Source organism: Cervus elaphus, chromosome 1, assembly GCF_910594005.1.
Source record: "Cervus elaphus chromosome 1, mCerEla1.1, whole genome shotgun sequence".
NCBI classification, from domain to species: Eukaryota; Metazoa; Chordata; class Mammalia; order Artiodactyla; family Cervidae; genus Cervus; species Cervus elaphus.
The window spans coordinates 38,752,941-38,824,821 of NC_057815.1; the positions used below are offsets into that span (position 1 = coordinate 38,752,941).

A 71,881-nucleotide genomic window follows, 5' to 3' on the forward strand; every position below is an offset into this window, starting at 1 on the left:
GGCTCCTGCATTGGCAGGCGGATTCTTGACTGCTGAGCCACTTGGGAAGCCTCTTGACAGAACTGGGGGACAGAACTTTCTCTCCCACCCTACAGCCCAGGCAGGCCCTTTCCATCTTACTGCACTTGGTCCCCAGAGCTGAAAAGGACAGAAGCCGAGAACATTAATTGGGTCCAATTTCTGAAACCCCCTTTGTTTACTGCAATTTAACCTCCTGAGGAACTGAGTTTTGCTTCAGGGCCTTCTCTGCCTGTCTGATGGCCCCTGTGTTACTGTCTGCTCGTCAGGTGTTCCCCCTTGTCACTGAGCAGTACAAATGACAGAAATTTTCCAGGAGCCCCGGCAATGTGAAAACGCTGAAGAGGGAAAAGAGCTCAGGCCTCAGAATGTAGTGAAAGACCAGTGTGTTTCTCACCCCGGCACAGCACTGCTGCGGCTCTGTCCAAAAACGTTGTACACAAACTTCACCTTTGATTCACAGGCCATCCACCTACTGACGAATTTATACCAAACAAGGCACAGTCTGAATGCTTTAGATCAGTTTTGGAAGCAGAAATCTTTTTCTTTCCCTCCAACTTTCAATGTGACACAGTTAGGTTGGTTTCTGATCTTTAAATTCTTCCCCTGCTGTAGGCCTTGATTCTCCTAAAGACCAGTTTCTCCTCCCAGCCTATGATCATTTGACCTTTCTTGGAGGAAAATGTCATTTACTTCTTCAGAGAGAAAAGGAAGATCTAAAAGCCAATTTCTAACTTGTACTTTCACCGTATTCCATATCAAGATAGAAACTTCCTTATCAAAGGACCACGTCAGTCAGACAACCTCCTGCCTTGACTTGAGGTAGGTGCCCTGAAGGAGAAATTCTGGGAAAGCAGAACCTGAAACAAGATCAGTAGTAGGTAGACCTGGAGAGGGAGCCCAGCTTGGATACTCACTAGCTGTAACAACACAGGCTAATCACTTCGTGACTCAGTTTCCTGCTCTGTAAAGCGGAGATAAAACCCCCTTTCTCAGGGGTTTGCTGTAATAATTAAGAGAAATAGCACATGCTAAGTGCTAGGCTGTTGTTGTTTAGTCACTAAGTCATGCTGACTCTGTGACCCCATGGACTGTAGCCTGCCAGGCACCTCTGTCCGTGGAATTTCCCAGGGAAGAATAGTAGCGTGGGTTGCCGTTTCCTTCTCCAGGGAACTTCCCGACCCAGGGATCAAACCTGAGTCTCCTGCATTGGCATGTGGGCTCTTTACCACTGAGCCACCAGGGAAGCCAAGTGCTTGACACTAAATAATTATTCATCCCCTCATTTTCCAACATTCTGTAGACTAAAAAAATTGGAGAGGTTAGTAGCTTTCAGACTGTGGTATCTTGAAGTATCATCCAGGACTGTTTCCATTATAAATACAAAGTGACATAACAGGGAATTCCCTGGTGGTCCAGCGGTTAGGACTCCACAGTTTCAACTGCCAAGGGCCTGGTTCAATCCCTGGTTGAGGAACTAAGATCCCATAGCCTTGTGGCACAGGAGGAGATAGGAGGGAAAGGGTGTCTTTAGAGAAGAGATCACGTTCACACACACTCCCCTTCAGCACTTGGCTTCATGCAGTGGATGCTGTAGTCTCAAGAGGATCTGGTCACATGAAAACAAGATAGTGATAACAGGAGAACAGAGTCAAAGCATAGTAAACTAGACTTGGTTTTGACTGAAGGCAGTACGGACAGAAGGTATCAAAGATGACTTCCAGGGGACTTCCCTTGGTGGTCCAGTGGTTAAGATTCTGTAGAGGGCATGGGTTTGATCCCTGGTTGGGGAACTAAGATCTCACATACCACAACTACTGAGCCTATATACTGAACTAGAGAATCCTAGTGAGCTAGGAAGATCAAGCACAGCCTAAATTAAAACAAAAACCAAACAAAAAAAACCCAACCATGACTCTCAGGTTTCTGATAGGAGCAATGGGATAGACAGTGGTGGTAACCAGCCTTGAAGACAGCCCTAGTGATCCTTGTCTCCTGGCATCCACACCCTTGTGTAGTACCCTTTCACACTGAATGGCTAGTCAGGGTAACCAACAGAATACTGAGAACCTGATGCTGTTTGCTTTGTGAGTCTGAGTCATGATGGATATAACAGCTTTCTCCTTGTTCTCCTTTGGATCAACTTGCTCTGGAGGAAGCCAGCCTCTCTATGGAGCCCAACAGAAAAGCCTACAATGGGGAGGAACTGAGGTCTCCTACAGACAGATACCATTAACTTGCCTGTCATATGAGTGAGCCATCTTGGAAAGGTCTGTACAGTCAGAGCTATGGTATTTCCAGTAGTCATGTATGGATGTGAGAGGGGGACCATAAAGAAGGCTGAGAGCCAAAGAATTGATGCTTTTAAACTGTGGTGCTGGAGAAGAAACTGGAGAAGACTCTTGAGAGTCCTTTGGACAGCAAGGAGATCAAATCAGCCAATCTTAAAGGAAATCAACCCTGAATATTCATTGGAAGGCTGATGCTGAAGCTGGAGCTCCAGTACTTTGGCCACCTGATGTGAAGAGGAGACTCATTGGAAAAGACAGTGATGCTGGGAAAGACTGAGAGCAGAAGACAGAGGTGACAGGATGAGATGGTTGGTTCACCGACTCAATGAACATGAGCTTGAGCAAATTCCGGGAACATGAGTTGAGCAAATTAGTGAAGGACAGGGAAGACTGGCATGTTGCAGTCTCTGGAGTTGCAAAGAGTCAGACATGACTGAGTGACTAAACAGTAACAACATCTTGGAAGGTGATCTTCCATCTCCATTCAAGCCCTCATATGACTGTAACCCTGGCCAACATCTTGATTGAAAATTCATGAGAAAAGTTGAGCCAGAGTCAGTGGTACAGTGGTAAAGAATTCACCTGCCAATGCAGGAGATGCAAGAGACCCCGGTTCAATCCCTGGGTCCAGAAGATCCCCTGGAGGAGGGCATGGCAACCCACTCCATATTCTTGCCTGGAAAATTCCATGGGCAGAGGAGTCTGGTGGGCTACATCCATGGGGTTGCAAAGAGTCAGACACAACTTAGTTAAGCTAAGCCCAAACCCTTGACCCACAGCAACTGTGAGATCATCAATGTTTATTGTTGTTTTAAGCCATTAGATTTTGCAGTGATTTTTTTTTTTTTTCACCTCAATAAATAACTAAACATTAATGCCTCACTGGGGTTTTTTGAAGGAAGAGTGATGTTTGGTTTGGGCATGTTTTAAGATGCCATCCAAGTGGAGATATTGAGTAAACAATTATATTAACACATTGGTGCCTGAAGCTCAGAAGAGAGCCAGGCTGGAGATTTAAATTTGGGAGTCCTTAGCATCATGGATGGAGGAGCCTGGTAGGGTGCAGTTCATGGGGTCATGAAGAGTCGGACACTGAGTGACTTCACTTTCACTTTTCACTTTCATGCCTTAAAGGAGGAAATGTCAATCCACTCCAATGTTCTTGCCTGGAGAATCCCAGGGACGGGGGAGCCTGGTGGGCTGCCGTCTATGGGGTCGCACAGAGTCGGACAGTACTGAAGCGACTTAGCAGCAGCAGCAGCAGCAGCATGTGGATGATTCTTGAAACCAAGAAGAAGTGTGAAGAAACATAAGAGAAGAGAACAAAGCCTCTGGGAAGCAGTGACAGCTGAAATAAACGTTGCTGTAGGAGGAGTAGGAGTGAGTCTGAAAAAGAAGCTGGGGACGTGAACTGAACTGGGCAGGGGGAGAGAGCAGGAATTCCAGGGCCTTCAGGAATTTAGGGTGTAAATAAACTACTTGTGGAAAGTGGAATCTGCTTGAATTGAGGCCATGTCTATTTCTGAGTATCTCCTGAATGGATAATAAATTTCTCAGTCCATACAGGCATCCCCTCCAAAGGCCATTCCTGGTTTAGTATTAAAGGAAAAATGAAATTGAAACAAAAATATAAATAAAATATTTGTGGTTAATAAAAGACACACATGCAACAAAGGAGTCTGTTTTGCAGATGGAAAAATTAGAATTAGCAATAACAAAGGAATTGGTAATATATTCTGTACTTCCTCAAGCCCCTTTTCACAAGCCACGTGGTTTGGGAAATATGTAGTCCACCCAGCTAACTTGTTCATTTCTATGTGTTCTGGTTGCTACATTGAGTCTGTATTAAAATGAGGTTTTCATGTTTATATATGGAATGATATATTAAAAATGGTATAGAAAATACCTGGAAATATTTTATAAATGTGTTAGATTATAAGACTCAAGTTAGTACAGAAGTAGCAATCAGAAAAAAATGTATAGATATTTACAAGTACTCTATACTATTAGATTGGCCCAAACAGCAAAGGTCTATATACACAATCCCTGTGTTCAATAGAGAAGAGGAATATGTTTTCTTCTCTGACCATAGACACGTGAGAAAGGATTAACTCAGCTACCTGACTTTTGAAATGTAATGGATGTATTTATGGAAGAATATTAAAGGTGACTGGTCTTGGTTCAAAAATGCTAAATTTCCTGAACCTGGACTATGTTTTCTAAAATTCAAGATGCATTTAGCAAAGCAAGGAAAAATAAATTCAGGCTGCTAGCTTGGCAGCTGGTCTGGATACAGTATTTTGCTCTGTTTACTCTGTCAGGAAGCCAGTTCCATTTGATTAAATTCTGAAATTAGAATGCATGCACTCTGGAAGATACCAAGCAGCTTCATGCTTTTACCCGTATGGAAAATGTGATTAAGGAAATGAACTCAACGGCTGTAGCATCCGAAGAGATCAATGCAACAGCTGTATTCAACTAGGCTCAATGGGCTAGACCTTTACTTTATTAAAATGGATGGCTTTAGCATAGAAACTGTGTCCACACTACAGAGCTGCTGCATTGCTCTGAACTCAGGCCGAGAGAGGCGCCAAGTGGAACTGCCATCCAATATTATGGCAGCAGTGTAAAATGCAGAACCACTGCCACACCACACAGCTTAAAATTAGCCAAAAGAAGAGATAATTAAAGAATTTATATGCACAGTCTTCCCACATCAACGTATTGGATTATTTTCAAAATCGCTGGTATGTCCTAACTTGGCAAGTTTTACAGAATTGCCCCACAACAGTCTTAAAATTCTCTGTGCTATGGCAACATCTTTTGCTTTGCCTGAAATGAAGTAGGCTATGAATAATAATTTATATGTGAAATACTGTCAGAGGCCGGATATAACCAGATATCTCAGGCAAAAAAATATCTCATTGTGTTCATTTACCTAGTTAACATGAGGTAAATGGTAGGATTTTATTGGAATATACTTAAAGTGCACCTGTGATTGCCAAGTCTTCACTTTGGCCATATAGGCTTGTTAATAATTTAAAAAATAGAAATAGAATTGAGTATTGCCATCACACCCGTGAAGCAAAGAAGATATGAAGTGAATGTGATCTAAGAGATGCTGACTGAGAGAACTGTCTAGAGAAGACTTCCTAGATGCAGCAGTACATTGATATGGACCCCAATGTTCCAGGAGCTAATCTTCAGGTTCATAGTCAAGGAACTCTGTGTAAGGGACTTCAAGTGTCATCAGATTCTCTGGACTAACTTTCATGCTAACCAAACTCATAAAAAGTAAATGCATAAAGCAGAATACCAACAATCATGGGACTTGTAAAACTCAAGTAAGTCGATAAGTACATTCTCTTCCTAAGGACATACTCCACAGCTGTTTGCTTGGTCAGCTTGGAGCCAGAGCAAGAAGAGCTGATGGATCTCACTTGTCAGTTTTATCTGACTTTGTATTCATCTCTACAGATTAGATGTTCATGTTCTTATATTGGTGCATACTCCTCAACAGGAGAAAGCCTGTTAAATTCTTTCCTCTTGTACTGCTTTTTCATAAGTACCACATAGGCTGTCCTTTCTATTAATGTAGTTTTTGAAACAGTTTAAGACAAGTGATTCAATAGAGCTGATACCCCTATGTTTTATATCCTTACATTTCTCATATTTTAGTTACATACCTGGTCCCTGAAGTCATCTGAGCTTGCAATCTTTGATATAAGATGAAATTCCATTTAGTCACTCAAATATGAAGATTCAATAGAGCTGATAGAGTTGTTCATTAGCCTAGACTGTACCTTGTACCTGGCTATCATCCATGATTATTTTGAAAGGATCTATCAGGAGAACAACCAGACATTGATGGATTTATGTTATGTCTTTTAAAATATGAACATAATCTAATTGAAGTTAACATGATTAAAGAATAAAGAGAACAATAATGTCTTTATTAAAACACTTTACAGATGGGATTTCCCTAGTCATCCAGTGGTTGAGAATCTACCTGCCAATGCAGGGGACATGAGTTTGATTCCTGCTCCAGAAAGATCCCACATGCCTTGGGGCAACAAAGCATGTGTGCCAGAACTATTGAACCTGTGCTCTAGAGCCTGCAAGCTGCAACTAGTGAGCCCACGAGCTCTAGAGCCCATGCTGTACAATGAAGGAAGACACCACGATGAGAAGCCCATGTACCACAACTAGAGTGTAGGCCCCTGCTTGCCACAACTAAGGAAAGCCCATGTGCAGAAACCAAGACCCAGGGCAGCTAAAAGTAAATAAAAAATTTAAAAACATACTTTACATTTGATTTAAATTTAAGCAAATATTTTCTGTTAAAAGTTAAAAATTATTTTGTAAATTCAAAAAAATGTAACCGGCAGATATTACTAATTTTACAAAATGTCACCACCCAAAAATAACATTTTGGAAAAATTATTCCTAGTATTTTATATATATATATATATATATATATATATATATATTTATATAGGTTAGAGCATATCATATATACAATTTTATATCCATTTTTTAATCATATATAACTGACATTATAACACACTTTAACACAAAGAAATTATTATGTTACTAAAACTTTATATTTGAATGACTAAATGGAATTCCATCTTATATCAGAGATTGCAAGCTCAGATGGCTTCAGGGACCAGGTGGGTAACTAAAATATGAGAAATGTAAGGGTGTAAAATATAGGGGTAACTGAAAACATATGCCCCACTAAAGGCATTCAAATTTAGTATTATTTTTAAATATGTGCTGGTAAAATCGAGAGGTGAAAATAAGCAAGCCACAGAAGAATATGTACAGTATAATACTGTTGAAAAAACTTTGCACAACCTGAGGTTGTGAGTTAAGTTTTATGTGGGGCAAAATGAGGACTGCAGCCCAGGAGAGAGCATTTCAGATAGCTCTGAGAAACTGCTCCGAGGCAGCAACAGGAGGAGCTAGGACATACAGGAGTTCTGCAAGAAAGGGCACAAAGGAGGGATCAAAAGATTACTCTTAAAGAAACCAGATACGTCAAGTTAAGGGATTTAGCACTTTTCTATGTATGGAAGATTCAAGAGCCTGGGATCACTGAAATCATTCCTTTGATAGACACCTTGGCTATCTAGGGCCAGTATCCTGTGCTTTCCCATCCTGAGGGCCCTCTGGGTGACCACTGGGAGGCTGCAATGGCTGAAGGCTCGGCAGTGGGCAGCCCGGTGGTTCACATTCTGAGTTCCCCAAGAGCTCGTTATTGGGATGTCTGTCATGCTTGACGACTGCAGCATCCTTTGTTTACTGATATGGCAGGATTCATTTTTCATTCACGTGGGTAGTGGTTGCATTTTACTTACACTGTCTTGTACATATCATTGTGTATTTTAAAGGGGAAAACCACCACCTCCCCCAGTCTGCTAGTTAAAGAAAACTTCTGCCTGGATTTGGCCACCAATCGCTAGCTGGCTACCCCAGCACAAGTTGTATAGTGTAGTCACCGAGAGTACAGACTCTGAGGCCAGGCTGCCCGGCTCAACTTCAATCTCCACTCCGCCACTAATTAGTTTTGCGCCCTTGGGTATAGGAAATGCAGTATTTCCTACCATATCAGTAAACAAGGATGTAACAGTCAACAGCGATTGCAGCTCTCTGGTGTGAGTTGGTGAACTCCAAGGGAATACAGGAAGGAGAATGCCTGCTAAAGGCCACTGGACTGGCACCACTCCCCACAGTGAGCACAGAGGAGTGGGAGGGGGAAGGGAAACGCGAGAAGGCAGGATACTAGCCCCAGATAGCTGAGATGCATATGAAAAGAATGACTTCAATGAGCCCAGACTCTTGCGTCTTCCCACGCATAGAAAAGTGCTAAAGTCCTTAACTTGAGATATCTGGTTTTCCTTAATTAACAATAATTTATTGATGTTCAGACTATTTGACCCTTGCTGCAAACTTCTGTATTACCTGATTCCTCTGCAATCCCTTAGGAGCAATTTTCTCGGGTATCTTGAGAAGCTGTCTCCCAGACTTGAAGTCCTAACAATTCCCACCAAATAAACATAACTCTCAACTTTAGCACAGGGTTCATTTATATATTTAACTTACATGCAGAGAAGATCATGTGAAATGCCAGACTGGATGAAGCACAAGCTGGAATCAAGATTGCCAGGTGAAATATCAATAACTTCAAATATGCGGACAACACCACCCTTATGGCAGAAAGCGAAGAGGAACGAAAGAGTCTCTTAATAAAGGTGAAAGAGGAGAGTGAAAAAGTTGGCTTACAACTCAACATTCAAAAAATGAAGATCATAGCATCTGGTCCCATCACTTCATGGTAAATAAATGGGGAAATAATGGTAACAGTGACAGGCTTTATTTTCTTGGGATCTAAAATCACTGCAGATGGTGACTGTAGCCAGGAAACTAAAAGACACTTGCTGCTTGGAAGAAAAGTTATGACCAACTTAGATGGCGTACTAAAAAGAAGAGACATTACTTTGCTGACAAATGTCCGTATAGCCAAAGGGACGGTTTTTCCACTTGTCATGTACAGATGTGAGAGATGGACAATGACAAAGGCTGAGCACCACAGAATGGATGGCTGTGAACTGCAGTGTTGGAAAAGACTCTTGACAGTCTCTTGAATAGCAAGGAGATCAAACCAGTCAATCCTAAAGATCAACCCTGAATATTCATTGGAAGGACTGATGCTGAAGCTGAAGCTCCAATACTTTGGCCACCTCATGTAAAGAGCCAACTCACTGGAAAAGACTGATGCTGGGATCTTTGATCTTTGATCCCTGATGCTGGGAAAGATTGAAGGCAGGAGGAGAAGGGGACGACAGAGGACGAGATGGTTGGATGGCATCACCAAGTCAATGGACATGAGTTTGAGCAAGCTCTAGGAAACAGTGAAGGACAAGGAAGCCTTGGGTGCTGCAGTCCATAGGGTGGCAAAGAGTCAGACACAACTGAGCGATTGAACAATTCAACTTTTAGGTTGCATGTTTTTTTTTTCAGTTGACATGTGGTTGCTAAAATTCTCTGCAAACTAAGGCTCAAAGGCCTCTGGCATCTTCCCACGCATGGGAAGATGCAAAAGGCCAGCCCTTTGCCAATTTTTACAGACACCTTCAGCTAAGAATGGTTCATACTTGCTTTTTTTTTGGCCATGCAGCATGTGGGATCTTAGTTCCCTGACCTGGAATCAAATCCAAAACCCCTGCAGTGGAAGCGTGGAGTCCTAACCACTGGACTGCCGGGAAGTCTGGGTTTGTATATTTTTAAGTGGTTAGAAGAACTGCCCTAGACCACTGTTATGGAATTGTGAATGACTTTGGAAATTAGCTTTTGCTGCAGGCTTAATAATGTTTCTCTGTGAATTAAGCCTAAAGTTATAAAGCAAAATAGAGCTTATACACCACACCTAACCTGTGGTAGAGTTATTTCCACAACTAACCTTGTTTGAATCACAAACAATTTCAAGCTGCTTTATATACTTTACTGCAACTTAGCAGCAGCAGCAGCTATTAATAAGTGAGTTCTCCATATTCAAACAAGTTAATAGAAGACACATTTTCTCAGTTCAAACTACAATTCCATCAGCCTTTTGGATCTAGATCTAAGTGCAAAGATAATTTTCATATAATTGAGGAGCTTCTGCCTAAACTTCAATTAATCTACAATGCAATGGCATGCTAAAAGGCAAATATCAAAAGAAGAATTTAATAGAATTACATAAATGCTTTCCAGTGAATATGTTCAGTTAAAACAATATGCTGATGGGCTAATATCAGTATTTGGTGGTACAGATGAAAAGAAAATTTCAAAGATAAAATATATACAATTTATTAAAAAACAGCATTTTCAGATGAGCTTTTGCTTTTGATTCTGATGATAGGGAAGACCAACTTTGAATTCCAGCTAAGCAAAAAGAATTCCATCTTAGCAAAAAGAATTCCATCTTCTCAATATTATTAGTGCTACTGAACCAAACTTGGGTCTGCTTGCCTGTGAGCAGTAAAGCCAATCTACTGACACTTGGTTGTGGTGATGAAAAGTGCAATGTTTATTGTAAATGCACTAATACAAGGAGGACAATGGCTGGTGCTCTAAAACCCCAAACTCCTCAAAAGCTTTTAACAAAGCATTTTTAAAGGCCAGGTGAGGGAATTACCAGGCAGTTCAGTGATTAGGACTTGATACTTTCAATGCCCATGTCCAGGTTAAACCCCTGGTGGGGAAACTAAGATCCAGAAAGCTGCACAATGTCATGTAGCTAAAATAAAATAAAAGCCAGGTGAGGGAGGAGGGGTCACAGGTTATGTGATCAGCTCATGCACAATTCTCTGACTGGCTGATCATGAGGTAACAAGGGTGGTGTCACAGGGGTTAACATTATCAGTCCTTAGGCTCCAGTAGGCTTGGGGCTCTGTGCTCATGGTTGTCAAGTAGTTACCATCTTCCATTTGATTGGGGGGGGGGGGCGGTGGCGGGGGTTCACATCTGTAAAACAACTCAGGAAATGTGCATAAATACTGTTATCCAAGTACTTCAGAAAGGAACTAAAGTAGAAGGTATGGAGGAAGGACTGACCATAGGGTCCTGCTTAGTTACAGTAGTGACCTGGCATATAGTAAGTACTGTTTTGTTTTGTTTTTTTTCTTTACTTGTCGTCTAGACATTTCAGTTCAGTTCAGTCACTCAGTTGTGTCCAACTGTTTGTGACCCCACAGACTGCAGCGCCCCAGGTTTCCCTGTCCATCACCAACTCCCAGAGCTTACTAAAACTCAAGTCCATCGAGTCGGTGATGCCCTCCAACTATCTCATCCTCTGTCATTCCTTTCTCCTCCTATCTTCAATCTTCCCCAGCATCAGTGTCTTTTCCAATGAGTTTTCACATCAGGTGGCCAAAGTATTGGAGTTTCAGCTTCAGCATCAGTCCTTCTAATGAATATTCAGGACTGATTTCTTTAGGATTTCTTTAGGATCCAATGAGTTTAGGATTGACTGATTGGCCCTCCTTTTAGCCTAAGGGACTCTCAAGAGTCTCCAACATTGAAGTTCAAAAGTTCACCTTTCTTTATAGTCCAACTCTCATATACGTACATGACTACTGGAAAAACTGTAGCTTTGACTAGATGGAACTTTTTTCATATTTTAAAATTATAAGAAGGGAATTCTTAATTAAATTAAATATTTATGTGCATAAATGTGCATGCATGTGCTCAGTCGCTTCATTCATGTCCAACTCTTTGCAACCCCATGGACTGCAGCCCGCCAGGCTCCTCTGTCCATGGAATTCTCCAGGCAAGAATACTGGAGTGGGTTGCCATGCCCTCCTTCAGGGGATCTTCCAGACCCAGGAATCGAACTTGAGTCTCCTGTATCCCCTGCACTGCAGGCAAATTCTTTACCCAGCTATCCACCTGGGAAGCCCCATCTGCATAAATATTTGTGCATAAATATTTGTCCCTATCTTGGATTAGGTGTAGGATTTTGTAGGTTATTGGTAAAGAATCCACCTGCAGTGTAGGAGACTCAGGTTTGATCCCTTGGTCGGGAAGATCCCCAGGAGAAGGAAATGGCAACCCACTCCAGTATTCTTGCCTGAAGAATTCCATAGACAGACGAATCTTGCCAGCTACAGTCCATGGGGTTGCAAAGAGTTGGACAAGACAGAAACTAACACTTTCACTGGATTAGGTTATGTTCCTAGAGACAAACTGATTTTAAATTGAAGCAAACCTTCAAACAAAACTCATTTTTTTTACTTATAAACTGAGATGTTTATTTAAGTTATTTAATAGAGTGAAAAATTTGAAAAATTTTAAATACTCAGCTCTTGGAGGATGATAAAATAAATGCTATATAATCAGAATAATAGTCACATTTGGCCTCCAATGAAAATATAGAAAGTGAAGAGCATAGTTCTCACTCTTATAAGAACAGACCAAGTAAGCTACAAAGACATGGCTTTTTTTTTTTAATTGAAGAAAACTTAGTCTTATCATTTTACTCTAATTTGCTCAAGCAACTGGATACCTAGACCAGAGACTACTGTCAACTACAAATTCACACTTGCCATGGGCACTTGCCACTGACCTCTAGAAAGATGAAATCATGTGCTGTTGCAGCTGCTGAAAGGCGTTCAGGGTGGACAGCAGAAATGACACCCTCCATACCCAGGAGGACGTGGACTGGCAGGACAGGTCTTCAGATAGTTAGATATTTTCAGGAGCCAATTTTATAAGCCCAATTCTTGTATTTTCTCATATCTAGAAAAGTACTAAAACCCTTCATGGTGGTGACTGTTTCTCATGACTAGCAAAAGCTTCACGAGAGCAGACGAAACCTTCAGGAAAAATATGTGCGTCATTGCATGTACTCCCCCTACACCAAAATCTCATATATACTGACCTTCCCCTGCTTCTTTGGAGCAGTTTCTCAGAGCTACCTGAGGTGCTGTTTCCCAGGCTGCAGTCCTCATTTCACCCCCAAATAAAACTTAACTCTCAGCTCTCATGATGTGTGTGTGTGTGTTTTTTTTTAAGTTTACACTACAGTTCCTGCACTTCCCTTCCTGGAGTGTTCCATTTTTGGATTTTGAGTCCATGGAGAAATAGCCGATCTGTGAAGTTCATTCATTCATTTAACAGGCATTTGTTAAATTTCTACTTTGGGGGCACTTAATAGGTTCAAATATATATATAAAGATTAACTTAGACAAGTGGTCTGCCCTGAGACAATGTAGTAAGGGAGATAAGACCTAGATTACACCTCTATCCCCAGAGCTAGGTGTGAAGCCTTATTGCAAACATGTGAACAGAGGATGAAGGAGGTGGTTCCAAAGAAAGGAAGAACCAAGGTGTTGCTATAGACAAAGTATAGTTAGTTAGGTAGACTATCAGAAGTTACCACACTTTTCCTGTTCTGTGAGTCAATACAGTCCATGTTTTGCTTAACCTGGTTAAAAAGGGTGTGTTCCTTTGCAACAGTAAAGAACTTGAACCAATCTGGATGGATAAACACTTAACAGGTAGAAAATGTGAAGGACAAGTAATTTAGTTAAAGGGATTAGGATAGGCATAGATATAGAGGCAAAATAAGAGCAGCAATCACCTGGAGGAATTAAGAGTAAGAAAGAAGACTGGCAATATAATTTGGTCAGATTATGGAAAGTCTTAAAAGTCAGTTTAAAGAATGTACAGTTTTTAAAGCTTCATTGCTTCAGCCACTCTCAGGTCTTTAGCTTACTGTATTCATTGGAAAGACAGTAAAGACAATTATTTTTCTCCTCTGATTCAGAAGTGTATTGTGAAGTAGGGCTACCTTCAGATATTCTAGTGAAATAAAAGCCAGGTGAACCATAAGTTTTTTTAACATTACATTATTAGCACACTTAATAATTGCACCTACCCATATACATTAGGGGATGTTCCTAAATGCCCTTTCTTAGTAACAAAGCCAGTCTTCCTCCTCAGTGGCTGGGAATCTGTAGCTGCCTGCTTGCCTCCATTCTCCCACCCACTCGCCAAAGACATAGACAGGTACCAGAAATCATGTGGAATAAAGATGCCGGCCTGAGGGACCTCTCTCATGGTCCAAGGGTTAAGACTCTGAGCCTCCAATTCAGGGCGCATGGGTTTGATCCTTAATCAGATAACTACGATCCTGCAAATGAATTACCAGAAATTTTAACAAGTTATTATACATTATGTCTCCCTAAGAAGGTGATAAAACATGCACTTGTCAATTTTACTGTGTCTTTTTTCAAAATAGCATCTTGTATTTCTCATACAGATTCTGTGGGATATACTATGGTTAACACTGGAGTAATTGACAGTCAGTACTGTAAAGTTATAGTTTAACTATGGGATCAGAGAGATATGCTTTGAGTTTATTGGTCTGCAGCTATACACACTTAGGATGCAGAGAAACAGAGCAAACAAAACAGGATAGATGTTCAGGTAAATACAGTATAGGTGATGAGATATATATAAATGTTAACATATGTACATTGTGAAAATAAAAGGAGCAGGACTTTGCAACTGAATGGACATAGGCAATAAAGATAGGAAAATAGGTAGTATGGAGTCATAGGCATTCAAACTTACACACTGGTTGGCTAGGGAAATAAGAGTACTTTTCATGGAAATTGGGATTCCCAGGTGGCGTCAGCGGTAAAGAACACACTTGCCAACACAGGAAACAAGAAACATGGGTTCAATCCCTGAGAAAATCCCCTGGAGGAGGAAATGGCAACCCAATCCAGTGCTCTTGCTTGGAGAATCCCATGGACAAGAGGAGCCTGGTGGGTTACAGTCCACAGGGTCACAAAGAGTTGAACACAACTGAAGGGACTTAGCGTACACACTCTTGGAAATTGCAAAGAAAAAAGTTGCACCTGAGTGTGATCTGGATAGATTCACCAAAGGAATAAAAGACATAATTTTGTTTGAAATACAGCTAAGCCTCAAAATTAAAAGTCTACCTACTCTTCCCTCCCATAGGACTCTTTTCTTTCTGCTGAGTTACTCCTGTCAGAATTAGGCTTAGCACCAAATCCAGCTATTGAGAGAGCCTCCTTTTTCCTGTACCCCAAACGGGCATTCTTTTAAAGACTTTTAGAGCTGACGAACAGAGGAAGTAAATATACTAATAGAACTTACCTTCAACACATACTAGTCAGTTGCCTAGTATGATACAATAAACAAAGGTCTATAAAAACAAAAAGGAAGTTACCATGGCTTTTTTAAAACTTACAATGGAGTACTGAGGGACTATTTTTTGTCTTAGAAAATTCATCTATTTTAGAATGGTAACATGCTATACAGGCAGTGATACTTAAAAGTCATTTTGTATAACAACATTTGGATTTTTAATAACATGGACCACTTTTGGGAAACTTAGTTGTTCCTGCTTTAGATCATTTCAAGAGGTTTCTATCAGTCCTTGCTTCCATAACACAGTCTTTTTGATTCTATGAAGATGTTGTTACTTGGACAGTTGCAAATGTTAAGAACCAGGAGAAATTAGAGATTCATCAGCTCAGATTTAAAATTATGAAGCATTGGGACTTCCTCGGTGGTCCAGGGGTTAAGACTCTGCACTCCCACTGCAGGGTGTGTAGGGTTGCTCTCTGGTCGTGGAACTCAGATTCCGTAAGTCTGGTGGTGTGGCCAAAAAATAAATAAAATGATGCAGAATTTATGTGAACAAGGTTCTACTCTTATCAAACAATTTTTTGTATCATTTTCTTTATTTCTGGCACATGTACACTATTTATTATTTAATCAAATCCCTACTTCTGATGACCCTATGTGAGAACAAACAGAAACCAATTCACTCCACTGGGTTCTCTTCCTCTTGCATGCTTCTGTGCACATTTATGCCAAATTTTTGTCCCTTCCTTCACAAATCTCAGCCTTCTTTCCCTGAAGCTAAGGAATATGTCTCAAAGATGTATTTAATGTTGTAGCATCTCCTAGTGTGATATGATCCAACCTGGCTGCCTAGGACAGCCCTTTTTTATGCCTGTTGCTAAAGTAAAACATAATTGATACCCACCGCCCTTTCCCTCCTAAGTGCCCTGGTTTGCACGGTAAATATGGTCATCCTATGTATCATACTTCATTTTTCTCTTCTCACCCCCCAGTTCTCTCTTTTCAATTTTAATCAAGTTTTTAATTTAAAGTGTAGAATTAGAGGTCAAATGGGAAAGAACTGAAGATGTCGTCTAGTCTGATTTCAAAACTGACACAATTTAGCCTCTATGAGAACTTTGGGCAGTTAATTCATTATCTTGTAAAGTGGTATTTTTCACCATTAGGCATCCCTAAGTTTTATGAAAATCTTTCTTACCTTCAGTCTTAATTTTACTATCCTTCTCCAAACTCTTCACTTATAGGTTTGGGATTCTTTCTCAACCACATCCAGCCTGAAGTGAAGTCACTCAGTCGTGTCCAACTCTTTGCGACCCCGTGGACTGTAGCCCACCAGGCTCCTCCGTCCATGGGATTCTCCAGGCAAGAATACTGGAGTGGGTTGCCATTTCCTTCTTCAGGGGATCTTCCCAACCCAGGGATCGAACCCAGGTCTCCCTCATTGCAGGCAGATGCTTTAACCTCTGAGCCACCATAAGGAATCCATATATTATGAACTAACTTCTTTTCAGCTACTAGAATAGCATTAGTTAGATACTATCTTTGGGAGAATTGAGAAAATAGTCACTCAAGTCCTTTTTGGTGTTACATGATTCTAATGAGGAACCTGTGTTGAACGGCTTCAAGGTTCTACCTAGCTGCATGACCTTGGAAAGTTTATTTCAATTCTTCGTGCCTTGGTTACTCAACAATGAAATGAAGTATAATACTTTTGTTATGGGCTGTTATGAAAATTAAATGACATATATAAAGCTCCATAAGAGCAGAGACCTTATCTATCTTGTTCACCACTTTATTCGATACCTAAAACAGGTAGTAGCAGGCACAGAATAAGTTCTCAATAAATATCTGAATAAACAATAAAAGCCCCTAGCACATTGCCTTGCACACAGTACTTAATAAAATGTAGCTATTATTACCCTGTCAAACATTTTTCTTAAGAGGTGGTTTCTAGACCTCTCACTATATTAATCACTCATATGGGCACTCTTTGGTTTATCGAAATTCTTCTTAGAATGTAGTTTTCACAATTCAATTGTTTTGTGTGTGTGTAATTTTGTTTTATCTAACACAATTATAGACCAGAGTCCACTGGGAAAAAGCTAAACTCTTACCTGCTTAACATTAAGATTTGACACTTACAAAATCCACTTATTTTCTCCCAATATCACCCTTTAAACCTTGGGGAATATATGATTAAGACAAAATTATTAGCAGATTAAAGAGTAGTCTTCCCTGGTGGCTCAGATGGTAAAGAGTCTGCCTACAATGCGGGAGACCCAGGTCAATTCCTGGGTCAGGAAAATCCCCTGAAGGGAATGGCTACCCACTCCAGTACTCCTGCCTGCAGAATTCCATGGACAGAGGAGCCCAGCAGGTTACACAGTCCAAGGGGTCGAAAAAAGTCAAGGTGGCTGAGCAACACTTTCAAAGAGTAGTCAGCCAGGTTAAGAGAAGAACCAGGATAGTGCAATATTATGGAAAGCCATGGCAACCAGGGTTATTTTCATCACTTGACCTAATGGACAATCCAGCCTGGTGATTTGTTAGCCACTAAATCCAAAGTATGCTTGATCTCCTTGTTAGCAGGACTAGGAAAAGTTCATCTAAAGTGCTTAGCACTGGGAAGATCTTCAAATATAATTTAATGTTTGAATGGGAAAAGACAAACAGGAAAGTTTAAGGAAGATGCTAGAGTGAATACATGATCAGCTTCCTAACAGTAGTAGACTGTAAGATGAAGGTTTCCAATTTTTGCCTATTTGGGGACAAGATTCAGATTAAGGAAGCTGGGATTGACTGCGAGTAATAAAATGACAGTGTAAAAATTAATTTGGAACCTTTGGCACATAAAGAAATGTAAATCCGTTTAACAATTTAAAGGAGCAGCAAGGTTTAGGTTTTGCTTTTGTTGCTTTAGTGTAGTAGAGACTGAAGTCTATAGACATTCCTTAAGAAAGGATGGAGGATGGGGATGGAAGAAGTGTAAGGGACAAAATGATAGGATTAAGTGTAGGACCATAGGTGGGAGGACGTGCCAGAGTAATAAACCAACAGAAGTAAAGGTAATATTAGCCCGAGGTGGAAAGGTAGGCAGTTAAGGAAGCTCGGAATTACAAGTCTCAAAGTAGGAGAATATGCCAGGGAGGTCCGTAAGACTTGTGGAAAGAGAGAAAAATGTGATTCTTTGTTGGGAGGATAAAGGGAGTATTGACCTCTGGGAAGGATGATCCAATCAGCTCAGCTTTGTGACCACCTCAATGGAATCTCTGCTCCTCCTCCCTTCCAACCTAATCATCATGGCTATTTAAAACCGTGTGACTCAAGTAACTGCAAACATTTTCTAATGCGCTACGTTAGAGAAAAGATGCTCCTCTAAAAAGAAGACTTCGGTTGCACCAAGAAAGTATTTTAGAGAGAGGCCTTGTTTACACGCTAATTGAAGGGCCGAGGAAGATATTGGTTTTAAGCCGAAAGACGGGCTACGATAACTCCTCCAAGTGCCACCAGACGCTGTTGCAGGACACTTCTTAGAAGGTCGAGTTTCACCGCAGGGCCCGGGTAAGGTGAGAATCTGGCCTGTCGGCTTCGGCTCCGCGCCTCCAGTTCCCTTCCCTCATTAAAGCGGGTCGGGCTTCGGCCGCCACCAGGCGCCCGACGGCTCTCGGTCCGGAAGTTCAGCCGCACAGAGGATCGAGGAACAGATTCTGGAAGAATCGCCTCGGGCCTGGTAACGAGGAAGCTGTCTCCGGAGACCATCGCCAACGCTAAAGCCGATGAGCTGAGGTCACCGTGGGAAGCGCTGAGGTAAGCCACCCGGCTCCTTCGATCGCCGGCGGACAGGGACACAGAGTTCTGCGCCATCTTCAAACACTGCCCGTAGTTTCTAATGTTACGTCTTTCGGTCAAGGTAGGCCCTTCGCGACTCCGCAGATCAATTCAGCGGATCTCGACAGCGGAGACCGACTTCACAGGAAGCCATCACTACAGCACTGGCAACCAGGAGCCTTCTCCGAGCCCTCTCCTCGGAGCATGCGCAGTCCGTCAGGGCACGTCAACACTGCGGAGAGCCGGCGTGATTGACGTTTACGTCGGTGACGCCTGGGTGCGCGAGGACGTGGGGTTTCTGAGAGTGCGCAGTGCGTGCGTCGGCGGCGACCCTTCGGCCTTTTTCGGGAGGGGGCGACGCTGAGATGGGGGCGGCGGCAGCCGAAGCTGATCGCACTCTCTTTGTGGGCAACCTTGAAACGAAAGTGACAGAGGAGCTCCTCTTCGAGCTTTTCCACCAGGTAAGCGGCTGGGATAAGCCTATTCCTTTCGTTTTCCGGCCCGCCTAGGGTCCGGCCCAACGGCGATCGGCTCTTCCTTGGCGGAAGCGGGACGGTGCGTCCCGGCACCCTGACAGGTGGGCGGGCTGGAGGCGGGGGTCACGCTTAGAAAGGGAGGCGCTCGCTACGTGGGGCTTTCTGAGAAGAACCCTAATTAGTTCAGGCCAAAGTGAAGACTAAAGGTGGTGGTGGGTTCTCAATCGGGCATTCCTGTGGTAAAGATTCAGGCTCTTTAAGGAACCTCAAACGTATGGGTCCTTCGTTGAGCTGCACTTTTCCTCCTTTTCTCATCTTCTGCTTGTAAATTTTATTTCAATTTGTTATTATCCATTTTCCACTTAAGTTTCTTACAAAGTTTCAGCAAAGACAGACTCAGAAGGAAAGACTCCATAGAAAAAGCTCAGACTCAGACTCCGTAGGAAAGCGGCATTGTAGTGTTTCTGTATTAAGATCTGTATTAAAACGTGTTAAACTTGTTCCCTCCAGTTGTACCCTCCAACAGCTGGTAATAGTTTGATTGATCAATGCAAAAGTGAACTTTTAGTCCAAGAAAACTTTCTGTTGCTCTTGATAAACGTTAATTTCTACGAAGTGGGGAAACGATGGGTGTTGTCCGCGACATTAAAGTCATAAAGTGCAGTGAAGTGTAAATTCAGTGATTGGGTTTCCAGTTCCTTATGGGCTCCCTCCCCCGAAGTAAGTTAACCTAATTTTCAGTCGTATCTATAGGATCTTTAACCGTGAGGGAGATCCGTGTGTATCCGTTTTGTAAGAGTCCATGGTTACATTATAAACTGTGAAATTTGAGTATTTTCCTGAAACTGCCTTACTGAAATTCTGAACAATTTTTTGTGTCTGTAGGCTGGTCCAGTAATTAAAGTGAAAATTCCAAAAGACAAGGATGGTAAACCGAAGCAGTTTGCGTTTGTGAATTTCAAACATGAAGTATCTGTTCCTTACGCCATGAATCTGCTTAATGGAATCAAACTTTTTGGAAGGCCTATCAAGATTCAGTTTAGATCAGGTAACTATTTACTGATGATTTGGGCAGAGAGATTGTTCACTGCTTTGTTTTTTGTTTTTAATTTTGTTATTCCGTTTTAGAGAACCTCTCTTTTTGAGAACCTGTTTTTGGGTGAAAATGGTTTAAGCTTTATAAACAGTAAACTATATATATATCGCTAAAAATGGGTATTGACAATAAAAATACTGACAGTATGGATTTTGAAAGTGGTAATTTTCAGAACATAAACCTTCATTGTTAGAATGACCGATTTTGGGTTCATGCTCTAAAAGCACAAAGATTATTGCCTGAAAGTCTTCCTGACTGCTTTGTAATTTACTTTTACAAATTTTGATACATGATCATGTAAGGATGAAACTTTCCTTGTATTCAGTTTTACAATTTAGTGTGGGGATCAGAGTACTATGGCCAGATTGGGTATTTATTACATTGTTATACATTGGGTAGTACCTTATTTGTAACGCTTTGTTTAAAATATATCTGGTATTAGACACTTAGTTTTCTCTCTGAACTATAAAGCAATTTACTGAAATTTGAGGTTTTCACTTTAAGTGTTATGTCTACCTTTTTTGGAATGATTGGGCTGAGGAATACAAAACTTCAAATTAAACTTTCTAACAATAAGAATTTCTCGAATTGTTTCATTTAGGAAGTAGCCATGCCTCACAGGAGGTCAGTTTGTCATATCCCCAGCATCATGTTGGAAATTCAAGCCCTACTTCCACGTCTCCTAGCAGGTAATGTTTTACACCTATTTTAAAAATCATTTTTCAGGAATTTTTTTAGGTTGTGATCTCAAAAAACACATGAGTGATTGGCTTCCTTCATTATGCTCCTACCTCTTTCTGCTGCTGTATTTGCTATTTTGGGTTATAGTTACACATAGTATCTATTCTAAGGGGACTATAGGCCCATTGTATATAGTTCCCTTAAAATAAATACATGTATAACTATGTTCATTGTAAAGACATATACCCAAGCCCACATACATGTATATACTGGCACAGAATTTCTCAGAACATTACTTAACCCTTGCTATTTGTACTACCCTCTGTTTTCTGCTTTATTTTTTAAAATTCACATTAGTTTTATGACCACTAATTGGTTGTTACTTGCATATTAAAAATACCTATTAGTAAACAGACTAAGAGTTCATAAAGCTGGATTCTAAATATGTCTCTTAATAATTGTGTAACCTTGAGCTAGTCTCTGGTCCTGTCTTTCCATTTGTAAGGAAAAAAAGTTGATTCAGATGATCTCTAAAATCCCTCTTAGTTACTAAGGATTAGAAAAGGTACCATATTTATTTCTACTTAAATAGTTTTCTTTGGGGAGGCTGATGTTTTACTAGGAATAGTTTTTTCCTGGTATGTCCTTAGAGCAATTTATCAATCGTATTGGGGTTCATTCAAGAAAGAGTTAAAAAATCCTGTCACCTGTCAGATTTGTCACCAAGTCCTTTGTATTTATGATCTCATTTATCCCTCACAGCAGTCTTATGAGGTAAGAATTATCTCTACCTTATGTATGAAGAAAATGAGGGTTGTAGTTAACTTGGTCAAGTGTGAACTGCTCATAAGCATTGAGCCTGTTTTCAAACCCAGGCAGTGTGATTGAGCACACCCACATGATATGAGTAGAAAGTGTTTAGAAAGTTTTAATAAGGAGAGATAAGTGAATGAGAACCTGAGAGAGGCCAGTGTACCTGGATCATAATGAATGAAAAATGGAGAGTTGTTGGTGTTCCTGTCAGAGTAAATAGAGGCCAGATGGCATACGGTCTTTCTTATATGTCATAATTAGGATTTTGGAATTTCACCTTAAGAACAGTAGGAAGACATTGAAATATTTTTGGTAGGATAGTAAAAGGAACAGGTTTGTATTTTAGTGAGTTACTTAGTTGCACTGGGAGAGAATGGATTGAAGGAGACAAGGGTGAATATAGACCAATTATGAATCTGTTGGTAGCAAAGTATTGGTATTAGAAGCAAGGAAGCTGTTGGGGTTGAGTTGATAGTTTGGATTAAGATGGTGCCAGGAGCTGAAAAGAAGTGGGTGAATGAATATGAAGAGTCTGGAAGGTGAAATTCTAAGAAAGCAGAAATCTGGAAGAGTATGCTCTTCTTGCCAGCTGAAATTGTGTTTAAATGCTTTTCAGTACAGTTGGAATTTGAAGCATCTCTAACCACTATGATAGAAACTTGTAAGTTATCTTAGGTGGAGGGGGGAAAAAAGTTTTTAACCTGTCTTAGAAATTCCCTTTCACTTTTCACTTTCATGCATTGGAGAAGGAAATGGCAACCCACTCCAGTGTTCTTGCCTGGAGAATCCCAGGGACGGGGGAGCCTGGTGGGCTGCCGTCTATGGGGTCGCACAGAGTCGGACACGACTGAAGCGACTTAGCAGCAGCAGCAGCAGCAGAAATTCTTGGAGGGGGGGAAATACACAAGTAAATAGTTATAATCAAGTGTTAGTATGTATCTGATTTTTATACTCTCTACAAGTAAAATTATACTTTTTACCCCATTGGCATACAGACACAATATGATTTAAGAAAACAAAATAGGAGAGTTCCCTGGTGGTCCAGCGGTTAAGACTCTGCCCTTACACTGCAGCGGGCATGGGTTTGATTCCTGAACAGGGACCTGAGATCCCATGTGCTCAGTGGAATGAATGAATGAACGAATGTGTAAATAGCTTTCTTTGTAGAGTATAAGTAAAATAGTTCTGCTTTAGAAAAGTAAGAAAAAAGACCCCTAAATAAAAAGATCTAAACTATAAGATAAATCAATTGGTGGTTTGATTCCAATGGTGTATTTTAAGATAAAATTAAAACCTTTTCTGAACTTTTCTGTAGAGCAAGTTACTTCTTTAGGAAGTGGGAAATAAGGTTTAAGTCCTTAAAATTAATATTCTCTTTATGTTATAGAATTCCTTATTCCCCAAAGCCTATTATTATTTCCTGTCTCAGTAATTCTTTTCTTTGAAAGGCACTCAGTCATGTCTGACTCTTTGTAACCCAATGGACTGTAGCCTACCAGGCTCCTCTGTCCATGAAATTCTCCAGGCAAGAATACTGGAGTGAATAGCTGTTCCCTTCTCCAGGGGATCTTCCCAACCCAGGGATCGAACCCAGGCCCTCGGCAATGAGAGCGTGGAATCCTAACCATTGGACCACCAGGGTATAGCCCTAGATTTTATCTTTTCTTTCTTCTGTTTCCCTCACCTGTTATGTCTAATTGATCAAATCCTTTTCATTTTAGTGCTCAGTCTAGGCCTTCGCACTGTTGGCCCAGGGATTGACAATTTTTTTTTCCTTTGTAAATTGACAGGTTTTTTTTTTCCCCTATAAAGAACTAGTTTCTTCTGCCATTGTAGCACCACACAAAAACAAGAGGTTGGCTGTGTTCCAATAAAGCTTTGCACAAACTGGGTTTGGCCCACAGACTATAGTTTGCTCACCACTGCTAGTCCTTCCCTTAGCTGGAATGTGTTGCCTTCAGGTAATCTTGTTCAGCTCTCACTTCAAATATTTCCTTTTTAGAAGGGCCATTCCTGACCAGTTGGCTAAAATAGAATCCCCTCTCTCTCCCCTCAGCTTGCCTCTATAGTTGTATATTACTGTGTATTTATAACCATGTGAAATTCTCTTATTGTCTGAATCCCTACCCCTGGCTCCTTGAGAGCAGATACCTTGTTGGTTTTATTGATTCCTATCTTTGAAGACTGTGTCTTGCTCATGATTGACATGTTTATTTGTTGAATGAATGATTATATGTTGATTTTCTTATTTTTCACTTTTCATGAAAGGACGGTGGATAACATGACTCCATCATCACAGACAATTCAAAGATCTTTCTCATCTTCAGAAAATTTTCAGAGACAAGCAGTGGTAAGCTGATTATTCAACTTGAGTTGCTAAAAAAGAAAAATCATACTTAAGTTAAAATTCTTTTTTAACTTCTTAAATTTTAGTTAGACTAGCATGATCTTTGTAGATTTCAGTTTTCACTAGGCTGAAATATATATTTATAAGATCAAAGATAAATAGAAGAGCTGCTTCTCATATTTGTATTTTTCTTTTCTTTGCCCAAATCACAACTTGGCTCATGGTACCTAGACTTGTGTATTTCATAGTCTGCAGAATAAAATACAAGAGTGAAATAAAATTAAATTGAGAAATTAGTATAAAGGGATATGACCTTTTATAAACGTATTTCTTTCATTTTGCTATGAACCATTAAAAAAAAACCATCATTGCCTTATATCTTCCCATAGGCAGAATTTGAGAACCAGTGATCTAGCCACTTAGTACTTACCTCTGTTTTTCTCCTCACTAGTCCATTTCACTCACCATTTCTACTATTTTTAGTTGTGTTTAATTTAAAATTCAGATAGGCAAGAATGATTTTGCTTTTCCATTATTGTGTTTAAACATTGGCTAGATGTCTGTTGCCTTTGATACCTAGAAATATTTGTGCTTAACATTTTCTTCTTTTCCTCTTCGCTCAGATGAACAGTGTTTTGAGACAGATGTCATATGGAGGGAAATTTGGTTCTCCACATCTGGATCAGTCAGGATTTTCCCCATCAGTTCAGTCACATAATCATACTTTTAACCAGTCTTCAAGCTCCCAGTGGCGCCAAGATACACCATCATCACAGAGAAAAGTCAGACTGAATTCTTATCCCTACGTGATGGATAGACATTACAGCCGTGAACAGCGTTACAGTGATCTCTCTGACCATCATTACAGAGGAAACAGAGACGATTTTTTCTATGAAGACAGGAATCACGATGGCTGGAGCCATGACTATGATAACAGAAGAGACAGTGGTAGAAATGGAAAATGGCGCTCATCTCGACACTAACAAGTGTTATAAGGATTTTCATAGGGTCATTTTAGGTCCTTTTTTTGTTTCTGAGAATGTTTTCTTAAAAAACTATAGAGCAGCTTTACAAGTTGCCACAATTTCTTTGTAAAAATTTTAAAACCCAGTAGCAATTCAATACAGACATGAGAAGAATTGTGGTTCTAGTTTTATTACATTCATAACCTTTCACCTCAGGGTTTTAAAAAGAGGAAAGGGTTTTATGCAAAAGAAGTGCCACAATTCCTAATCATTTTAGACAATTGAGTAAAGGATGTATTATATGGATTAGTTGTATTATGAAGAAAATATTTTAATTATCTTATTTTTTTGTATTGCAAGAAGCTTCTTGTTGGTGAATCAGATTTTTGGTGTATAGTGAAAAATTTTCAAGTTGATCATCAGAATTGACTCAGTATTTTGTTAATAAATGAGAAAATGTTTAACTTCAGTGATTCATTTTACTAACAGAAAGCTTTTTGATAAAGTTTGGGGATAAACCATATTTAACTTTTCAGAGAACTTAGGTGTAAGTTCTGTGACATGATCTTGAGCATAGAAGTGTACATCTACACATGCTATTTTGTTGTAAAATTTTAGAATTTGCTCATTAAATCGATGTATGACTGAGGCCACTCAGGAAGTTAAATATCACTAAATGTATTTTTTTACAGTAAAAATACAGTGTTAATATTAAATCCCCTATTTCTGGAAGAACAAAAATATAAGTGCATAGTTGGATAAATGGTAAAATGTTTTACTGAAAATGTACTTTTTAAAGTACTGCCTCTATGACTCAAACTTTGAAAATTTTAACATTGTACCCAGGACAAGTGTACAGGGACACATCTTACTATGGAGATTGTACAGGTTACTTTTTGTTTTTGTTTGAACATTTGAAAGAATTTAGTCTGAAACATTTTCTGATTTAAAAATTTTTAAATCTTGTTTAACAACACTTTTATGTATCAAGATGCTGTTTCCCTTTCATTGTAGAACTTGTTTATAAAAATTAATTCCTTGTAAAATTTGGATCCTTTTTAATATTAACTACAGCATTTGTACTATGTTGCTTTTTAATATATTGAAAACAAAATGAAAGAGTATGTCTTTTTTTTTTGACATCACTAACTTTAGGGACATTGCACACAAAAAAGTGGCAACATACTTTTATTCAGTGATTGCCTGGTGTTAAAAGTGTCAGTTTTTAGAGCATCTTGAAATAAACCTTTTGAACATATCAAACTTAATATGTTACAGTCAGATTTTCAGTAACACATGGTTTATGTTACTAAGCACTGTAAACTAATTTGGTTACTCTCCCTAGTGTCTAGGAATTTGTACATTTGTGTTTCTCTGTTTTTAAATATGCACACTTTTGTGTGCCTCGGTATGTGAAGCTGTACAGTTACTAGCACACAGAGCATTACGATCAGAGGTTTCTGTCCTTCTAAGCAGTTCTTGAGAAGAAAAGGCAACCCACTCCAGTATTCTTGCCTGGGAAATCCCAGGGACAGGGGAGTCTGGCAGGCTACGGTCCATGGGGCAGCAGAGGAGTCAGGCACAACTTAGCAACTAAGCAACAACAAAGCAGTTCCAGTAAAGCGTCTGCCTACGATGCGGGAGACCCGGGTTTGATCCCTGGGTGAGGAAGAGCCTCTGGAGAAGGAAATGGCACCCCACTCCAGTACTCTTGCCTGGAAAATCCCATGGATGGAGGAGCCTGATAGGCTACAGTCCATGGGGTCGCGAAGAGTTGGACACAACTGAGCAACTTCACTTCATGGCTGATTCATGTTGAGGTTTGACAGAAAACAACAAAATTCTGTAAAGCAATTATCCTTCAATTAAAAAATAAATTTAAAATAGAAGTCTTTAATGAAAGTGAAAGTTGCTCAGTCGTGTCTGACTGTGACCCCCCCCCCCCCTCCATGGACTGTACAGTCCATTGAATTCTTCAGGTCATTGTCTCTAATGAGCCTGTTAGTTTCACTTGTCTTACCTATATGGAAATTTATTCATTAGCATTTGTAGATAGTAACAAAAATTAATACTATATTGTGACTTACCTGTGGGTCAGATCCCTTCATATAGATTTACCGGTCACTGGTTCAGAATAAAATTTTTCTTTTAATGGTTTTTGGGACACCCCTTATGAGGTCCCAGTGAATCTTTTTTCACTTTTTTTTCACCCAGTTGAAAGTAACCTAACTAAATACATGTGCTGTATAAGGCAGTGGTTCCTAACCTTTTTGACCCCAGGGACTGGTATCATGAAAGGCAATTTCTCCATGGACTGGAGTGGGTAGGGGGGATGGTTTTAGGATGATTCAAGCTCATCACATTTACTGTGTACATTATTAATGCATCAGCTCCACCTCAGATCATCAGGCATTATATCCAGGAGGTTGGGAACCCTGGTATAAAGGGATAGAAGAAGATAGCCATGAAGAATTGAATACCGGTGGTGAGACTGCACTGAGATATTGAGACTTGCAGGAGCAGAAAGGAAGAAATTGTTTTTATGGAGAGCAATTTCTCCCAGTGTGTGTTACATGAAACTACTCTCATAAGTTGTTCTGCAAAACAACAGGGTTCTGTAGTCCAGTGTTTTGTAAACAGTATATACTAACACTGTGACTTTCTCATAGTGACAGAACAATGCCATAAAACTTGCTGCAATAATGTTTATACCTTTTTCAAACTTGACGCTTATTTTACCCTTTTATGCATAATAAATGTATAATACATTTATCTGAATACCTTAAGATTCCCCCTAAAGAATCTTTTGACTCCACCCTCCTCCATCCAATCAGTAGTCAGGAAATTTTATACCACTCTATGTTGTGTAGGGCCTTTGTCTCTGTATCCATTGCCACCATTCTAGAATAGGCAATCATCTCAACAGGGATGTTCTAACAGCACCCTAAAGTTTACATACCAATTTATGTGTTCCCATCAGTTCAGTTGCTCAGTTGTGTCTGACTCTGTGATCCCATGAACCACAGCACGCCAGGCCTCCCAGTCCATCACCAACTCCCGTAGTCCACCCAAACCCATGTCCATCAAGTCAATGATGCCATCCAACCGTCTCATCCTCTGTAGTCCCCTTCTCCTCCTCCTCTCAATCTTTCCCAGCATCAGGGTCTTTTCAAATGCGTCAGCTGTTCTCATCAGGTGGCCAAAGTATTGCAGTTTCAGCTTCAACATCAGTCCTTCCAATGAACACCCAGGATGATCTCCTTTAGGATGCACTGGTTGGATCTCCTTGCTGGCCAAGGGACTCTCAAGAGTCTTCTCCAACACCACAGTTCAAAAGCAATTCTTTGGCGCTCATCATAGCCTTTATATTGTATTAAAACTGTCTTTTAAGTTGTATCTCACTAGACATCTCCATGAAGGCCAGGACCTCATATTTTCACCACTGAATTCCCAGTATCCAGTGCCTGGCATATATACAATGCATGGTAAATTTTTGATGAGTGAATAAAGAACACTGCTCAAATAATTGAATAGAAAAGGGAGACTTCCACATCAAAAATTTCTCTGGTATAGATTTCCTAACCCTGAACCATCATTGTATCCTATTATAAAAATTGTATCACAATATGCTGTGCCTTTAATACACTCTAGAATGTTGTTTTTCAAAATTTTAAGTTATTGGATCTATATTCTTGAGATTTCTTAAAATAATTGTTTAGTTTGGTTTGAGAATTATGATCCTGCTGGTGTTATAGAATGAATTAGTAAGCTTATTTTTTCTTTGCCCTGGAAAAAAATGGAATAATAGGATTACCTGTTTCTTTAGAACTAGTCAAACTCCTTTATTAAAATTATCTGAGTCTTAGACTTAATCAGTTTACTTCTCAATGTCTTTTGTGGTTATTGATCTGTTTCGATTTTCTACTTTCTCAAAAGTCAGTTTGGATAATTTTTATTTTTATTAAAAATAACATTTTCTCTGTCTTTCCAAATCAAGGGATATAGAGTATTAGAATTTTTGTAACCTTTGTCTCAAGTTATAGTCCAGGCTTAGGTAAAGGAATATTTTACTGATAAAGGAATATTTTACTTCCTTCCCACACTCTGTTCAGGCTTGCTAGAGACTTTTGCTGCTATTCATTTCACATTTGCACATGTGTATACACATATGGGGCTTCTCTGACGGCTCAGATGGTAAAGAATCTGCCTGCAATGTGGTAAATCTGGGTTTGATCCCTTGGTTAGGAAGATCTCCTGGAGAAGGAAATGGCAACCTATTCCAGTATTCTTGCCAGGAGAATCCCATGAACAGAGCAGCCTGGTGGCAGTCCATAGGGTTGCAAAGAGTTGAAGTGTTGAACACGACTGAGCAGCTAACACACACACACACACACACACACACACACACCCGCACTTAATTGTTTTTATTTGTTGTTTTGGGTTCTTTGTTGTCATTGCTTTCATTATTTTAAATAGATTTTCTTTTAAGAAGATTTAAATAAGAAAAGAATCTTAACATTTTTATGAAAGTTACTATTTCTGGAGCTCTTCATGTTTTGTGTAATTCCAAATATCCATCTGGTATTTGCCTGCTTGAAGAACTTGTTTTGATGGCTCTTACAGTACAGTCTTGCTGGTGATGAACTCATTTAGCTTTTCCATGACTGAAGAAGTCTCTTTCACCTTTGCTTTTGAAATATAATTTGGCTGGGTATAGCATTCTAAGTTGACAGTTTTCTTTTCCCTTTCAATGCAGGCATACCTTGGAGATACTGTGGGTTCGCTTCCAGATCACCACTAAAAACTAAATATTATAGTAAGTGAGTCACAAACTTTTGGTTTCCCAGTACATGCAAAAGTTATATTTACATTATGCTGTATTCTATTAAGTGTTTAATAGCATTATGTCTAAAACCACCCCCAATGTATATACCTTAATTAAAAAAATTTTTATTACTAAAAAATGCTAATAATCTGAGCCCTTATCAAGTTATAATCTTTTTGCAGGTAGAGGGTCTTCCTTTAGTGTTGATGACTGCTGACTGATCAAGGTGGTGTTTGCTACAAGTTGGAATGGCTGTGGCAATTTCTAAAAATAAGCCACAATGAAGTTTGCTACAGTGATTGACTCTTCTTTTCATGAACAATTTCTCTGCAATGTGCAGTGCTGTTTGATAGCACTTTTACCCAGTGTAGAATTTTTTCCAAAATTGGAGTCAATCCTTTGAAACCCTGCTCCTGCTTTATCAAATAAGTTTATGGAATATTTTACATCCTTTGTCGTCATTTTAACAATCTTCACATTATCTTCACCAGTAGTAGATTTCATCTCAAGAACCACTTTCTTTGCTTATCCATAAGAAGCAACTCCTCATCTGTGAACATTTTATTAGATCACAGCAGTTTAATCACATCTTCAGGTTCCACTTCTATTTCTAGTTCTCTTGCTGTTTCTACCACATCTGCAGTTACTTCCTCCACTGAAGTTTTGAACCCCTCATTCATTTTAGTTGAAATCAACTTTTTCCAAACTCCTGTTAGTGTTGATATTTTGACCTCTTCCTCTGAATCATGAATGTTCTTAACGGCATCTAGAATGGTGAAGCTTTTCTAAGTTTTCAGTTTACTTTGCCCAGACCCATCAGAGGAATCACAGTATCTATGATAGCTGTAACCTTATGAAATGTATTTTATTTATTTTTGTCTGGGCTGGGTCTTCATTGCTGTGTGGGCTTTTTCTCTAAGTTGAGCGAGGGCTACGCTCTAGTTGCCATGCACATGCTTCTCATTGTGGTGGCTTCTCCTGTTGCAGGGCACAGGCTTCAGGTGTGCGGGTTTCAGTAGTTGTGGCTCCTGGGCTCCAGAGCATGGGTTCATTAGCTGTGGTGCACAGGCATAGTTTCTCTGTGGCATGTGGGATCTTCCCAGACCAGGGAATCAAACCCGTGTCTCCTGCATTGGCAGGTGACTCTTTACCACTGAGTCACCAGGGAAGCCCCTGAAATGTATTTTTTAAGTAATAAGACTTGAAAGTCGGAATTACTCCTTGATCCATGAGTTGCAGAATGGATGTTGTGTTAGCAGGCATGAAAGCAACATTAATCTTGTCTCTCCACCAGAGCTCTTGGGTGACCAGTTGTGTTGGCAGTGAGCAGTAACATTTTGAAAGAAATCTTTTTTACCTGAACAATAGGTAGCAGTAGGCTTAAACTATTTAGTAAGCCATGTTATAAATAGGCAAGCCATTGTCCAGGCCTTGTTGTCCCACTTATAGAGCATAGATAGAGTAGATTTAAATAATTAATTCTTAAGACCCTTAGGATTTCCACAATGGTAGAGACGCATTGGCTTCAATTTCAGGTCACCAACTACATTATCCCCTAACAAGAGAGTCAGCCTGTGTCTTGAAATTTCAAAGCCATGCATTGCCTTCTCTCTAGTTATGAGAGTCCTAAATGGCATCTTCTTCCAATATAAGGCTATTTCATCTACATTGAAAATCTTTTGTTTCACATGGACACTTTCATTAATTAACCTAGCTAGATCCTCTGGATAACTTGCTGTAGCTTCCATATCAACACTTGTTGTTTCACTTTGTAATATTGTGTTATGGAGACAGCTTCTTTCTTTAAGCCTCAGAAAGCAACCTCTACTGACTTCGTACTTTCCTTCTGTAGATTCCCCGCCTCTCTTAGCCTTCATAGAATTGAAGACAGTTAGGGCCTTGCTCTTTTGTCCCAAGGGAATGTTGTGGTTGATTTGATCTATCCAGACTTTCGTAAATTAAAGTTTTATCCTAAAACTTTCTCCACATCAGCAATAAGGCTGTTTCACTTTCTTATCATTCATGTATTCACTGGAGGAGCACTTTTAATATCCTTCAAGAACTTTTCCTTTGTATTCAGAGCTTGTTTAACTGTTTGGTGCAAGAGGCCTTACTTTAAGCCTGTGTCAGCCCTAGACATTCCTTCCTCACTACCCTTAATCATTTCTAACTTTTGATTTAAAATGAGAAATGTTTGATTCTTCTTTCTCTTGTACACTTGGGGTCATTGTAGAGTTATTAATTGGCCTAATTTAAATATTATTATGTCTTGGGAATAAGGAGGCCTGAAGAGGGAAGAGAGGGTCTGGGGAGTGGCAGGTAAGTGGAGCATTTGTAGCACACACATTTATCGATTAAGTTTGCCATTTTATATGGGTACAATTTGTGGCACCCCAAACAATTACAATACTAGCATTAAAGATCACTAATTAGAGATCACCACAACAAATATAATAACAACTTAAAAGTTTGAAATATTGTAAGAATTACCAAAATTTGACACAAAAGTTTGAAATATTGTAAGAATTACCAAAATTTGACACAGAGACATGAAGTGAGCAACTATTGGAAAAATGGTACCAGTAGACTTGATTGACACAGAGTTGCCAAAAGCCTTTTGTAAAAAAAACAAAATGCAGTATCTGTGAAGGGCAATAAAGTGAAGTGCAGGAAAATGAAGCATTCTTATCTTTTTAAAATGTTCTCTTGCATTTTTCCTATAAAAAAATTGCTGTCATATATGTATCATTTTTCTCTAGCTGATTTTGAGCCATTTGATTATAATGTGCTGTGATGGAGTTTTTTCATGTTTGTTTTCCTGGGGTTCATTGAGTTGCATGAATCTGTGGATTTGTAGTTTTCAGTAAATTTGGAAAAATTTTGACTATTATTAAAAACCTTTTTGTCCCTGTTTTTTTGGAAGTTGATTACACTTATATAAGGCTGCTTGATATAGTCCCTTAGCTCACTGATGTGCTGTTTATTAAAAAAATTTTTTTTCTCTGTGTGTTTCATTTTGTATAGTTTCTATTGCTGTCTTCAAGTCCACTAATCTTTTTTTTTTCTGCAGTGTCTAATGAACAATTCCAATATAATCTTCATCTTAGACACTGGAGTTTTTCTCTTTAGAAATTGATTTGGATCTTTATTTTTCTCGTTTTTATTTTTTCTTTTAGTTTTGTTGAGGTACAAATGACAAAACTGTAAGATATTTAAGGTGTACAACTTGATGATTATATATATATAAAATATATATGATAAATATCCCATGTATATGATCACATGTTATCATGTATAATGGCAACCCTCTCCAGTACTCTTGCCTGGAAAATCCCATGGATGGAGGAGCCTGATAGACTACAGTCCATGGGGTTGCAAAGAGTCGGACACAACTGAGTGACTTCATTTCATTTTATCATGTATACAGGATTCCATCCCTACCCCTGCAGCCCATGGAGTTAATTAACACAGGATTTGGACCTCTTAAAAAATATATCTTTACTGTTTTTACTTAAAGTTTTGAGTATATGGAATAAAGTTATAGCAATTTTTAATGTCCTTGTCTGCTAATTCTAATTTCTTTTGATTCACGCTCTCTTTATTGGATGTATTTTCCTGCTTCTTTGCTTGCCTTGTAATTTTGATAGAATGATAGGCATTGTGAAGTTTACCATGTTGCTTGCTTGACATTTCATATTTCGGTAAATATTCTTGAGCTTTATTCTACAACACAGTTGTTAACAATTGTATCACTCTAGGTCTTGCTTTAAGATTTGTTAGGCAGGATTTGAGAAATATTTAGTCTAGGGTTACTTCACCCCATTACGGTGGCAAGACACTTTTGAATACTCTACTAGTTACTTCATAAATTATGAAGCTTTTCCATCTGGTCAGAGATACCAGATACTGTTCTCAGTCCTATGTGGATGTTGGGTAGAATTATTTCTAATTCTTTGGGATAGTTCTTCCCCAGCCTTGGGTACTTTCATCAGTCCTGTATTGCTGATCAGTACCCTATGAATACTGGAGGAAATTTTCTGCAGATCTCTAGTTTTCCCTCAGTACAACTTAATTTTCTTCAGTACTGTGTAATCGACATTCTAGTGGCCTTAGTTTCCCTGAACCCTCAGCTTTATCCACTCATCTCAGGGAACTGGCCCAACTCTGCCTGCCCCCCCACCCCCATCTCCACACTGCAGCCTGAAAATCTTCTCAAGGCCGCAAGCTGCAGACATCACAGAGCTTACATAACTTGTTTCCTGTTTATCAGGGATTTCTGTCTTTTGTCCCTGATATCCATCTTCTTGTTTTGTATTTCATTTGTGCACTGATTGTTTCAGGCAAAAAGGTAAATCTAATTCTTGTTGTCCCTCTTGACTAGAAGTGTAAATTGATCGATGGGGTTTGATATGTAGTACACTGAACATTCCTTATCTTAAATGGTCTGCATTTTTAGGTTTGATTACCCCCCACCACCAACTTTAGTTATTTAGATTCTATTTCAGCTCAGTTCAGGTGCTCAGTTATGTCTGACTCTTGGCAACCCCATGGACTGCAGCATGCCAGGCTTCCCTGTCCATCACCAACTCCCGGAGTTTGCTCAAACTTATGTCCATCAAGTCGGTGACACCATCCAACCATCTCATCCTCTGTTGTTCCCTTCTCCTCCTGTCTTCTGTATTTCCCAGCATCAGGGTCTTTTCCAATGAGTCAGTTCTTTGCTTCAGGTTGCCAAGGTATTGGAGCTTCGGCTTCAGTATCAGTCCTTCCAATGAATATTCAGGGCTGATTTTCTTTAGGATTGACTAGTTTGATCTCTTAGCAGTCCAAGGGACCTCAAGAGTCTTCTCCAACACCACAGTTCAAAGGCATCAGTTCTTCAGCACTTAGCTTTCTTTATAGTCCAACTCTCACATCCATACATGACTACTGGAAAAACCATAGCTTTGACTAGATGGACCTTTGTTGGTAAAGTTATGTCTCTGCTTTTTAATATGCTGTCTCAGCTGATCATAGCTTTTCTTCCAAGGAGCAAGCGTCTTTTGATTTCATGGCTGCAGTCACCATCTGCAGTGATTTTGGAGCCCCCCAAAATAGTCTCTCACTGTTTCCATTGTTTCCTCACCTATTTGCCATGAAGTGATGGGACTGGATGCCATGATCTTAGTTTTCTGAATGTTGAGTTTTAAGCCAACTTTACTCTCCTTTTTCACTTTCATCAGGAGATTCTTTAGTTCTTCGCTTTCTGCCATAAGGGTGGTGTCATCTGCATATCTGAGGTTATCGATATTTCTCCCGGAAACTTTGATTGTAGCTTGTGCTTCATCCAGCCCAGCATTTCGCATGATACACTCTCCATGTAAGTTAAATAAGCAGGGTGACGATATACAGCCTTGACGTACTACTTTCCCGATTTGGAACCAGTCTGTTGTTCCATGTCCATTTCTACCTGTTGCTTCTTGACCTGCATACAGATTTCTCAGGAAACAGGTAAGGTGGTCTGGTATTCCCATCTCTTGAAGAATTTTCCAGAGTTTGTCATGATCCACACAGTCAAAGGCTTTGGTGTAGTCAATAAAGCAGAAGTAGATGTTTTTCTGGAACTCTCTTGCTTTCTCGATGATCCAGTGGCTGTTGGCAATTTGATCTCTGGTTCCTCTGGCTTTTCTATATCAAGCTTGAACATCTGGAAGTTTGTGGTTCATGTACTGTTGAAGCCTGGCTTGGAGAATTTTGAGTATTACTTTGCTAGCCTGTGAGATGAGTGCAGTTGTGCAGCAATTTGAACATTCTTTGGCATTGCCTATCTTTGGGATTGGAATGAAAACTGACCTTTTCCAGTCCACTGGTCACTGCTGAGTTTCCAGATTTGCTGGCATATTGAGTGCAGCACTTTCACAGCATCATCTTTTAGGATTTGAAATAGCTCAACTGGAATTCCATCACCTCTACTAGCTTTGTTCATAGTGATGCTTCCTAAGGCCCACTTGACTTTGCGCTCCAGGATGTCTGGCTTTAGGTGGGTGATCACACCATCTGGGTGTGACTATCTGGGTCATGAAGATCTTTTCTGTATAGCTCTTCTGTGTATTCTTGCCACCTCTTCTTAATATTTTCCGCTTCTGTTAGGTCCATACCATTTCTCTCCTTTATTGAGCCCATCTTTACATGAAATGTTCCCTCGGTATCTCTAATTTTCTTGAAGAGATCTCTAGTCTTTCCCATTCTATTGCTTTCCTTGATTTCTTTGCACTGATCACTGAGGAAGGCTTTCTTATCTCTCCTGGCTATTCTTTGGAACTCTGCATTCAAATGGGTGTATCTTTCCTTTCATCCTTTGCCTTTTGCTTCTCTTCTGTTATTAACTATTTGTAAGGCCACCTCAGACAACCATTTTGCCTTTTTGCATTTCTTTTTCTTGGGGATGGTCTTGATCACTGCCTCCTGTACAATGTCATGAACCTTTGTCCATAGTTCTTCAGACACTCTGTCTATCAGATCTAATCCCTTGAATCTATTGGTCAGTTCTACTGTATAATTTTAAGGGATTTGCTTTAGGTCATACCTGAATGGTCTAGTGGTTTTCCCTACTTGCTTCACTTTAAGTCTGAATTTAGACTTGAAGACTACAAGATGTCGGAGTAGAAGGACATGCACTCATCTTCTGTGAGAACTCCAAAATTACAACTAGCTGCTGACCAACCATTGACAGGAGAATGTTGGATCCCACCAAAAAAGGATACCCCATGTCCAAGGGCAAAGGAGAAGCCCCAGCAAGATGGTCAGAGGGGTGAAATTGTGTTTAGAATTAAACCCCATACCTACCAGAGACATGTGGAGGATTCAAACAAAACCTTGTACTCACCAGGAAACCCCACAGAGACTGAGCCAGACCTACTGTTGAGTATCTGAGTGTCTCCTGCGGAGGTATGGGTCAGTAGTGGCCTGCAGCAGGGGCAGGGACTCTGGGTGCAGCAGACCTGGGTGTGGCATAAGCCCTCTTGGAGGAGGTCACCATTAACTCCATCATAGAACTGCCAGAGCTTACACAGCACTGGAGAAGCAGACTGTTGGAGGGCACACACACACACAGAAAAAACCTTGTGTGCACCAGGACCCAGGAGAAAGGAGCAGTGACCCCACAAGAGACTGACCCAGACTTGTCTGTGGGTGTCCAGGAGCGTCTGGCGGAGGTGTGGGCCGGTGGTGGCCTGTTGCAGGGTCGAGGCACTGCTTATGGAAGTGCATGCATGGGACCTTTTGCAGGAGGTCGCCATTGTCTTCATTACCTCCACCAGAGTTTGGTCTCAGGTCAAACAACAGGGAGGGAACACAGCCCTGCCCATCAACAGAAAATTGGATTAAAGATTTACTGAGCATGGCCTGGCCCATTAGAACAAGACCCAGTTCCCCCCACAGTCAGTCTCTCCCAGCAGGAAGCTTCCATAAGCCTTTTATCCTTATCTGTCAGAGGGCATATAGAATGACAAACACAGTCACAGAAAACTAATCAAACTGATCACATGTACCACAGCCTTGTCTAACTCAATGAAACTATGAACCATGCCTTGTAGGGCCACCCAGGACAGACGGGTCATGGTGGAGTGGTCTGACAAAATGTGGTCCACTGGAAAAAGGAATGGCAAACCACTTCAGTATTCTGGCCTTGAGAACCCCATGAACGGTATGAAAAGATTTTGTTTAGTTACTTCTAAATGACTTTTCCACTCCATGCTTCTATTGTGACTTCTGATTTTATAGCCTTGTGAATAGGAAGTGTGGCCCATGTGATAAAAACTTGTAGAGGGACAAACCAGTTCACAAACTGAATGATCACAGGATCTTTCTAGGTTGCCTGCCTGAGCTAGCAGGGCTGAACCTAAAGCTCTAGTACAGCTCTCCAGAGGCTGCTGAGAGAAGCTGAAACCACATGCATCATCCTTAGCTGACCCTCCTGCCTGTGAGTTTCATCCTGCACGGTGTGATGCCCACTTGGTGTTTCTTACTCCAACTCTCATAACCACTTCACAGACATTTGAAAAACACTTGTGAAGTATCCAGATTTTCTAGGTTTTCCAGATTTTCCAGATTCATATCCATTTTTAAAATTTTTTATGTACAACAAGTGGACTAGTGGCTCAGACAGTAAAGACTCTGCCTGCAAATCAGGAGACCCGGGTTCAATCCCTGGGTTGGGAATATTCCTTGGAGAAGGGAATGACAACTCTCCCCAGTATACTTAGCTTAGGAAATTCAATGGACAGAGGAGCCTGGTGGGCTATGGTCCACGGGGTCACTAAGAGTTGGACACAACTGAGTGGCTAATGCCAACACTGTACACTTACTTTCAAACATTATGTGTTAGTCGCTCAGTCATGTCTGACTCTTTGCGACCCCATGGACTGTAGCCTGCCAATCTTCTCTGTCCGTGGAATTCTCTAGGCAAGAATACTGGAGTAGGTAGCCATTCCCTTCTCCAGGAGATCTTCCCAACCGAGAGATCGAACCCAGGTCTCCTGCACTGCAGGCAGATTCTTATCCATCTGAGCCACACTTAAACTGACAGCAAATTTTTATAATGATTTATCCTTTTTGGATCTTTACAAAGATTCAATTAGTTTACTGGAAACTACCATAACTTCCACATTCATATTTTATTGGGTTAAATAAAGAATGGAGTTAAACATGCTTCTAGTATGATAGGTAAGTCCCGTTAATTATGTTTTTTGAACCTTGTATTTTTTCTTCTTCTTGATCTTTTCTTTCTAAAAGAGGTGATTTCATTTTGTTGTTTTCTCTAAGTATATCTCCCAGTTTTTGTGGGACATTACTTCACATGTACTATAACGTTTATCAATGTAAATATTCTTGATCCATTTTCATGCTATTAACTATGAATTCTATTTTTATATGACTATTTCATGCCTTTAGTTTTCTAATATTTGCTTGCTATGTCTATTAGTTAAGTTTTAAAACTTCTTGATTTTAGAAGTGACTGGTATTAAGATATATTCTGCTATACTTCTTTGTGTGTATGTAAGATTGATTAAATTTACTTTTTTCTCTTTCTTCCTTCCAGTGCAGCATTTCATAAACTGGATGCATGCTAGGATCACCCCGGAACCTTTCTCAGAACAATTCAATGTCTAAACTCTACTGTAGAATCTCAGGGAGGAGCGTGGTATCAGATTTTTTTTTTTTTTTAAAGATTCTTGCATGAAGTTGGGATTGACAACCCTAGTGTTTCTATTCCTGTAGTGCTTCTCCTTAAGTTCTGAGCAATTACTTCTAACTTTGTAATTTTCTATCAGTGGATAGACTGAACCAGTTGTGGCAGTCAAGGTAAAATCAGAGAGGCAGAAGTAAAAGTATCAGTGAAAAAGCAACTTATTATAGGGATTCAACTTGATGCAGTTGCTGGTGAAAGAATTTGTTACACGCATCTGGTGTTGGCCTGAAATCGTTATAAGCTAGCCACACCAGCAATTGGGAAAGAAAGCTGAATAACAGGAGCAGAGACAAGCTGGAAGCTGCTGGGGGGAAGAATTGGAGCCTGCATCCGTCTCCCGTTCTCTACCTTAGATGACTCGTATGACCTGAAGCCTGCAGCTGGGTGCTGCAGCCAACAATATGAGCCAGGAGATCAGCAGCAATGTGTTTGAGGGACCACAGTGCCTGGCAGCCTCTACCAGGCTTCCACAGTGTAGAAAATATGCCTGCTGTTTCCCTTCTGATCTCAAGCAAATTTCTCTTGTGGTGAACTACACTGTAATGCTGACACTAAGTACTTGGGGTCAGGCTAAACTTCACAGGTTCAGGGCTTAGTCCTCTGTGTCCTCACTTCAGATACCAGCTGCAGCTCCAGGATTGCCAGGCTGCCTGCACTTCTGAACAACTGGCTCCACATTTGGGGGTTCCCACAACCCCCTCAGGTTTGGTAATTCACTAGAATGACTCACAGAACTCAAGAAAGAGCTACACTTATGGTCACAGTTTTATTGTAGCAAAAGGATACACATCAAAATAGGATGAAAGAGGAGAGGTGCATAGGATGGGGTTTGGGAGAGTCTCAAATGGGACGTTTCTGTGTCCTGTCCCCATGGAGTCAGGCAGTATCACACTCCTGGCATGTTCATGTGTGTTATCAGCCAGGAGGCTTATCCAAGCTTTGCATTCAGAGTTTCTTTGGGTTTCTGATTGATTGAATTCTTGGCCATGTGATTGAATTCAATTTCCACCACCCCAATTTCCACCCCTCCTCCTTCACCCCCTCCCCACCACCCCGAGGAGGTTGGATTGATATCACTTGGCTCAAATCCTCTAACCACATGGTTGATCTTTCCAGTATGGCCAGGCCCATCCGGGAAACCATCTAGGGGCTCCCCAGCCATAAATAATAAGGACACTGCTATCATTTGGGAAATTCCAGGAATTTAGATTCCTTCTCAGGAACCAGGAACCAAGGCCAGTCAGATTCTTGACTATACAACACCAAAGCCAAATGGGAACTAGATATGGAAGGGAATTCTGAGGACCAGAGTTCCAGCTTAGATGTGTGCGTGCTAAGTCACTTCAGTCGTGTCCGACTCTTGGTGACCCCATGGACCCCACCGGACTCCTCTGTCCATGGGGTTTCCCAGGCAAGAATACTGGAGTGGGTTGCCATTTCCTACTCCAGGGGATCTTCCGAACCCAGGGATAGAACTTGAGTCTCTTATGTCTCCTGTATTGGCAGGTGGGTTCTTTACCGCCAGCTTAGATGATACAGTACAAAGCCCCCTCAACAGTACTATCTCTGACTCCCATGCACCCCACCAAGAAAACACCTTTAATGCATTGTCACTTTCTTTCGTGTTTCTCACCGCTAGAGAGAGAAAAATATTTTTTGTTTCACACTTCTAAGGAGAAAGCCAGATTAAGAAATTTAAAATGAATATATATCATATTTGGTTTGGGCTTTGGTATATTAAGATGGAGATGGGAATAACTTTTTTTCATTTATTGAGGATTTACTGTGTCTAAGGATTGTGCTGGACTTCCCAGGTGGCTCAGTGGTAAAGAGATCATCTGCCAGTGCAGGAGACACAGGTTTGATCCCTTGGTCAGGAAGATCCCCTGGAGAAGGAAATAGCAACCCACTCCAGTATTTTTGCCTGGGAAGTCCTGTGGACAGAGGAGCCTGGTGGGCTTGGGTCAGGAAAGACTTGGAGGTGACTGAGTGACTAAACAGCAACATTGTAACCTGGAGATACTGGTTTGTGATTATTTGAATACCATATTTATGTATCTGGTAAGGAATATCATCCTTCAGGAAATTTTCAGAATTATCACTTTTATGTGCCATATTACCTTGCTTTATTTCAATAGCAGTCTTATCTTATAATTTCTTTGTTGAAACAATTAATAGTAAGTTTAATGTTCCTCAGATGCACTGACATTTCTTTGTTAAGAAATAAGAGTTTCTGTTGGTGAAGGTAAAAATGAATGTACCATTTTGTTCCAGTTATCTATTGTTCTCTAACAAACCAACTCAAAATTCAATGGCTAAAAAGTCAATTATTTAAATCCATGGCTGATTCATGTCAATGTATGACAAAAACCACTACAATATTGTAAAGTAATTAGCCTCCAACTAATAAAAATAAATGAAAAAAAAATTTTTTTAATGCATCTTAAAAAGTCAATTATTTGCCTAAGACTCAACAGGGATGGTTATTCTCTGTTTCATTAGTTTCATGTAAAGTGACTCACATGAGAGCTGAAAGATCCACTTTGAGGATGGCTTTCTCATATAGCTGTCTAGTGAGTGCTGGTTCTTAGCTGGAAACTCAGCCAGGGTTGTGAGCTGGGTACTTTGGTTTCTTTGCATGTGGGCCTGCTTGGGCTTCCTTTCAGCATGGTGGCTGGGTTCCAAGAGTTAGTATCCCAAGAGAGCAAAGCGAAAGTACATGGTATTTTATGATCTTGCTTTAGAAATCACATTTGTTGTCAAAGCAGTCACAATGGTCTACCCACATTCTAAGGAGAGGGGCACAGTGTTCACTGATCAATGAGAGGGTGATTATTCTAAGAGAAGGGTTATAAGAAAATGTAGGACAAAAGGTATTGTGACCATCTTTTAAAGATTCATCCTGTCATATCATTCTTCCAGGACCTGAATTCTGCAAACAATACCACTAAACACAACCACTAGCAATTTTATTTTTAATTTTTCCCATTTAAATGTTTAGTCCATTTAAAGTTTATTTTGGTATAAATTGTAAAGTCAAAAGCCAATTTAATTTTTCTTTTCAGATAGCTGCCCAATTGCTAACAAATTATTAATCTGTCTTTTCCCCACTTTTATAAAAGATGTCATTACCATATTTTAAAATTTCCCCTATTGTATTAAGTCTATTTCTGTAGTTTATAGTTAGATATCTATTTATGTCCTAGAACCTAATTTTTGCAGGACTGGTTTCTTCCATACCCACCCCACTGTTCTTCTTTTTCAGAATTTTGCTGGTTGATTCTTCTGTGTTTATTTTTCTATGTGAACACTATTATCAGCTTGTCCAGTTTTAAGCCTGTCTGCTAGTATTTCTTTCAAAATGGTAATTATTGATTTTTAAATTAATTTTATTATTAAGAAAATTGGGTGTTTTTGCTTCTTTGTATCAACCAATTATATTTCTTCATATTTCTGTTCATATCCTTTGTACCTTTTCGTATTAGAGTTTTGATTCCTCTTATCTGTGAAAGCTCTTTGTATTGAATATGAGAGCTTTGTTGAAATGCTTTTTGTAAATATTTTCTCCATTAGCCGATTATGTTCCTGATGTTTTTTTGAAGTCTTGAAATAAAGAGTAGATGTGTGTGTGTATGTTTCTGTGTGTGTCTGTGGGTCTCTCTGTGCATTTGTCTGTGTCCATGCATGAATGTATGTGGACTGGGGGAGTAAAAGCTAACCATCTTTTGTTGCATGACTTCTTCTGTTATTTTGAGAGCCATACAGTCTTTTCCAAACCAAAATAAATGAAGCAGTCATATTGTTTCCAGGAATTTTTAATTACTTTGTTTTTATGTTAAATTGTTTAACCCATTTAAAATTTTAGTATACTGTATGTATGAAGTTCTGATTCAACTTTGTTTTTCCTAGACAGTTTCACCAGCACTATTACAAATGCCTTTACTTACATATTTTTTCAGAATTAAAAATATGATCAAGGAAACATTGTTAGGTTTGAAGAAAAATGCAAGTATGGTTTGACTGTGACTGTGTGAAACCTGTAAACTAGTATAGGAAGAACTTGCCTTATGTTGCTTGAATGTAAAATAATTTGTTCGTAGAGTAAAAGTACATCAAGTCTTAGATTTAAGGTCCTCTTAGTATATATTTTAAGAAGGTTAGTGGGTCTTCCCCCAAATTTGATGATCTGCTGATTTTAAATTATAATTTATAGTTCCTATTCATAAGGAAAAGTTCCATTGAATTTATTTTGTGATAAAATATATTTAACATAAAATTTGGCATTTTACAAATCAAAACCACAATGAGGTACCATTACACACCAGTCAGGATGGCTGCTATCCAAAAGTCTACAAGCAATAAATGCTGGAGAGGGTGTGGAGAAAAGGGAACCCTCTTACACTGTTGGTGGGAATGCAAACTAGTACAGCTGCTATGGAGAACAGTGTGGAGATTTCTTAAAAAACTGGAAATAGAACTGCCATATGACCCAGCAATCCCACTTCTGGGCATACACACTGAGGAAACCAGATCTGAAAGAGACACGTGCACCCCAATGTTCATCGCAGCACTGTTTATAATAGCCAGGACATGGAAGCAACCTAGATGCCCATCAGCAGATGAATGGATAAGGAAGCTGTGGTACATATACACCATGGAATATTACTCAGCCGTTAAAAAGAATTCATTTGAATCAGTTCTAATGAGATGGATGAAACTGGAGCCCATTATACAGAGTGAAGTAAGCCAGAAAGATAAAGAACATTGCAGCATACTAACACATATATATGGAATTTAGAAAGATGGTAATGACAACCCTATATGCAAAACAGAAAAAGAGACACAGAAGTACAGAACAGACTTTTGAACTCTGTGGGAGAAGGTGAGGGTGGGATGTTGTGAAAGAACAGCATGTATATTATCTATGGTGAAACAGGTCACCAGCCCAGGTGGGATGCATGAGACAAGTGCTCGGGCCTGGTGCACTGGGAAGACCCAGAGGAATCGGGTGGAGAGGGAGGTGGGAGTGGGGATCGGGATGGGGAATACGTGTAAATCTATTGCTGATTCATGTCAATGTTTGACAAAACTCACTGAAAAAATAAATAAATTAATTAATTTAAAAAAAATTTGGCATTTTAAATCAGTTCAGTGGTATTTAGTACATTCATAGTGTTGTACAACCAATCATCCTATGCATTTCCAAAACTTTCTCATCACTCAAAATAAACTCTACCCAATAAGCAATAATAACATCTCATTTTGCTCCTCCCTCCCCTTCCACCCTTGGTAATTTCTAATCTACTCTCTGTCTCTATGAATTTGCCTATTCTAGATATTTCATATGGGCTTCCCAGGTGGCGCTAGTGGTAAAGAACTCCTGCCAATGCAGGAGACACAAGTTTGGTCCCTGGATCGAGAAGAGTCCCTGGAGGAGGGCATGGCAACTCCAAGTATTCTTGCCTGGGGAATCCTATGGACAGAGGAGCCTGGCAAGCTACAGTCCACAGGGTCACAAAGAGTAGGGCACGACTGAAGTGACTTAGCACAGATTATTTCATAAGTGAAATCGTGCAGTATTCATGCTTTTATGTCTGGTTTATTTCACTTAGCATAATATTTTTAAGGGTCATTCATATCATAATATGTATCAGAGGTTTGTTACTTTTATGGCTGAATAATAGTCTCGTGTGTGTGTGTGTGTGTGCACAAAACCACATTTTATTTATCCATTCATCTTATTTTTGGACACTTAGATTGTTTCCATTGCTATTTGCACACAGATAATTCTATTTTAATCATATTTAATCTGTTTGTCTACATATATGTAAATTTAATCTATATTTAATCTATTTGTCCCCAAAGCTCCCACTTTTTTTTTTTCTAAAGGAAGAAATAGATGATTAGTTTTTGAGCAGCTCTTGAAACCAAGTAACCTGAAAAACAGAGTCAACTTAAATAGGTTAATGAAAGAAGCCCAGTGCCAAGAAGAGGTCCCTTGAATAATGTATAGTTCTGTTTCCGGTCTCACTGAACTGAGACTTTTCTGGAAACCATACAAAAGTGAACGGGGAAGACGGTAGTTTTTGAATTGAAAGAAGTCCTGTTTGCTATGCTCTTAGGGAATCTTAAGAAAAGTCTAAGAAGAAGAAAAAAATAGTTTCTAGTAAGCAAAAATTCTCAAATATCTGCCAAAATATCTTTTCTTAGGTTAAAGCAAATATTAACCAATATTTATAATTAATATCATAGTTACTAATGATAAATAGTCATTTATCAAGGGTTTGTGATATTGGCACATGAGCTAATTTACTCTTTACAGCAGTTCTAAAAAGTAGGGCATAGTTGTTACTTTTATGACTGAAGAAAATGTGATTTAGACAAATTTCATTGCTAGCTCAAAGTCACACAAGGTAGTTATTGGTACAGTCAGAATTTGAATTCAGGGCTTTCCTACCCATAGCTTTAAAAACTGGTACCACATGTGGACAAAGAATATTGCCGGCTGTATCAGTATACAGGGATGTCAGGGCGTCAAGCCATCAGCTACTGCATGTACCTCCCATTTCCCCCGCCCTACCCTTAATTGAGCACCCTGAGGGGATTCAGGATGGAAGAAAACAAGATACTGGTCTTAGATTGTAACGGAGCATATCAAAGGAATGATTTCAAAAAGCCCAGACTCTAGCATCTTCCCATACACAGTAAAGTGCTAAATTCATTAACTTGAGATACCTGGTTTTTAACAGTAATTTTTCAATGTTCTGACTACTGGTTTTTGTTACCAAAACTCCACGTATCCTGGCTCCTCCCCCGTGTCTCTGGAACAGTTCTCAGAGCAATCTGAGAGACTGTCTTCCAGACGAGTCCTTAGTAGGTCAAATAAAACATAATTCTCTACTTTTAAGTTGTGCTTTTTTAAAAATTTTTTTCAGTTAGACACATGTATTCTTTTTATTCCCCCCCAACATGAAGTGTTTTACTTTGGAAACAACTGTTTAGATGGGGCCAAAACAAGTGAAAATAATTATTTTAGTCCTTTTCTTTTCCCTTTAGAATGGAATCCAAAGACAACTTTAAGATCAGTGCAAAATTAGATGCCAGAAAATGAAAGATGTGTTTCTGTTTAGAATATTTGGAATTAGTAATCAAAGTATTCTCTGATGTGAAGTACATACCTACAGTACTTATTTCTCATGGTTCTTATAGGAAGCAAAATAGGTACAATAAATTCCAAGAACAAGATAGTACCGAGGAATTTACAGAGTTTACACTTAATGAGTGTTGCAAGAAGGGAGACCCCTTCCAGGGCCTGAGAGCGGGCTTTTGTCTAACACTAGGAAATGAATTGTCTGAAGAGACACATGTGCTGATAAAGCAAGAGACTTTTTTGGAAAAGGGTGCTTGAACTGAGAGCAGCAGGAGAAGGGAATCCAGGAGAACCCCTCTGCCTTGTGGCTCGCAGTCTTGGATTTTATGGTGATGGGGTTAGTTTTCTGGTTTGTCTCTGCCAATAATTCTGGCTCAGAGTCCTTCCTAGCCCATGCATTGTTCAGCCAAGATGGATTCCATCATGAAGGATTCTGGGAGGTTGGTGGACACAGGGACCGGCATCTCCTCTCTGCTTTTGACCTGTCCTGAATTATTCCAGTTGATAGTAGATAGTCAGTTTCTCACTCCTTACTGGGACCTCTTGTAATTAAGTCAGGCAAGTGGTTACTACGGTACCTGGCCAGAAGAGGCAGTGTTGGTCAGTGGTTCCCCTTAAATTTAGCAGTATCACTTTGGTAACCTTTGTAAAATAAAATCAAATGTGTGCAATTAGATGAAACAGAAATTGATCATTAAAATGTTTGGTTGTGGCACAAGATGACTAAAATTCAAAGGTAAATGATAAGCTCTGAAGAGGGTCTGATTTTATAGACACACTTCTGATTTATTAGTTTACTTTTAGCTTATTTGTTGTTACTGATAATTTCTAAAAATGGAAAGGCCATTTGATTTAAGATAATGATGCAATTTTCCCAACAATTATGTTTCCACATGAAGTTTTGTTGTTGCTGCTGCTGTTGTTGCAAGATTTCTCCCCTTTCAAAATTAAATGCTGTGTTGTTTTATGTGTTTAAAATTTAATGTAAGTGTTTGAAGATGGTACTTAATTTACCATGTAGAAATAAAATTGTTGTCAGCACTTATGTTTGAAAAATTTTGTCAGGACAATTGAATTATTTTAACCAAACAGTATTCATTCAAAGGAGAGGATTTTATTTGTTAAAATGATAATTCTAAGCCTGGTCTCAACAGCTGTGTTTTATCCTTTGCCTATATCCTTTTCTTAGCTTCATGCCTTTCTTTACCTCTTTCCCTTTAACTTTTTGAGTTTTTTCCTATCAAATACAATGTAATTTTTACTCTAAACAAATTTCTTTTCTCTATTAATATTTATCTTCCATTCTCTACAAGATATCAAGAAAGGGCCTTTGTTACCTATGTTCGCAACTTGCAGATTCTCATATTTGTTTCTAAGTTGCAGAAGAATTTTGTGCTCTAATGACCAAATACAGTGATATCTTTCAGGCTTCATACAGAGATTGTTTCCAATGACTTCACACCTTTGTTCAAACTTCTTCTTCCTTTATTTTCTGTCTCGATAGAAGAAAAGAAAAAAAAAAAGTCAATAATCAATCTAAGAAAGAAAGAAAGAATTATATTTGAGCCAACCTTCAGGTATGACCTAAATCAAATCCCTTATGACTATACAGTGGAAGTGAGAAATAGATTTAAGGGACTAGATCTGATAGACAGCGAGCCTGATGAACTATGGACGGAGGTTCGTGACATTGTACAGGAGACAGGGATCAAGACCATCCCCATGGAAAAGAAATGCAAAAAGGCAAAATGGTTGTCTGAGGTGGCCTTACAAATAGCTGTGAGAAGAAGAGAAGCAAAAAGCAAAGGAGAAAAGGAAAGATATTCCCATTTGAATGCAGAGTTCCAAAGAATAGCCAGGAGAGATAAGAAAGCCTTCCTCAGCGATCAATGCAAAGAAATAGAGGAAAACAACAGAATGGGAAAGAGTAGAGATCTCTTCAAGAAAATTAGAGATACCAAGGGAACATTTCATACAAAGATGGGTTCGATAAAGGACAGAAATGGTATGGACCTAACAGAAGCAGAAGATATTAAGAAGAGGTGACAAGAATACACAGAAGAACTGTACAAAAAAGATCTTCATGACCCATAATCACAAGGGTGTGATCACTGACCTAGAGCCAGACATCCTGGAATGTGAAGTCAAGTGGGCCTTAGAAAGCATCACTACGAACAAAGCTAGTGGATGTGATGGAATTCCAGTTGAGCTATTTCAAATCCTGAAAGATGACGCTGTGAAAGTGCTGCACTCAATATGCTAGCAAATTTGGAGAACTCAGCAGTGGCCACAGGACTGGGAAAGGTCAGTTTTCATTCCAATCCCTAAGAAAGGCAATCCCAAAGATTGCTCAAACTACCACACAATTGCACTCATCTCACATGCTAGTAAAGTAATGTTCAAAATTCTCCTAGCCAGGCTTCAGCAATACGTGAACCATGAACTTCCAGATGTTCAAGCTGGTTTTAGAAAAGGCAGAGGAACCAGAGATCAAATTGCCAATATCCGCTGGATCATCGAAAAAGCAAGAGAGTTCCAGAAAAACATCTATTTCTGCTTTATTGACTATGCCAAAGCCTTCGACTGTGTGGATCACAATAAACTGTGGAAAATTCAGAAAGAGATGGGAATACCAGACCACCTGACCTGCCTCTTGAGAAACGTGTATGCAGGTCAGGAAGCAACAGTTAGAACTGGACATGGAACAACAGACTGGTTCCAAATAGGGAAAGGAATACATCAAGGCTGTATATTGTCACCCTGCTTATTTAACTTATATGCAGAGTATATCATGAGAAACGCTGGGCTGGAAGAAGCACAAGCCAGAATCAAGATTGCCGGGAGAAATATCAATAACCTCAGATATGTAGATGACACCACCCTTATGGCAGAAAGTGAAGAGAAACTAAAAAGCCTCTTGATGAAAGTGAAAGATGAGAGTGAAAAAGTTGGCTTAAAGCTTAACATTCAGAAAACTAAGATCATGGCATCTGGTCCCATCACCTCATGGGAAATAGATGGGGAGACAGTGGAATGAGTGTCAGACTTTATTTTTCTGGGCTCCAAAATCACTGCAGATGGTGACTGCAGCCATGAAATTAAAAGACGCTTACTCCTTGGAAGGAAAGTTATGACCAACCTAGATAGCATATTAAAAAGCAGAGACATTACTTTGCCAACAAAGGTCCATCTGGTCAAGGCTATGGTTTTTCCAGTGGTCATGTATGGATGTGAGAGTTGGACTGTGAAGAAAGCTGAGCACCGAAGAATTGATGTTTTTGAACTGTGGTGTTGGAGAAGACTCTTGAGAGTCCCTTGGACTGCAAGGAGATCCAACCAGTCCATCCTAAAGGAGATCAGTTCTGGGTGTTCATTGGAAGGACTGATGCTGAAGCTGAAACTCTAATACTTTGGCCACCTCATGCGAAGCATGGAAAAGACCCTGATGCTGGGAGGGATTGGGGGCAGGAGGAGGAGGGAACGACAGAGGATGAGATGGCTGGATGGCATCACCGACTCCATGGGCATGGGTTTGGGTGGACTCCGGGAGTTGGTGATGGACAGGGAGGCCTGGTGTGCTGCAATTCATGGGGTCGCAAAGAGTCGGACACGATTGAGTGACTGAACTGAACTGAACTGAGGATTATAACCAGGGAGACAGTCTGAGGACTGTTCCATCTGTTAGAGGTCAATGCACAGTCATGTAAGTTTTTGAGACAAAGGGATATGCACAAAGGGCTATATGTGAAAGTAGTATATTGACAGTTTACATAGTCCAGCAAGGTGAGTAGCGGTCATTGTGATCCCTTATAGGATCAAGAAAGGAATGTTATTTCCTAAGGAGCAACCTTGCTGGCACTAGGAGAAAATTGCTTTTTTAAAATTTTTATGAGTAGGCATTCCTGTGTCTCCTGAGGAGATCTGGTTTACATATAATACAGATGCATAATGCACACTAAAGGGGAGTGGGTAATGGATGGCTCAAATGGCAGAGAAAATTTTATGTTAATTTTTTGATTCTGCCTTAAAAATAATTTTATTTCATTATCCATAATGCTGCATTTTCTTGAACTTCTCCTATCACTTTGACCAACAGTTATTTGTCTTTCTGAACTCCTTTCTTTACCCACCAATTAAATATTATAGGCAGTTTCCAAAGTGAGTTCTGTAAGGGTTCGGGATCGCATTCAGTTATTAAAAAACAAATAACAAAAGCACATGAAACAGAACAGAGACTCAAAAATAATGGTGTAACAGAGTAGGAATTTTTTCTTTTCTCCTAACAAGTTTCTAGTTAGTATGGAAGTTCCCTTAAGTTAGCATGCATGGAGAGACCAAGGTTGTTCCCATCTTTCTACTTCACCATCCTCACCAATAGTTCCAGGCTCCAGATCACATCATGTTCCAATACAGACACTGGGGCTTCACCACCACAGCAAAATTCTAGATAGCAGGAAGGGTAAAATAACACCTCCCAGTTCTATCAATTCCTGTAAGAAATTTTTTGGAAATTCCATAATGTCATTGGCCAGAACTTAGTCACATGTTGACATCCAGCCACAAGAATTCCAAAGTGTCCTGTTAAAACTCAAAAACATGTTATTAGTGATGATGCTTCTAAAGATAGACACATATTTGCTAGATAATGATCAGTTTCTGCCACAATCTGCTTTCTCAAACACTGCCTACACGATCAGAAATGATCTTTGTTTATAAACAGTGAGTGGAGAGGGCTTATTAAGAATAAAATCATTTATTTATACTATTTATTAAGTATCTACCATGGGTAGTGCTACTCAGGGATCAATGCAAAGAAATCGAGCAAAAGTATAGAATGGGAAAGACTAGAGATCTCTTCAAGAAAATTAGAGATACCAAGAGAACATTTCATGTAAAGATGGGCACAATAAAGGAGAGAAATGGTATGGATCTAACACAAGCAGAAGATGTTAAGAAGAGGTGGAAAGAATATACAGAAGAGCTAAACAAAAAAGATCTTCATGACCCAGATAACCACGATGGTGTGATCACCCACCTAGAGCATTCTGGAATGCAGAGTCAAGTAGGCCTTAGGAAGCATCACTATGAACAAAGCTAGTAGAGGTGATGGAATTTGAGCTATTTCAAATTCTCAAAGATGATGCTGTGAAAGTGCTGCACTCAACGTGCCAGCAAATCTGGAAAACTCAGTTAGTGGCCAGTGGACTGGAAAAGGTCAGTTTTCATTCTAATCCCAAAGAATGTTCAAATTACCCCACAATTGCACTTATCTCACATGTTAGCAAAGTAATGCTCAAAATTCTTCAAGCCAGGCTTCAACAGTATGTGAACTGCAAACTTCCAGATGTTAAAGTTGGATTTAGAAAAGGCCGAGGAATCAGAGATCAAATTGCCAACATCCACTGGATCATTGAAAAGGCAAGAGAGTTCCAGAAAAACATCTACTTCTGCTTTATTGACTACACCAAAGCCTTTGACTGTGTGGATCATGACAAACTCTGGAAAATTCTTCAAGAGATGGGAATACCAGACCACCTGATCTGCCTCCTCAGAAATCTGTATGCAGGTCAAGAAGCAACAGTTAGAACTGGACATGGAACAACAGACTGCTTCCAAATAAGGAAAGGAGTGCATCAAGGCTGTGTATTGTCACCCTGCTTATTTAACTTATGTGCAAAGTACATCATGTGAAATGCCAGGCTGGATGAAGCACAAGCCGGAATCAAGGTTGCCGAGAGAAATATCAATATTCCCAGATCTGCAGATGATACCACCCTTATGGCAGAAAGTGAAGAACCAAAAAGCCTCTTGATGAAAGTGAAAGATGAGAGTGAAAAAGTTGGCTTAAAATTCAACATTCAGAAAACTAAGATCATGGCATCTGGTCCCATCATTTCATGGCAAATAGACGGGAAAACAATGGTAACAGTGAGAGACTTTTATTTTTGGGGGCTCCAAAATCACTGCAGATGGTGATTGCAGCCATGAAATTAAGACACTTGCTACTTGGAAGAAAAGATAGACAATCTAGACAAAAGCTGACCAATCTAGACAGCATATTAAAAAGCAGAGACATTAGTTTGCTGACAAAAGTTCGTCTAGTCAAAGCTATGGTTTTTCCCATAGTTATGTATGGATGTGAGAGTTGGACTATACATAAAACTAAGTGCCAAAGAACTGATGCTTTTGAACTGTGATGTTGGAGAATACTCTTGAGAGTCCCTTGGACTGCAAGGAGATCAAACCAGTCAATCCTAAAGGAAATCAGTCCTAAATATTCATTGGAAGGACTGATGCTGAAGCTGAAACTCCAATACTTTGGCCACCTGATGCAAAGAACTGACTCATTGCAAAAGACCCTGATGCTGGGAAAGAATGAAGGCAGGAGGAGAAGAGGATGAGAGAGGATGAGAGAGGATGAGATGGTTGGATGGCATCATCGACTTGATGGACATGGTCTTCATTGCTGCAAGCTGGCTTTCTCTAGTTGCAGAGAGGGGGGCTACTCTCTAGTTGAGGTACACAGGCTTTTTATTGCAGTGGCCTCTTGTTGCAGAGTATGGGCTCTAGGGCTGTCTGGCTCAGTAGTTGCAGTACCTGGGCTCTAGAGCATGGACTCATGGTAATTGCTCTGAGGCCTGTGAGATCTTCCCAGAGCAGGGATCAAACCTGTGTTCCCTGCATTAGCAGGCAAATTCTCAACCCCCGGGCCACCAGGGAAGCCCTTACCCCACCTTTTTATGGAGAAATAAGAGAGGCCATATACAAGAGGCCAGGACTGTTATGCCAGTGACACTTCCTCCACGCGAAAGGAAATATCAGGAGTGAGAAGAAATTTTTCTGTCTGTTTCTCATCTCTGTTACTGTCTTGCTTCAGGTTTGTCTTCTTGTGTGTCTGTGGGCTAGCAGAGAACTCAGGTAGGGCTGTATGATACCATTATTAAATGTGCTTTTTATTTAAAAAATCTATTTAGAATACCTGTCTGTTCTTTGGCCATGACTCCAGTAGGGACTAAACCAGGAAACAAATCTGCTCCTGACTGTTGCTGCTCTGTCAGAGTCCTTCTTTTTCTTCCTCTGACTTTGTCAGCTTTTGTGCTGCACTGCGCTATTTGTTTCATACTGCTTTTGCCTTTAGCTGATTTCTCCCCCAGGATATTCCTTACCAGTCCCAGAAACAGACTTCCAGTAGGTTTGCTTCACCAGTTTATTTAATATGGGCCAAAGTGTACAAATCAAGCTGAGGACCTCTTGATGTGCTAATTAGATTTTTGAATTTGCACAAACTTGAAATTCTCAAGTTTGGCCTGGGCCTGTGGTTGTATTTTGTAGACAACTTGCAATCCCTCTCTTCTAGCTTCAGCTATGCTCTCTATGTACATGACCTCCAAGTTCACATCTCTATCCCCGCCCTTGTTCAAGTTCCATTTTGGAATGGAACTCACCGATTCTTACCTTTTCTTTCTGTGATTTGTACTTTCCTATTGGTTTCTCTCTCTTGCTAGATATCTCTGTCTCCTTGCTAGATATCTCCATTTCCTTGTTCCGTTTGAAGTGCAACTTATCCGGTCCACACCAGGGACATGACATGTCAACAATTCCAAAACAGAACTCACCAGTTCTTCCTTTTTCTTTCTGTGATTTGTACTTTCCTATGGGTTTCTCTCCCACTTCATTATTTCACCTTTGGCTCCCTAGCTCTTTGCTGAGGTGCGGCGACCTCAGACTCTAGAGCCCGCAGGCTTCCGTACTTGTAGTGCCTGTGTTTAGTTGCTGCAAGGAATGCGGGATCTTCACGACCAGGGATCAAACCCTGGACTTTTAACCACCGAGAAGTCCCTCTCTCTTGAAAGGCTAATCACTCTAGCTGCTTAGATCTAAGATGTTCTGTCTAACTGGGATAGTCTTACTCATAATATGTGTTGTTAAAGTTCTCTTCTCTCAGGATCTAATCCAGTTTCTATCTTGTGCCTCTTTGGTCAGAATTGACCCTTTCCCTCCACATTCCCATAGTGCTCTGTAATTCTTTAAAGCGTTGGCTTCATCTTCCTTATATTCAATTTTATCTCCTGATTCTTGTACAGAAAGAAATGAGCAGCTACTATATAATGTACTAAAAGCTCTATGTTTTTATGTAGTCATCACATAATCTATTTTACAGATGGAAAAATTAAAGCTTTTTCATTATCTGTAGAACAAAGAAGCAAACAAAAAGCAAGCAAACAAACAAACAAAAATAAACTCTAAACCTAAAATGAACCATTAGTATTTTAAATACTTTTAGTGTCTGGTATAATTTCAGCTTAACAAATATATTTTTCCTTTGGCATTCTAAGACAGTTGTTTGATACATACTAAGTAGTCACTATTAAGTATCAAGTATCATACAAGTTTCTTGGACTAAAGTGAGATAAGATGCAAATCAAATTTCATGAAAACCTATAGCGCGTCCATTTTATGCAAGATTATATTTGGCTTGAATTTTTTTACAGTGGTAGAGTGTAAAAGGCAAAGGGTTTATCATCCTTTATTCCTCCCAAAAATCACTAGAGGGAAATAAACAGTAGTTTTTCTGCTATCGGCAGTAAACCTGACATCGACATTTCTCAAGACAAGGTATCACAAGGCAGGAAAATAAGAGATATTATCACCAAACAGTTATTCATGAGGCACCTACTGCCTATTTTAAAATGCTTTATGAACAGTAGGAAAATTTACAGCTGTGAGATAGTCACATTACTTTGGTGACTATTAACTAGTATTACTACCATTACTATATGGCTCTGTGCTAGTCCTGCACAAATAAAAAAATTATTGCATTCTGGAAATTAAACTCAACCTAAATAGGATAATGATAAAGCATATCAGATAAAGCTCACCGAGACATAACTGTAACAATGTTAGGTTTATGAACTTGCTGTAACAATTAACATGAGGAACTAGGGGTCTCTCAGAAGGAGTATGGAAGCCCTTTTTAAAAACAGGGTCTGGATAATTCTAAATAAGAAGCAGGAGAAGTAGGGATTACCTTTGGATTGATTATCACAGCAAGCTCTACTCAGCAGGTGAGATCAAAGCAGGGCTTCGGAAGTCCTGGTAAGAAAGCAGCAATAAAGAAAAAAAAGAATCCGTGTAAATATTCATAGTATCCAAACGGCAAAAGCAACCTAAGTGTCCATTGACTGATGAATGGATAAATAAGATATAAATACATACAATAGAATACTATTTGGCCTTAAAAAGGAAAGACATTCTGACACATGCTACAACTTGGACGGATTTTGAGGACATTAAGTGATAAATGCCAGACACAAAAGGACAGATACTGTATGATTCCACTTATATGAGGTACCTAGAATAGTCAAATTAATAGAGACAGAAAGTAAAACAGTGGTGACCTCGTGCTGAGAAGAGTGTGGGTGAAAACAGGGAATTAGTACTTAATGGTATGGAATTTTCAGTTTGGGAAGATGAAAAAGTTCTGGAGATGGATGGTAGTGATGGTGGCATAACAGTATGAATGGGTTTAATGCCACTGAACTGCAGACTTAAAAGTGGTTAAAATGGGAAATTTAATGATATTTTACCACAATGGAAAAAATGAAGATAAAAAAACACTTGAAAAAGTAGTGATCTTTAAGTGAGGAGAGGGTTGGTGCAGTCTTGGCCATGTCCTGTTAGATCAGAAGTAGGTTGCAGTCCAAACTCAGACCCTTCCTAACAGAGCACGACCTTGAATGGGTTGAATCCCCCCTCTCTCTCTGGCATTCAGTTTTCTCCTTTATGGAGTGTGGGGTAGGGTGAGTCACTGCGAGTCCCCTCTAACTCAAACCACCTAGGGCCTCTTGAGGCTGGGGAAGTGGGGTCTGGAACAGTCACTGTGCCTACTCCTGCCCTTGTGACCTTAAGCCCAGAGGGACGGGAACATTACAGTCTGACTACCAGCATTGTTGAAAAGCTGACTCAGGTCCTGTTTCCTTAGAAACTACAAGTTAAGATAAATGTGGAATGCTGCATCTGGAAAACTCTTATCTGAATCTCTGCCCCTGCATTGAAAATTGAGGCAGTTTCTCTGTGTCAAAGTGACACACATGGCCCAGATTCTTTAAGAGGAGCTGTTAAATTCTCTCTGAAATTACTTCAAACAGCAAAGTTTCTCATAGTCTGTGATTCTAGAGAACGAGATTTCTTGGCATTTTACTCTTGTTAATTAACAAAAGCGGGCTTCCCTGGTGGCACAGCTGTAAAAAATCTATCTGCAATGCAGGAGACACAGGAGATGTGGGTTCAATTCCTGGGTTAGGAAGAACCTCTAGAGAAGAAAAAGGCAACTCACTCCAGTATTCTTGCCCGAGAAATCCCATGGACAGAGGAGCCTGGCAGGCTATAGTACATGAAGTTGCAAAGGGCTTACCTGGTGCCTGGTAAAGAATTCACCCCACCTGCAATCAGGAGACCCCCGTTTGATTCCTGGGTTGGGAAGGTCCCCTGGAGAAGGGGTAGGCTACCCACTCCAGTATTCCTGGGCTTCCCTGGTGGCTCAGCTGGTAAAGAATCCGCCTGCAATGCAGGAGACCTGGGTTCGATCCCTGGGTCGGGAAGATCCCCTAGAGAAGGAACAACTACCCACTCCAGTGTTCTGGCCTGGAGAATTCCATAGACTGTATAGTCCATGGGGTCACAAAGGGTTGGGCACGACTGTGTGACTTTCGCTTTCACTTTAGCAACTTAACAACAACACAACAAAAGCAGTTCTTACAGGTTCATGACAGAAGTGAAAAAGCATAATCTCTGAACAGAGTGGTGTGGCTTTGAGATAAATTGTTATGAAATGAAAATGTAATGAAATGATTGAGTCCACTGTGGGACAAGGCTGATTTCAGATTCAAGGGCCCAATATTCTTCTGTCTGCCCTCCCTCTTTTTTTTGTTTTTTTTTTTTGGCCACACAGCTTGTGGGATTTCAATCCCCTGACCAACGATGGACCACAACAGTGAGAGCGCAAAATCCTAACCTCTAGACCACCAGGGAACTCCCTGCCCTCCTACTTATTTACATGGATTGGATTTGTGAATTTGGTGCATACATTGTTTTGCTTTGAGATATTAACCTTTTCAATTACCAATCTAATTTTATTACACACAAAACCCAATAAACTATAAATCTCCTTATAATACCAATCATCTAAAGTGTGTCTTTATTGTTATAATGAAAGTACATTTCTATGGAAACTGAAGTTTCAAAAATGTCCACACATTAATTTTAACTACCCAATGTTTTAAGATTATGATCATAAATTTTCAGGATACAAGTTCTTAAATGTGAATAGCATTTCTTAAGCTGTGATTTGTAACAAAATTGATCAATGTTAAAGTAGGAAATTTGAAAACAAAAGGTGATCTTTGAAAATTTAAGGATATAATAATACTTCAGGAGGATAAAACCTGCAATTGATATAATAATACTTCAGGAGGATAAAACCTGCATCTGATTCTACTTTCTATGAATCAAGTTTAAAATGAAGAAAAAACTTAAAGAAGAAATGTAGACGTTTTCTTAAAAAAATTTTTTTTTAAAGTTTTTACTTTTTGTACACTCTTTCTTATAAAGTAGACTGCTTCTGCTAAGTCACTTCAGTCGTGTCTGACTCTTTGCGACCCCATAGATGGCAGCCCACTGTCCCTCTGTGGGCTCCTCTGTCCCTGGGATTCTCCAAGCAAGAATACTGCAGTGGGTTGCCATTTCCTTCTCCAGTGCATGAAAGTGAAAAGTCAAGGTGAAGTTGCTCACTCGTGCCCGACTCTTAGCGACCCCATGGACTGCAGCCTACCAGGCTCCTTCAACCATGGGATTTTCCAGGCAAGAGTACTGGAGTGGGGTGCCATTGCCTTCTCCGTAAAGTAAGCTACAAGTGAGTAAAAAGCTACAGGAAAACAATGTGATTCATTATTAGAATACACACACACACACACACACACACACAACCTGCACATGATTTGGCCTGGCAGGTGGTGGGTTGGGTATACAGAGAACTTGAAGGTGAAATCCAGGACACTAAATTATACTGATGGCTCTTCTTAGGCAACATGTCTTCTCTCTCACAAAACCAGCTCACTGGGTATGAATTACTGTGCTATGAACCACCAACTCTGTAATTAGAGCCAATATAGCTTTCAGAAAAATATACAGAAGATATAATTCCAGGCCTAGACCAATGTTTGTGACAAAGTCGTACTCAGCACTCCAACTTGCTACTGAATAGCCAAAGGTTTAAGAGATTCATGCAATTTGACACTCCAGGGTCGAAAGATCCTTTTGGGGGCCACCTCTACTCATGGAAATAATGGAAACTATAGCTGTTAGTGGAGGAGATTAAAAACTTTGATCAAAATCAAAGCAGATTGCAGAGCGGGCAAAGCTGGTTTTAGTTCATTTTAATTTAATTTGCTGCATAGATACAAGCACAATATTTAACTATGAGAACTTTTAAGGGTGGAGTAGGAAGTCATTACCACTGACATCTAACAGGTGAACTGAAACACAGACCACGGCGGCAAGTCCCTCCGTAAGGAATAAGGAGTAATCCTTTGCCAATGAAGGAAAAGTATTTTATTCAGCACCTAAAGCATGCTAAGTGATCACTCAGATAAGATCTCATTTAAAGATTTCTAAAGGTGGAGATGGTCTTCCGGCTTAAAAAGCACACCGCTCTGCTGTCGCATGTAAATAAGAAAGTGTGTGGAGTGACAGGTTAAGTAAAAAAATAAGGGAGGAAAAACAGCAAAAAAAAAGAAGGATACTTTTGAAATAAATAAGTAACCAGGTCTTTTTCGAGTTAAAATAAGAGAGCTCTTTCTCAGCTAGGCGATTTGCAACTCATCCAAATTCAGGAAATAACTCTTGGAAAAGAATAAACTTAGTTCTGAAAAACATGCGCGTCCTCTAACATCCGAAAACACGTGGCGGGGGCGGGGCAAGCGGGCGCAACAGCGTGCAAGACTCTAAGTCCCATCAGCCCATGCGGCAGCTAAGCCGGACTACTCAGGGAGAGTTGGTGCACTGGCTGCTGGGACTTGTAGTTTTCACTCCTGCGCCTCCCCGCGGGTTTGCGACGTTTAGCGACTATCGCGCCTGCGCCAGCGCCGGCTGAGAGGCTGGGGCCGTGGCGGCTCGTGCCGGGTGATGCTAGGCGGCTCCCTGGGCTCCAGGCTGTTGCGAGGTGTGGGTGGGACTCGCGGGCAGTTCGGGGCGCGGGGTGTCCGCGAAGGTGGCGCAGCCATGGCGGCGGGGGAGAGCATGGCTCAGCGGATGGTCTGGGTGGACTTGGAGGTGAGTCAGGTCGGTCAGGGGGAGAGGGGAGACGAGTGAGTTTTCTCGGGTGGGACCGAGTAGCCGAGCGTGTCCGGGGAGAGCAGCGGTATCTGGATCTCAGGTGTGGCAGGTGAGCGCCTCCCGGCTGCGGGCTGTGCGGGGCAAGTCGAGGGACCGGAGTCCTGCGGGTGTTGAAGACTGTTCCGGACTGTGGGGTTTCTTTTCCAAAGGGAGGTGTCATCTGTATGGCTTCCCTTAACCCCCCGTTCCGCCCAGATGTGGAGCTCCCTAACGCGGTGGTGGGCTTCGGGTCCCTGGGGTAGGGGGTGGACACAGCAGCTCCGCTAGACCCCACTTCCCTAGCCTCACGGGACCATGTTAGAGCCAGATGGGACTCCGGAGATGACTCAGCCTTGCCCCACATTCCATAAAGGAGAAAACTGAGGCCCAGAGAGAGAGAGGATTCAGCTCGTTCAAGGTCGTGCAGTTAGTGAGGGTCGAAGCTGGGGCTACAACCCAGTTCTGATCCCTTTAGGTTTTCCATACTCAGCCAAACATTCCCTTCTCCCTTGAGCCTCAGTTTTCTCCTGTTTGAAACGGGGATAATAACATTCGATTATGATGAATATCAAGTGCTGTAATTAATATGAAAACTTTGTAAACTCTGCAGAGATGTAGTGAAGTTAGTTGTCTAACTCTTCCAAAATTGAATGCTGTCAGCACTCAATTTTGCTAACTTTGCATATACCCCAGAGTAGGACCGTGACGCCTGACATGTAGCCCGCCCTTGGTAAATGGTTATTGAATAAACAGCCCATACTGAGTGCCTTGAGGACTTGCTCAAGGAGCAGTATTGTCTCTTCTATCCTGGCTGTGGAATATAAGTTAAATGTGCTTGAGGGATGTCCTATTAAATAAACTTGGGTGCAGTAGGCTATAAAGACGGTTTTGTGTGTGTATATATATTTTTTGCTATATGTATGTATATGTATATTTTTTATTGCAGATGACAGGATTGGACATTGAGAAGGACCAGATTATTGAGATGGCCTGTCTGATAACTGACTCTGATCTCAACATTTTGGCTGAAGTAGGTGATGCCTTGTAATACAGCCATACTGTTTATAGTGTATTGGAAATCTAAAGATTGTCTCTCCCCACCCCCCTCATCTCTTTATTAAAAAAATAAAACTGATATAGATTAAGGTCCAAAATAACGTTCTAGGTCCTGGTGGGCTTGGTACTAGAACCAAAGTAATCAATCTCAGAGTCTAGTATTTTTCAATAGTTATGGCAAAAATTCGGGGGCTTCCGTGGTGGCTCAGAGGTTAAAGCGTCTGCCTGCAGTGCAGGAGACCTGGGTTCGATCCCTGAGTCAGGAAGATCCCCTGGAGAAGGAAATGGCAACCCACTCCAGTATGCTTGCCTGGAGAATCCCATGGACGGAGGAGCCTGGTGGGCTACAGTCCATGGGGTCGCAAAGAGTCGGACACGACTGAGCAACTTCACTTCACTTCTTTAGTGCCTGCCAGGCACAATTCTAAGTGCTTTACATGTATTCACTCTTGATCGTTACAGCAACTATAAGGTAAGTACTGTTATACTCATTTTATGGAGAGAGAAGTTTTGGTACAGAGTTGTTGAGTAATTTGCCAAGGCCACCTGGCTAGTTATTGGGCAAGCCAAGAGTTTAACCAGGCAGTCTGAGGAAAGGGCTCCCAACCAATAAGACAACCAACTACAGTCACGCCAGGATCGGTGACTCATGCCAAAGTTGACTTCTTTGTATCATAACCTGAGCTTTAACTCGACTTCATATATCCAGTTTCAACCAGGGCATGTGATTCATCTAGATCATTATTAAGATTTTAGAATTTCTGTTGATACAGAGCCATGAGCTATCCTGTTGACATAAGGGGCATGGTTAACGTTTTAACATGCTGCTTTTAACTGAACATTAAGCAAAACAAATAAAACACACCTGTTTCCGGTTGCCTTTCAGACACTCACAAAGCATTTAATAAGTACATGACAGCATCTGATTGGTAGAGGGTGAAGTTCCGGGCCTTTGTCGTACTGTCAGCTGTATTTGAGGCAGTGAGGAACTCCAGAGTAGGAACAGGAGTTTAACTAACACAGGTTTGTTAAAAGAAGTTTCTGGAGGGTCTGATTGATGTGTTACTGGCACTGGATACATTTCACAGATCTAACCTTAAGACTTCCACTTATTTTCTTGGTGAGGTAAGGGAGAAGGAGCCATTTTAGGTGAATTGTTACTTTTGTGGAGTAGGAGGCAGACATTCGGATACTTCAGATATACCTCCTGGTATATCAGCTGTGGGAGAATCATGATACTTTGTATTTCTCATAGTAGCAACTACCTCTTTTTTTTTTCTTAAACAAATAAACATCCACTCCCACCCCTCAGGACACCACAACTTTATATAAATCTTGAGTTTTAGGTTTGGTTGTTTTTTCCTGTCACTTGGAATTTTCTAGAGATGAATAGTGAAGAGAAGTGTCTTTATTCACCAACCTTACTTACTCTTGGCTGGAGAAGAGTTTTCCCCTCAGACTGTTGATATAATGTGAAATACTGACAGTTTAATGGACCAGTTACTTGATATGTACCCTGGAGGAAATTTGGGCCTGTAGTCTCACAGCTGCAGATGAGTGTGGCATTTGTAAATAGACCCAGTCGGATGAGGATAAGGATGTTAAAAAAAAAAATTGCTACGGGCCTGTTGGCACTGACGTGTCAGTTCTGTGGGAAATGTTTTATTTTTGTATACAAGCCTGGGGAAGACGTTTTATGTTAGAAGAGCAGACATCCCACCCCAGAAATTTTTCTGCAAGTAGCTCAGTGTGCCCTACGGTGATCTAGAGTAAGTTATATAGCCTTAAGTTGATAGATGTCGGCTTTTTCCACCATAGTCTTTTAGAATTGTGTTTTGTGATATGAGGTTTTTGGTTTTGTTAAAAAAAAAAAGTGTTACCAAAACAAGGTCCTGGGGACTACCCTGGTGGTCCAGTGCTTAAGACTTCCTGCTTCCAGTGCAGGGTGGGGTGGTGGGGGTGTGTGTTCGATCCCTGGTCAGGGGACTAAGATCCCACATGTTCTGTAGCACAGCAAAAAAAAAAAAAAAAAAACCAACCAAAAAACAAGGTCCTACTGAATAGCACAGGGGACTATATTCAATGTCCTGAGATAAACCAGAATGGGCAAAGACATATGTATAACTGAGTCAGTCTGCCGTACAGCAGAAATTAACACAACACTGGAAATCCACTATACTTCAATTAAAAAAAAAAAAGTTATCAGAGCACATATTTTTGCTTCTTCATGGAGATTACCATCACCCGTTTTCTTGTTTGGCTGAAACTTGTAGCTGTCAGGCCTATTTTAGTCAAATTCTTTCCATTCCTCTCAGTAACTGCAAACTACTTTTACCACCTTAATACCTTGGATTTAGAGTCTTTTTTTCCCCCCTCAGTTCAAATATGCGTATCTATAATTTCTTTTATCCTGGTAACATCCCTGTGAGGGAAGGGGGAGGGGCGGGTTGTTATCTCCATCTCCCAGGAGGAGAGACTGGGAGGTGACTTGCTTTAATGCCACAGGGTGAGCTTCTCTGTCTGCTGGAGCTCTGACTCCCAGGTGATTGTTTAGTTAACTGGAGCTGAGAATTTCCGGGTCAGGTTTTTTTTTTTTTAATCTTTCAGATGCCTCCAATTACTTTTTCAACTGTTAAAAGTGAAAATACTGTTAAAATTAAACAGTGTAGCTTTATGCAAAACATATGTATTGTGAGCTGTTGGTTTTTTCAACAGCTGTTCTTCTCTTGCCTGATCTTACTCCCCAACGTTTTTGTATTTTTGTAGCATTTTAGTATTTTGTATGCATATACAAATGTGTGCGTTTCTTTTAAACAAGTGTAAGTGAACTCTTAAGCATATATATACTGTTCTTCAATTTGCTTTTTGTTTTTTACTTGGCAAGATAGGAACTGTTGATAGTCAGTGGTTGGCAAGCCTTCTCTAAAAAAGATCAAATATTAAATATTTTAGGCTTAGATACCACATACCTCTCTGGCACATGTTTGTGTGTTTTACAACCCCCTTTACAAATGTAAAAATCGTTGTTAGCTTGCTGGCAATTAAAAGTGCCAGAAGCTGAGGCTATAGTTTGCCGACCCTTGATAGGTATCTATGTCCTTTATTTAAAAAAAAAATATTATATTTAATTGGAGGCTAATTGCTTTACAATGTTGTGTTGGTCTCTGCCATACAGCAGTGTTCATCAGCCCTAAGTATAGATCTGTCCCCTCCCTCCTGAGCCTCCCTCCCACGCCCCACCCCACCCCACCCCTGTAGGCTGTGCAGAGCACCAGATCAGCTCCCTTTGTCATTCAGCGCTGCCCACTAGCTATCTGCTTTACACAGGTAACGGTTTTTCAGTGCTACTACTCTGAATTCGTCCCACCCTCACCTTGCCCTGTTGTGTCCAGAGGTCTGTTCTCTATGTCTGTGTCTCTGTTCCTGCCCTGCAAGTAGATTCATCACTACCATTTTTCTAGATCCCATATGTATGCATTAACATACAATATTTGCATTTTCTCTTTCTGATTTACCTTACTCTGTATAACAGGCATTAATAGGCATTTCAGTTTTCAGTTGTGTACATGTGCATTGGTTATTTTTTTTATTGTCATAATGCTGGAGTGAATGAGGACCACTTTTAGAGTTAACAAAGCGCCCTCATCTTTTTTGCTTTCTCTGGTATATATATTTACTTCGTAAAGCAGCTTGAACTCCGAAACCAAGTGTATCCCCAGTGATTCTGGATGACTAACAGCTTTTCCTATCCACAGGGTCCTAACCTGATTATAAAACAGCCAGATGAGTTACTGGACAGCATGTCAGACTGGTGTAAGGAGCATCACGGGAAGGTAACATTACCACATGGTAGGATTGCCGCTTTGGGGATCAGTAACAAGCTTGTTGCCCCCACATCTGAGTCCTAGACCCTTGTTGGATGGTATTTTTAAAAGGGATAGACGAAGATTGCTTGGCAAGCCTGGGACACTGCTTGCTTGTTCTCTTTTCATCTTTGGGATCTCTCGAGACCATCTTCTCCTGAATCCTCTGTGTCGCCTCTCCTGCATTCAGTCTATCACAAGTGCATTGCGGATTATCCAGTGTTGCTCAAGTCAGTCTTTTGGATAAGGTTAGACATCAACTTTCAGAAAAAGGAGACCACTGCTCTCCTCTCACTGGGTGTTTCTTCCCAGAGGTTCTATCCTTGGACCTTGAACACCATGTTTTCTGACCATGGGGGAGTGCTGTTAACCATCAGTAACATAACTTATTTGACTTGGATTCTTTAAAAAAAAAAAAAAAATCACTGCAAAGATGGCAGTTTCAGTTTGAACTTGAGGTCTGTAAACGGTCCAGCTCTGATTATATTTGCCCTCTTTAGAAGTGGAATTTCATATCTGGATGCCTTTGAAAACTGACTTCATGTGTCTTGGTGGGGCTGGGGATTCTGTCTTGCAGTCTGGTCTAACCAAAGCAGTGAAGGAGAGTACAATGACACTGCAGCAGGCAGAGTATGAATTTCTCTCCTTTGTACGACAGCAGACTCCTCCAGGGCTCTGTCCACTTGCAGGTAAAATCCAGTCCTATGTCTGCCTTGTAGATAGTCTTCCATTGTAGCGGTTCAAGAGACTGTGGTTCCAGAAAGATCCACCCAGATCGTCATGTCTTCCACTTACCCCGATTTGGATTATGCCTCTTACTTTTGGGCTCAAATTTCCTTGTATAATTTATACATGAATATCAGGGAAAATGGCCTGAAACCTGACATGAGCTCTGGGATACCCAGATTAGCTCAATAACATTTTCCCACATATTTTTATTATGGGAAGATTCTAAATATACAGGAAAGTTGGATATAGTAGTTGTTAATTTTGTGCCATATTTATCTGTCTGATTTTTGTGGACCTGTGAAAGTAAATTGCAAGCATCATGACACTTAATTCCTAAATAATTCACCCAGAATTTCCTAAGAATAAGGACCAAAAGATCATTGTTACATTTAAGTAACCACAGGATCCTTGTCACATTTAAGATAATTAAAAATAATTCAGTAACATAGTCTGATATCGAGTCCATATCTAAAATGTCTGTTTTTCAGCCAGGATTTGGTCAAGACTCATGCATTTCATTTGGTTATTCTGTCTCTTTAGTCTCTTAATCAAAAATGTGTACCTGTCTTTTCCCCTTGTGACACTGACTTTTTAAAGAAATAGGCCAGTTCTGTTAGTATTTTGAAACAACTGTCATTGTCAAAGGGAGGTTAATGTCCAGTGGTGGTGTATTTGTAAATGTAAACTGGTATAGTTACTAACACTTTTCTTAAGTATTCATAAAAAGTTTTGACCTTAAGTACTAGAGCATGTATTGTATAAAATTTCCCCCTAGCCAGTGCAGTCTATTTCAAAGTTCTTACTAAAAATTTAGTGTTTTTTTAAATATAAATTACTGTGTGAAAACATGAATGTGGATATGCTTAAAACTGAAATTTGAATAAAGGCTTATCTACTTATATGATTCAGTTAAATTTTTAGTGTTAGTGGTGTGGATTTTATGATACTGGGAGAAAATTTGCACATCTGGTATTAGCTTAAAAAGGAACAGATTTGAGCATTACTTTAAGTGGAATGATAGATTCATCCTTTTGTCTAGAGTGCCATTTACAAATTTATTATGAGCTAAACTGACTAAACATGCTGAAATCTGCACTTATAATCTAATCAGATACACTCAAACCTAATTTAGAAGTTTTGAGATGCTTTTACAAATTGTTTGAATTTATAAAAAAAAAATCATCTCCAGTTAAATACAGTCTATGAATTTTTATGTCCTCTTGTGTACCACTAGAAATACACAGATGTGGTATGCTTCGTGTCTTTCTAGGAAATTCAGTTCATGCAGATAAGAAGTTTCTTGACAAGTACATGCCCCAGTTCATGAAACATCTTCACTATAGGATAATTGATGTGAGCACTGTTAAAGAGCTGTGCAGGTAAGGGCTATATTTAGGATCCATTCAGTTGCCTCATTTAGCATGTTTTCCTTGAGAATTTGTACAGAGTAATTGAATAGAGCTATAGAACTGAGGGCGCCAAGTGGGTATATAACTTCCTCATCCTATTCTTGCTTGAACTGGTGAGCCCTGGGGAAAGAATATCAAAAATCTTCCATATAAATTTCATTAATCCAGAGAATTTATTGAACACCCATCTCTGTGCTGCATATTGGCCAATGTGCTGGGAACATATAGGTGAAAAGCCCTTAAATGCTTAGAGTCTAGGGAACTGACAGATATGTTTAAAAAAAAAAGATCCACCTGGGGTGTGTACTGTGTGATGATGTTGGTCAGGGAAAAGTGTGTGTAGAATTTTGCAGGCACAAGAGAAGGAGCACCCAACTGCAGGAGTGGGGAGGGTGGGGAGTTATTGGAAACTTCATGTAGAATATGGCTTTCAATTGAGATTTAAAGAAGAGTGGACATTTTCCAGATGTTTAAGGTGAGGAGAGAGCATTCTAGAGAATGGGCAGAGGTACAAAGATATAGGGGAACAGGAAGGTAAGGGTGATACGATGAGATAATTCTGATTAGAATGTGGTAAGAATAGAGGGAGAAAGACTTGCACCATCTTGGAGAGAAGGAGCTAGGGAAATGGCAGTGGGTGGCAGAAGCCGTGTGGATGTAGCGTGTTTGAGAAGGTCAGTAGCAGGGCCTTGAGTGCTTGAATGGGGGCGTGAAGACAGGGAGGAGGTATAAAGTGTTTCTAGTTTGGGCAGCTTGGTGGGTGATGGAACTGTTCAAAGACAAAGGGGAACGTAAGAGGAAGAGTAGATTTGGCTGCTGGGGGAAGGGAGGTGTTGAGGACGGTGAGTGACCCTGTGTGTGGGGGGTTGGAGATGTCTGGTGGATTTTAGGTGGAGTTGTCCTGGATACCCATGACAGAAGCAAGGGAGAGGGCAGGGCTGGAGTGCACAGTTTGGGAATCTTACATAGTGATCTTGCCTGAAAAGAACCTATAGAATGAAGAGAGGTGAAGGAGGGAGATGGAGTCCCAGACAAGGTGGCAACTCCATAGTCACAACCCAAAGGCCTTTTTCAGTGTTATTACGTCACTTGAAGGATGTAATTATTCAGTGCATTTGAGACAGTTTCCTTTGAGAGTTGCGTTTTTGCTGTGTATAGACGCTGGTATCCTGAAGAATACGAATTTGCACCAAAGAAGGCTGCTTCTCACAGGTAAGTTTGGATCCTTTTAAGTGTTTGGCCATCTGACACATACATAACCCCTGAATTCCTGACTGTTTGAAATAATGTCACTTATCCCTTGGGGGAAAAGTAAAGGACAACTACATAGAGAGAACTTTCTTTTGCTAAGATTATCAGGAATTCTGGTCAGTTTTCTAACATTCCCTTATGAGATAATGTATGATCTTAACATCTTTATTGCTGCTTTGAAACTTGTGGATAACTTAGTCTGGAACGTATATGAAATGGTGTAATTTTTCCAGTAGTGAGCACTATTAATTTTCTTCCCAGCAAGCATATGGGCTTGTAACTATTTAAAATTTGAGCACTTTGTGTACAGTTGTACAAGGCAGTTAGCCTGATTTCGACACTTCTTAGTTTTTCAGATTCTTTTCTTTTTGTGTCTGCAACCTTAGGCCCAAGTACACAGGGAATTTAAAGATCTTGTGTATCTAGAGTCCTGTTTTACTTGTTGGCATTGTGGCCTTTCAGGAAGGACATAAGACGTGATGGGAGATGCAGCAGCTGGCTTCTAAGGGCAGCGTTTGTTTCCTCCATAAACTGAGTCCCTACTGTGTGCCAGGCACACTTCTAGCCAAACAGGAAGACCGAGTCCTTGCTCTAAAGAGCCTGGCATTCTGATATGTTTTTTTTATTGGGCGTCCGTGGACTACAGCACAATAATACAGGTCTGGAATACCTCATGCAGAACAGCTGGGGCTCAAGGTGTTATGGATTTCAGACTTTTCCAGGCTTTGGAAGGGGAGTAATGGCCCTAACGAGGTCTGGGGAAGCACTCACCTTCAAACAGGTGGCTGCTTCTACAGTGAAATGTACAGATATTCACACCATGTGGCATAACCAGTGACAGCCTCACATCAGGTGGGCCAGGTTTGGCCACAAAGTGGGCTATAGAAGGACTTTGGGTTTTCAGCTCTTTTTAAATTTCATTATTGTGGCTAAGATGTGGTGTCCTGTGATTTAACCAGAGGCTGTATTTTTGACAGCTTCAGCTCTCCACCATATACCTAAGACCTGGAAAGAAGGCAAAACTGTTGCCCTAATCACGAAAGTAACTCATAAAACTCTCGCACTAAAGTTTGTGCAGTTTGATCTCTAGGAGTGGCCCTTGGCCTATCTTCAGAGCAAATTGATTTACTTGCCCGCTGTTCTAATAGTCTTGGGTACCTGATTTCTCAGACTGCAACACGTGAGAAACAGCATGTTAGAGAAGAGAGAAGGCTGTTAGAAGGAGGCAGGCGGCCCCTAATGATAGCACAGATCACCTCGAGAGGAGGGAGGGCCTCTGTGGTTAGGTGCTGTCTGCTCATGGGTGTTTATTATGATCGCTGAGTCACCAGTTATGCTTGAGTATGTGAATGTATTTTGTGCAGGACGTCATTAAGTATTGCACAGTGTCTCCCAAACTATATGCCATGTGCTGGGAATCCCACAAGTGTGATCGATTTAAGTTTTAGAAATATCGTGTCTACCGTACAGCCTCCTCTGGGGAATTCAAAATACACATCAGTACTTTAAATACTTTACAAAAAACTTCAAAAGAGGAATTGTTTAATCTAGTTTCCCCTAAATTATTTGACCCTGGAACTACCCCCTGCCCCCGGCCCCCGGCCCCTGGCAGAACACTTCACTGTCTTATGGAGCAGCTTGGGAAACCTTTATCTGTTAAATTTTAGACATCTTTTTTTGAAATCAAACAGTTTTTTTTAAAAAAAAACAAGCACTTAAATTTGTTTTACTGAAGCATTCCACTTCTTGTTGATATCAGATAGTTACGTTTACAGTAGTACCGATTGTTCTTATTTATAAAAAGTTACACCTTTGAAGAATGGTGATCATCTCCTCTGACTTTTGGACATTTCAACTCAGCATGGTGTGTTTGCTTGTAGGGCACTTGATGACATTAGCGAAAGCATCAAAGAACTTCAGTTTTACCGAAATAACATCTTCAAGAAAAAAACAGATGAGAAGAAGAGGAAAATTATAGAAAATGGGGAAAATGAGAAGACTGTGAGTTGATGCCAGTTCTCACGCTGCCACCACGTAGTTCTCTGGAAGCAACTTCTGGTGGTTTTTTCTTTTTCCCTGGGCTCACGCTGTTTGCTTGGCCAATCACCTTCCTTCAGTTAACTTGCATCTCCAGATTTTTCAAGCAGACAGCACCTGAAAATTATTTTTCTCTTAACATGCTGTTTTCATTTATGACACAGCAACTCCTTTGTAAGTACCAGGTCACGTCCACCCCTTGGTACATACCTGTATTTGCTTTTAGACATTTCTTTTGTTTAAAAAAAAAAATAATAAAGCTAGTTCTATTGAAATGCAATCCTTTTTGTACTATCGATTCTTTAGTAGTTTGATTGGAAAATGATGTGGTTTTTTTTTTTTTTTTTTTTTAGGTGGTGTGCCTAACGTTTATATTCTCATAGTGCCATTAGGAGTGAACTAAGTTTCAGTTCTGTTCAGTAGGAAGTGAACTTACTCTGTCTCGCTTTACAAGTTAATAATAGAATAATTGGAGATCGATTCAGAGAAGCAAATTGGGCTCATGATTAGTAATAGTTACCTAACTAACAGAGCTCTGGAATAGCTACTCTTTACTCTATTCAAGGGTTACTGAATAGATACTATGTGCAAGGCAGTTAAGTTTTTAGAATGTAAATAACTGGCTGCCCTACGTATAATGGTCAGTAAATATTTGAGGAAGGATTTCGGATTGAATATCTTAACTCCTAAGTTTGTGTGTTTTAGAGTTCAGTAGTAAGGTGAGTCCTCAGTCAGAGGGCACGTTAGAGTCATCTGTCTATACAACAAATCTCCTTCAGACTGATGCCCCATGAAAGAAGGAATCAGAATTGGGAAGGGCCCACAGGTACCCCACCTCTCCTAGAGGACAGTGGACTAGAAGCCTTTTGTGGTGATCTTAGACTTCATCCTAACTCAATTACGTGGCCATTATATGAACATAGAGGTGTGATCCTCATAGAGTTACAGAGAGTTACAGGACTATCAACTGGAATTAATTATCTCATAATTTCTCTAAGTTATTTTACCTTATACAACAACCTATGAGTGGAGAGAGGCTTTAGTGGAACTTTTTCTAGATGAGGAAATGAAGACTCGGATTGACAAGCATTGCAAGTGTGAGTTCATGGAAACGTTAAAATCTGTTGACTTTTCTGACCAGTGCTCTTTCCATTTCTCAGAGTGGCTTAGGTATCACCTTCAGTGGATGGGAAGACAGAATTGTGTAGTAGTTAAGAACTGGGCACTTGAGTCAAATTCTGGGTTCATATCTAAGCTCTGTAACATACTGAGTGAGTTTGGCAAGTTTTCTAAGCCTCATTAGTGAGAGTTACAGTACCTAACTCAAAGAATTGTCGAGATTAAACTACATAGTACCCATGGTTTTGAGCTCAGCTCTTGGTCCACAGCGGGCACTTTGCCCCGACGGCTGATTGTGATGGTGATGGATTGACTCAGGCCAGGATCTCTGGGAAGGCTGCTCTGAGCTGTAGCTGTGGTGGCTGGGGCTTTATCTTAAGTCGGTGTTCCCTTCATGCCCAGGACCGTGATGCTGAAGAGTGTGCACAGACCTCACTAACAGGGTGACCTTGACCTGGCCTAGCACTTCTAATTAAAGTTTGACAAGATGGTCTGTGTCTTTACTTGGCTGTGAGGAATGTTATACATTCTAATGCAAGAATAGGTATGAAAACTCTAGGCTTGAGAAGGTTCAGGGGAAGCAGATACTACTCTTAATGCAGTGGGTTTCTCCCACCAAGCTGGCCTGTTTATTCATCAGGTTAACTGAGCCCTA

The 71,881-nt window shown here is 40.2% G+C and overlaps 3 protein-coding genes across 4 annotated transcripts; 2 read left to right on the top strand and 1 right to left on the bottom strand.

Moving 5' to 3' along the window:
- Positions 1–18,388: 18,388 nt before the first annotated feature.
- On the bottom strand, positions 18,389–18,895 carry C1H11orf71 (chromosome 1 C11orf71 homolog). Its single transcript, XM_043899737.1, has one exon. It carries the CDS (start codon positions 18,843–18,845, stop codon positions 18,447–18,449), a length of 399 nt encoding a protein of 132 aa, XP_043755672.1. The 5' UTR covers positions 18,846–18,895; the 3' UTR covers positions 18,389–18,446.
- Positions 18,896–19,138: 243 nt separating this feature from the next.
- On the top strand, positions 19,139–26,308 carry RBM7 (RNA binding motif protein 7). 2 transcript variants are annotated; one of them, XM_043899715.1, is made up of 5 exons: positions 19,139–19,270; positions 20,171–20,333; positions 20,983–21,070; positions 24,144–24,225; positions 24,846–26,308. In XM_043899715.1, the coding sequence occupies exons 1-5, from the start codon at positions 19,175–19,177 to the stop codon at positions 25,203–25,205; spliced, it is 789 nt and encodes a 262-aa protein (XP_043755650.1). In that variant the 5' UTR covers positions 19,139–19,174; the 3' UTR covers positions 25,206–26,308. The 2 variants fall into 2 exon arrangements, with proteins under 2 accessions (XP_043755650.1, XP_043755659.1); XM_043899724.1 differs by lacking the exon at positions 19,139–19,270 and adding an exon at positions 19,442–19,557.
- A 33,173-nt stretch (positions 26,309–59,481) lies between these two features.
- Positions 59,482–70,387, top strand: REXO2 (RNA exonuclease 2). Its single transcript, XM_043899750.1, has 7 exons — positions 59,482–59,720; positions 60,709–60,792; positions 64,574–64,651; positions 65,259–65,370; positions 66,681–66,789; positions 67,978–68,031; positions 69,951–70,387. The coding sequence occupies exons 1-7, from the start codon at positions 59,574–59,576 to the stop codon at positions 70,078–70,080; spliced, it is 714 nt and encodes a 237-aa protein (XP_043755685.1). The 5' UTR covers positions 59,482–59,573; the 3' UTR covers positions 70,081–70,387.
- The last annotated feature ends 1,494 nt before the right edge of the window (positions 70,388–71,881 follow it).

Excerpts from the sequence above, each read along its gene's own strand:
- C1H11orf71 (XM_043899737.1), bottom strand. The coding sequence starts at position 18,845 with ATGGCGCAGAACTCTGTGTCCCTGTCCGCCGGCGATCGAAGGAGCCGG.
- RBM7 (XM_043899715.1), top strand. The coding sequence starts at position 19,175 with ATGGGGGCGGCGGCAGCCGAAGCTGATCGCACTCTCTTTGTGGGCAAC. Across the intron at positions 20,334-20,982 it reads CAAGATTCAGTTTAGATCAG|GAAGTAGCCATGCCTCACAG; the intron begins GTAACTATTTAC and ends TGTTTCATTTAG. Across the intron at positions 21,071-24,143 it reads ACTTCCACGTCTCCTAGCAG|GACGGTGGATAACATGACTC; the intron begins GTAATGTTTTAC and ends TTTTCATGAAAG.
- REXO2 (XM_043899750.1), top strand. The coding sequence starts at position 59,574 with ATGCTAGGCGGCTCCCTGGGCTCCAGGCTGTTGCGAGGTGTGGGTGGG. Across the intron at positions 64,652-65,258 it reads GTAAGGAGCATCACGGGAAG|TCTGGTCTAACCAAAGCAGT; the intron begins GTAACATTACCA and ends TCTGTCTTGCAG. Across the intron at positions 65,371-66,680 it reads AGGGCTCTGTCCACTTGCAG|GAAATTCAGTTCATGCAGAT; the intron begins GTAAAATCCAGT and ends GTGTCTTTCTAG.